This window comes from Pseudorca crassidens, chromosome 9 (genome assembly GCF_039906515.1).
Source record: "Pseudorca crassidens isolate mPseCra1 chromosome 9, mPseCra1.hap1, whole genome shotgun sequence".
Lineage (NCBI taxonomy): Eukaryota > Metazoa > Chordata > Mammalia > Artiodactyla > Delphinidae > Pseudorca > Pseudorca crassidens.
Window position 1 is genome coordinate 11,440,721 of NC_090304.1, and position 60,318 is coordinate 11,501,038.

General features: G+C 42.2%; 2 protein-coding genes and 1 pseudogene across 3 annotated transcripts; all 3 read left to right on the top strand.

Moving 5' to 3' along the window:
- The first annotated feature begins 17,915 nt into the window (after nucleotides 1-17,915).
- Nucleotides 17,916-19,212, top strand: LOC137231228 (elongation factor 1-alpha 1 pseudogene; annotated as a pseudogene).
- Nucleotides 19,213-20,989: 1,777 nt separating this feature from the next.
- LOC137230166 (glycine N-phenylacetyltransferase) lies at nucleotides 20,990-37,559 on the top strand. 2 transcript variants are annotated; one of them, XM_067748907.1, is made up of 7 exons: nucleotides 20,990-21,189; nucleotides 24,925-25,021; nucleotides 27,620-27,715; nucleotides 31,534-31,641; nucleotides 33,066-33,192; nucleotides 34,048-34,219; nucleotides 36,481-37,558. In XM_067748907.1, exons 3-7 carry the CDS (start codon nucleotides 27,638-27,640, stop codon nucleotides 36,881-36,883), a joined length of 888 nt encoding a protein of 295 aa, XP_067605008.1. In that variant the 5' UTR covers nucleotides 20,990-21,189; nucleotides 24,925-25,021; nucleotides 27,620-27,637; the 3' UTR covers nucleotides 36,884-37,558. The 2 variants fall into 2 exon arrangements, with proteins under 2 accessions (XP_067605008.1, XP_067605009.1); XM_067748908.1 differs by lacking the exons at nucleotides 20,990-21,189; nucleotides 24,925-25,021 and adding an exon at nucleotides 27,424-27,441 and having other exon boundaries at nucleotides 36,481-37,559.
- Nucleotides 37,560-43,954: 6,395 nt separating this feature from the next.
- On the top strand, nucleotides 43,955-58,290 carry LOC137230167 (glycine N-acyltransferase-like). The gene is made up of 6 exons (XM_067748909.1): nucleotides 43,955-44,248; nucleotides 49,190-49,309; nucleotides 52,586-52,693; nucleotides 54,155-54,281; nucleotides 56,608-56,779; nucleotides 57,205-58,290. Exons 2-6 carry the CDS (start codon nucleotides 49,232-49,234, stop codon nucleotides 57,605-57,607), a joined length of 888 nt encoding a protein of 295 aa, XP_067605010.1. The 5' UTR covers nucleotides 43,955-44,248; nucleotides 49,190-49,231; the 3' UTR covers nucleotides 57,608-58,290.
- Nucleotides 58,291-60,318: the final 2,028 nt, after the last annotated feature.

A 60,318-nucleotide genomic window follows, 5' to 3' on the forward strand; every position in this document is an offset into this window, starting at 1 on the left:
ACTATGATGGTAATAAATACAACTGAGTCCACTGAGAATGTGTTTGTGCAGATGTGAATCATTTGTTGTGGTTTTTCCCTCCCTCCCTTCTTTTTTTTTTTTTTTTTTTGCCTTTTGCCTTTTGTATACTTCAAAGTATAAACAAAGTGATTTAATAGACAATAGGCTTTAACACTTTCTAAGGCATGGATATTAAGAATTCAACATACTCATAAATTTTGTTCACTGAAACAGTGCACAAGAAGATAATAAAACGTTACAATTACAGAGGGTATAAAATTTGTTCCTCTAATATCTATGCTACTAAACCTACTATGTAGTGAGATATCTATAATTTTTTCCTAAATCTTTACGTAATTTTGTACAATTTAAATAATCTATATATAAAAAACATTTCTGGCTTGGTAAATTAGGTGTTGGTTTATTGGGAAAAGAGTGTAAAGTAAGTAATTCTTAAACCTTAAATATATTTTCAATAAAATACATTTTGGCTTAAGGTAATAGGAATATAAACTTTTTTGGATGAATGATTACTGTCACATTTTTTTCACCATCCTTACATCTTTTCCTTTTTTTTTCTTTCTTTCTTTTTTTTTTTTTTTTTGCGGTACGCGGGCCTCTCACCGTTGTGGCCCCTCCCGTTGCGGAGCACAGGCTCCGGACGCGCAGGCTCAGCGGCCACGGCTCACGGGCCCAGCCGCTCCGCGGCACGTGGGATCCTCCCGGACCGGGGCACGAACCCGGCATCGGCAGGCGGACCCCCAACCACTGCGCCACCAGGGAAGCCCCTGCATTTATTTTGAAAGGCACGCCCGCGAGCTTTGTTTACGGATGGGGAGTTTAAGAAACAAGAGAAAAAGAGGGCTCAGCGATGACTCCTGGGCTTTTGACTTGAGCGACTTGAGCAAGGATAAAGTCTTCCTTGACGGGTATGGGAAATCCAAGGAAGGAGCGGGGTGTGTGTGTGTGTGTGTGTGTGTGTGTGTGTGTGTGTGTGTGTATGTGTGTGTGTGTGTGTGTGTGTGTGTGTGAATTCTACTCTTGACATGTTGACTTAGAGATATTAATCCACTCCAACTGAATGACAAGGAGTGAAGTGAAAGGATTCACATTCGATACGTGACAGTGAATATCCAGGGAGGATCAGGAAGGGACATAGGACTGGACATGGGAAGGAATAACATAGACCAAAGTGAAAGAGAGAGAGAGACAGAGAGAGACACACAGAGAGAGACAGAAAAGCTTGGACTTTATGATGGTAATGAGGTTGGCCATTAACTGAGAACTAAATTTGAGATGCAGTGAAAAGGAAAAGGAAAAAAGAATTCCAAGGGAGATAGCTCATCAGAAGATAAAGAAAAAGCTTGCCTTGTTTCCCCAGATCCTGTTTCTTAGGTGACATTTATATTTTTACCTCCCAATGGACTTTTGCCCATTTGTAATGGCATCTCAACCAGCACATAGTTCCTGCCAATCCCAGAGCATCCTGGCTCCTTGAGCCTAGCTAATAGTTGATGCTTTACTCCTTGTCTGCTTACTGGTCACTGGAATAGCAACTGAACCATATGCTTGGAATAATTGGCCTGATGTCATTTTAGGTGGCAGTCTTCCATTTCTGTCTTAAGTGTAAAAGTGACCCTCACCAGAAAACTAACAGCCTAGAGCTGGCTGAATCAGGACCTGTAGGTCCGTGGCAGAGCCCCAGCATTGCTTTCCCTTTCGAGGCTGTGCTCTGAAAGCTTCGATGCAAACCCACCTCAACTTGGCAACAGTGACAGAGTAGGAATTGCTCAAGGAATCTGCTGAGTCACCAAGGAGACTTCACTTTCGGCTGATGCTGAGATGATGCTGTTGAAATAGTTTGACATCCTTGAGAACAGGTGTTTGCCTTTGATAAGACTACACGCTGCACAGTCGCTTGGACTCAGCACCTTGTTGGCCGTATGTAATAAGTAGCCTGCATTTCATTATAAATGTGACAAGAATACGTCTGGCCACGTCGCAGGTGGTTGGGTTATTTAACTGTCGTCAATCCCATAATGAGGTAAAGACCACTCACATGTTCTGGAGAGATGGGAATTCATCAAATACTAAAGCCAAGCCTGAGAGAGTCAGGGGGCAAGGCCAGTGCTTTGGAATAGTGACTATTCCATGAATCCTGACAGATGTCTCTCCCCCCCACCAACACTCAAAAAATCCTAACAGAGAGGGCTGATTTCTGTATTTAGTTGCAAACAACATGTTCTGGGAAAAGAGAAGAGACTATTGCCTCTACCTGAGGACACTATGCGGGCGGCGGAAGAGGGAGAGAGGGATGTAGATTTGCACTTGATAGGTGAGGGATGAAGGGAACTGTCATCGGATGCACAAAGGCAAAAGCAGCATGGAGGGCTAGAGCGCTGGCCTCTGGGGAGGAGCTGGGGATGAAGGCCTGGATATCCTCTTCCAGAACTGGCCCTGAGATATGCAAAAGCACAGAAGGGATGGTCTATTCCTCCTCTCCTATAGGTTCACAGTGGGCTCACCTCCCTTTGGCTTAGAAGTTGTCCTCCTTTTTAAAAGAGGACAGGAGTGGGGTCTCTAAATTTCCAGAAGCCACATAGGGTCAGCCCTGAAGGCCTAGCAGCTAAACTGTCTACAGAGACCCCTGGTCCCACCTATCCTAGGAAGACAGTGCACTCATGGAAGGGTAAAGCCCTCCCTCCCGGGACACCAGAGGCTCCAAGAAGGAGGCCGCCAGCAAGCCAGAATTTTTCTCTCTCCAGTAAAAGAAATACAAGGGTCTGTCGTACAGAGTGAAGTAAGTCAGAAAGAGAAAGACAAATACCGTATGCTAACACATATATATGGAATTTAAGGGAAAAAAATGTCATGAAGAACCTAGGGGTAAGATGGGAATAAAGACACAGACCTACTAGAGAATGGACTTGAGGATATGGGGAGGGGGAAGGGTAAGCTGGGACAAAGTGAGAGAGAGGCATGGACATATATACACTACCAAACGTAAGGTAGATAGCTAGTGGGAAGCAGCCGCACAGCACAGGGAGATCAGCTCAGTGCTCTGTGACCACCTAGAGGGGTGGGATAGGGAGGGTGGGAGGGAGGGAGATGCAAGAGGGAAAAGATATGGGAACATATGTATATGTATAACTGATCCACTGTGATATAAAGCAGAAACTAACACACCATTGTAAAGCAATTATACTCCAATACTGTATTGGACACTTCAGTCCAATCTATATCCCCAGTGGGGACTTATCTGGGTCGCATTTGACCTTCACAGTCACCCCTTGATCTAGGTGTGACTTTTGCCCCCATTTCACAGGTTACGAAACAGGATAGTTTGTTGGAGGCTACGGGTCTAGTTGCGGTGGGTGTAGGGGTGTCCAGGAGGAGTTTAACCTTAGAGCCTCACAGCTTCTTAGGACCCTGCAGGGAGACCTTAGGCAAACTCCCTTGCCTCTTGGTGTGGGGGTGGGTGTTCTTATTTCCCTATTTGTAAATTAAAGTGATTGCCCATTTGTGATTCTCCATCCATTCCTGTTCAAACTCATCACTTGAGTAGCATTTAAAAACCACAGATTCTGGGACTCAATCCCAGTGTAAGTTCAATAGGTCTGGGGTGAGTCTCCGTAACCTGCACCTTTTAACAAGTAGAGGCATCAACAGATCTGCCTGAGAAACTCAGACCAGTGCTTCGCAAAGTTTACGCTGCATCAGGATCCTCTGGGGAGCTTGCTGAAACACATTCCTGAGCTCCTGTGAGATCCTGATTCCGTAAGGCTAGAGTGTGGCCAGGTGCATTTCTCAAGAGCTGATGCCAATGGTGCTGGTGACCATCTTTCTTCATTGAACAAAACTACTGTAAGGACTTTACAAATATTAACTAATTTTATCCTTATAACAGCCATAGGAGGCAGCTACAGTCATCCCCATTTCAAAGGAAACTGTCTCCACAGAGACATCAAGCAATTGACCTCAAGACACACAGCTCTTAGCAGAGCCTGGATGACCCACCAAGCAGTTGGCACGTGACTCCCCTCCCCTCCGCCCCCCCCCCCCACCCCGACATTGCTTCTCCGCTATTGTTCTAATCAGCTTTCACTACCCCAGCCCATCTCAGCACTTCCCGGGGCTGCTCCACTCCAGTCCCGCTCCCCGATGCCCCAACCTATCCCTTTGTGACCCTCCCTCACTGCTCCTGGGACAGATCGGCGCCGACAGCCCCTTTCCAGGTCCGCCCGGGCACACCAGCAGAGCCGGAAAGAACCTCGCCCAGCCCTAGAGCAGCTAGTACTCGCTGCGGGCAAAAGCTTCTTCAGGGCGGATGGAGTTCCGCGTGAGGCCTGCAGATGGCGCCAGAGGATCAGCCTGGGGAACGGTGGGGGGAAGGAGGCGGAGGAAAGCGGAGGTGGGTGAGAATTGACAGTCATGACGGCCAATGGCAGCATGGTGTGGTTTGCCCAACTTCCGTGCTCTGGCCCCCAAGAGCTTCCCACCGCTTTAGGGGGCTGCAATTGTGGCAGGGAACGGAGAGGTGGAGGGGCCGCCTGCTGCGTCACGTGGTCCCTGAGTGTACCCCTGTTAGTCCAAGGTTGCAATAGCTCATGGGGGCTCAACCTTCCCCCCCCCACCAACTTATCTTCCTCTCAGTTCACTGAGGCACATCTTACCAGTCTCTGGCAAACTTGTGTCTCCATCACTCTGGGTCCTTGTAGTTTTGGTAAAAGGCATTACTGTCGCTTTGTAGTATAGTCTGAAGTCAGGGAGTCTGATTCCTCCGCTACCTGTCATTGTCTTAGCGGCTGTTTCCCGCACTGACGGTGCAGAGCGGGCTGCTTGGCGGGTGGGGATGAGGGGAGCAGAGTGAGGGATGAAAGGTGGGAACCACCCCCTAAATGCCAGGCATTGTGTTTTGGTGTTTGCCACAGGATTGTCTCATTTCATCATCTTTGTCTTTAATCCATTTCCTGTTTCACAGATGAGGGAACAAGGTGAATAAATTGTCCGTGGGCAGTCCTTGGATGATCTTGACTCCTGTCAGCCGCCAACGCCCAAGGGCTTTTTATTGTGCCAAGGCTGCCTTTGCAGCGTTTCAGTGCATACAGTTCCGGTAAATCACCTCTCCCCACATAGATTCACCCTTCCGACCATCTATTCATTTATTAGGGACCCACCCGCAAGGCATAGGCCTAGTTGCTATTAAAAATACAAAAAAAAAAAAAAAAGAAAAAGAAAAAAAAAGAACTCTGCTATGAAGTAGAGGAGATAAAAAAGATATATACAGGAGAGTTAAAAAAAATATATACACGGAATAGTGATACCTATTTTGTTCCAGATAATATGATGGTGTCTGAAGACAAAGACATGGATAAAATCTACCCTTGCCTTTCAGGAGGCCTTAGGCAGGAGTAATCTCTGAACTTTTAATTTCCCACCCCCACAACTTTTAACTAACTGAGCATCCACTCCATATATATTATTTATGTTATATATGTATATATTCTTTTGTAATTGATACATTAAATGTTAGCTCACTTAATTTCTTATTTTGGGGGTAAAATTATAAATGGAGGTGTAAGCATTTTTTTCATTCACTCCAGTGGAGCATCTTGGGCGCTTCCTGGAGAGCTTCTGTGATCCGGAACCCCCAGGCCTGGTACATGCCTGACCCTCTCCCTTCTTTCTTTAGATCTCTGTTAAATGCCAGGTTTCCAGAGAGGCCTTCCCTGACCACTCCCTCTCCTCCTCTGTCATCTTCTGTCCCCTTATCCCAATATTTCATATACTACATTTCACTGTATAGTAAATATCATTATTTTTTGTTAGTTTAGTTTTTGTCTCCTTGCACTAGAATGTAAGCTTCAAAGAACAACAGGGTCCTACTGTATAGCACAGGGAACTATATTCAATATCCTGTGATAAACCATAATGAATAAGAATATGAAAAAGAATATATATATGTATAACTGAGTCACTTTGCCGTACAGTGGAAATTAACACAACATTGTAAATCAACTATACTTCAATAAAATTAAAAAAAAATAATGAAAGCTTCAAGAGGGGCAGGAAGGAGTCCTGAACACTGGGGCTTTGAGACAAAAGCAACAAAGCCAGAAGGTTGGGGATAGAGGGAGAAAGCCTTACCCAGTGCATCCTGAAACCCCCCTGGGCTGGGGTAGGAGTAGAGGGAATATGGGGACTGTTTATTCACGCCTCTCCTGATTGCTGCATTCTTGCAATGCTCAGGGCCAGTATCACCCAGCCCTTCCCTCTCCCCCAGTTATCTATAGTCTCCCCTTCTTCTCTCTGATTTTTAGTGAGGAATTGCACATTTTCAGTCCTCACCCCCCACAGGTAGCAAAGGTAAAGGTCTGATACACAAAGACTCTGCTGTTTGTTTCTCTCAGCATCTTCTCACTTAAGACGTTTGTGGTTGTAGAAAGTGTTCTGGCCTAGGAGCCAGAAGACATCTCTGTAACTGGATTTGCCCCTGAAGAAAAGAGTAAAGGGGATGGTTGAACACCCTATTCCCACACTATCTGACTTCCATCCCATACACAGGAGCCAAGGACACCTAGGAGTTGATCTTGGATTGAGCTTCTTACCCAAACTGTGTCCTGAACTAATGAGAAATGAGGAATCCTGCATGGTTGCCTGTTTCTGTGTAATGTAAGGAGAACATGGTGAGAAACCTACACAAAGTGTAGAGATTTTTATTATGATTTATAATCATTGGGTCCCAGCTGCACCAAGGATGAGAAGCAGTCACACACCCCTGAAGACCCAGGGAGGACAGCACGGTATAAAGTGGAGTGCACCGACATGCACTAGGTTCCCTGTACTGACAAGGTGCACACCCATGCCAGCCTCACCTCTGGCCAGCTCTTTGCACTCTTACACCATTTTATAAACTTGAAATTGGGTTAAACTCTATTTTATCCTATGATTTTGATTGTTACTCCCTATCTGAGCCCCCCCCAATTACTAGTCACCCGCTTCTTACTAGCTATGTGACCTGAACAGGTTACCTTCTTTTTTGAGCCTCAATTTCCTTTCGTTTAGAATGGAAAAAAAAAATTGGTTATTCTAAAACCAATGGGGTCACAGGGTCAAAGAAAGATATTGTGGATTTGGAAGACTTCAGAAATTATATCACTAACATACTCATACATAGAAAATACTAGAGTAAGAATTCTAACCAAACATCAAATAAATAGGAGCAGAGACCTCAGTTAGGAGCAGAAAAAAAGGAGAGCAAACAGTGGTGAGCAAAAGAGTCTGGCAAATTTTATCTATATAGTTAAATCTAAATGGACAGTGATGGACACTCTGGGAATGTGTAATAAAAGTTTTAAAAAAGCATTCTTTAAGTGGAAGTGACTCACTGCAAGGGAAATTCTATAATATCTGGAGCTGAAACATTCAGGGTTTGGCTCAGGGGGACCACAGGTAGAGGAGTACTGCATTTTGTCTCACGCGTCATACTCTTCTGGATGTGGGGAGGGAGATAAATAGGGGAAATGAATCTTTTGGAGAGATGTCATCTTATTGGGATGCAAGTGGAAGCAGAGGGAGAATAACTGGTACTTTGCCCATCTATAATAGAAGCGAATTTTTGTTCAGCTCTGAGCACTAGGAAAAATACTATTGACTGAATAAAAAGCTAATAAGAGAATGTGATGAATAAGCAAATCATAAGATTCCTTAGTGGAGGTAATATCTGTTGCTTTTCTATACACTAATAATGAACCATGAGAAAGGGAAAACAATAAAACAATCCCATTTAAAATTGCATCCAAAAAACTAAAATACCTAAGAATAAACTTAACCAAGGAGCTGAAAGACTTATACTCTGAAAACTATAAAACATTTATGAAGGACACTGAAGATGATATGAAGACATGGAAATCTATCATGTATTCTTGGATTGGAAGAATTAATATTGTTAAAATGTCCATACTACCCAAAGCAATCTACAGATTTAAAATGCAACCCCTATGAAAATACCCAGGACATTTTTCCCAAAACCAGAACAAATAATCCTAAAATTTATATGGAACCACAAAAGACCTGGAATCACCAAGAAAATCTTGAGGAAAAAAAAGAACAAAACTGGAAGTATCACACTCTCTGACTTCAGACTATACTACAAGCCTACAGTAATCAAAACAGTATGGTACTGGCACAAAAAAATAGACATATAGATTAATGAAATGGAATAGAGAGCCCAGAAATAAACCGACACACTCATGGTCAATTAATCTAAGACAAAGGAAGAAAAATACTATTGATTAAATAAAAAGCTAATAAGGGAATATGATGGATAAGTGAATTCATAAGATTCCATAGTGGAGGCAATATCCCCAGTAAAAAACAGCCCTTATCTTTTGAATAGACACAGGGTACAATCTTCAAAAGAGGAAAAGCATATACAGGGGAAATAAATTAATTTTCACCCCATTCTCAAGACACTACCTTTCCTGGGATAATTGATGACTATACAAGCATAATAACTCCTTTTCAACATATTTCACAGAAGCTGAGCAGTTCAGTGTTCATGCATAAGAAGACTGGCTGATCTGGCAGGAAATGAAAATTTTACCTTAGATATATTTCTTATGAATAGTTTTTTAGGTGGTGAGTGAGTATGCTCAAAAAGGGATTCACAAGCCTCTATAATACATGAGTTTGGGACACAGAAAGCTAAAGATTTGGACTAAGTTTAGATGAGATCAGGAGCCAAAGAGGCTAGCAGAGGTGTGTGTGTGTGTGTGTGTGTGTGTGTGTGTATGTGTTCACATAGGGACAGGTAGGTAGCCGTTAGGCTGCTAGTGAGGTACCATGATCTCCAGGTCCCGGAGTAGGTCCTTGGGAAGACAGACTCTTCTAAAAAGTTGGTGCCCTTACCATTTTAAAATATTTTTATTATTACTCCTGGGCATCATCGTTCAATTTTTAAAAATATCTCGCACAGGCTACTATTCCCATGGTGACAAGGCAAGTCTTGGTTGCCAAGAGCTTCTGTTGGACTGTCCCTAATTTTTCTTTGTGAGAACAGGTGCTTCTTCAGGGTAAGGAAGGGAGGTGGGAAGGTCCCTAGTAACCTACTCCCTCTCCCTGTTCAAAGGACTCTAAAAGAGCACAGCAGAGACAGTCCACTGGGATCAACTTTAGTGCTTCCCATACTCCTGAGCTGAGGCTTTCCCTGAAGGTAAAAGAAAAGACTGTTCACTGGGTCATGGGAAGATTCATATGTAAAACCCAAGACTCAGGTACTGTTTCAGGGGAGTTTGTATCCACGGTAAAGTAGGATTGGCCCAGGTTCATCTGACTGCAAGGGCAACAGTATAAGGCAAATATGAAGGAACTGATATGATGTGGAGGGTGGGACCAGTCTGGGAGAAAGAGTGGAAAGGGAGAAAGTTAGGTGGAGAGGGTGAACCAAACACGTGTCTGTCTTCTTCAAACCAATAACTATATGAAATAATGGAAAAAATAAAAAGAAACAAAAACAGAATAAATCTGCCCCAATAAGGTACTGTCATGGAGCCTGAAATTTTGAGCAGACAGATGAACACCAAATTGAAACACTTATGGGAGCAGACTGCTGTGAAGATAGGAACTGTAAAAAAACCTTGAAGTTTGGGCATGATGGAAGTTGGGTGGGAGATGGCCTAGGATATCTAGTCAATCCCTGTCTCTCCTCCATCCTCACATCTCTGTTTCTCCTAAGCAACATTTATCCACAGGCAAAAGCGATGAGTGTCAGCACAAAGCTAGAGATACAAATCTTACCCAATAGGTAGTTGATGAGCACAAGCAGGGACCAGAATTAAGACTTAGAGACAAGTTTCCAGGTTTCCAGTGTCCCCCATGTGGACGCACAACCGTCGCCTCCCCCAGGGTCCCCGTAGGTCAGCTATGATGAACAGACAAACAGATGAACAGTTCTCAAACACAGAAGTAGAAAACCAGAAATCACAAAAAATTCAAGTTATAATCCAAATCCAACTGACATTATGTGGAGTTTCGTGTTGAAAATAAGTCTGCAACAAAAGAATATGACACACATCTTAAAGTATGTGTATTGCTCAATAAATTTCACGATAATTTAGCATAAATGTTCATTTGTTCACATGAAAATAATAAGTATTATCTCAAGGTACACAGATTGAGCATTTATAAGCCAAGCTTTAAAAAAAGTGTATGCTACAAGATGGAAGAAGTTGAGGCCCCCTAAGAAATCATACTAGCTGCCCTCTCTTCCTTGCTAATTCTATTTTGCAAGCTGGCTAGGTAGGACCCAAAATCCAAAAGCACAGAATGACAGATAATAGGAGCTAAGGAAGAAAATTAAAATGGACAGATGCCCAGAGTTTATTGTGTCAGATAATCTTTCTTTCTAATAATAGAAGTCGAGTAAAAAGACTGAACAAACAAAATCTACTTGAAAGGTCATTTAAAGCCATAGTTAGAAGTGTCAGCTGGTGAAAACAGAAGGAATGGGTGTGTGTGCGTGGGCCAACTAATGGGATACAAGCAGTTGTATTATCAGTCTGTTATAATAGTGTAACGTAATTAGTCTGCACCCCCAGTGCCTAGCGCAAAAGAGGGATTTGGGGAACTAGGAAATGTTTGGAATATGGACACGGCGGACCATGATGTGATAATCAGAGGACACGGAAATATTTCTGAGAAAGTAGTAGAAGAAAGGGAAAGGATTGTTTCTCAAAAGATGACTTAGGAGAATAGCATTGAAAGGGTAAATAACAAAGAAAAATAAAGTATTTTGCAATTTTGCCAGGTACCTGTCCTTTCTCAGTTCACTGAACACCTTTCCACCTTAAGGATGTGTAAGTAAGTATACACATACTTAACTTTGTCTTTAAGTATTAAAACAAGGAAAAAGGAAGGACAAAACAGATGTATGTTTGAGGAAGGAGTAGGCAGTGGTAAGCAGTTACAGTAAACTGGCTGAACTGGGCTGGACTTTATTGTTTAAAGTTTCCAGATCTGCTAAAATTAAACTCTTAGTTGCAGGGGTATGTGGGGTGGGCAACAGAGAAGGGCCTTAAGTTAATACCTAGGTTGCATTTCTTCTCTTTTTGAGGGTTATAGAAGCAAGGGTTAACAGCCAGGTTTTAGAATCAGGTAGCCTTTGTTTAGAATTCTGGTTCTTCTTTAAGCCTGAGTTATCACATCTTAAAATGGACAATAATGGAACTTTCTTTACAGAATTATAATGATGACTAAAACAGATAATGCATGAGACATGCTTCTTACAGTGCCTAGAACATGAACTTTCTACAAATATTCCATGTTGTTATTTATTTTTATCTGTCAGGGTTGTCAGGGGAGTTTGGATCAGGAGATAAGGAGTGTAGCTTCAAAGTTAATACAAATGGACTCTACAAGAAACCTACCTCTTTTTGGGTGAGATCCAAACCAACTCAGGGATTCAAAAAAAAAAAAATCAGATTGGAACCTTTCTGAGGCATCCAGTCCAAATGATGGAGAAGAAGGGTGAGAATAGATTTTGGGCACTTCTGTCTACTGAACTATCTTGCTCAGTAGCCCAAGGGGTTAAAATAGCAGAGGGTAGAGTTGCTTGGGGTGTGTTGGAGAGGAGGGACATCTTGGGATAGCTTGGTTTGGGGTGTCACACCTATGAGTGGCTACTTTGGGATATGATTTGAGGGACTGTGGTTGAATTTGGGTATAGGATGACTGAGCTAAGATATGAGGGAAAACCTGTGCAAGATATATGGCAGAATGATCTAGAATCAAAAAATTCTTCATCTCTATATCATATGGTTCTTGGTTGGGAACTTTTCTTTGCAGAGAAAATATGGGTTGCAAAACGTCTTTGCTAGAGGTCTCCCATGAAGGGCTGGTGAACAGTAACTGGAAATTTGGTCTGAATGATGGACTCTGAGTTATGTCCAAAGCTGCCTCCAGCATTTACTGACCTACTGTGCCCACTCCATTTTCTGGAGTGTGACGGAGCAGCCCTGAGAAGTGAGAATGCCTTTTACCCACCCTGATCTCCACCACTATGGTTTCGCAAGAGCAGGTCACAGGACACATGGCGAAATCCTTCGCTGAGCAAAGGCATTTCATTTTATGGACACGTGGCAGAGCAAAATGAACAAACCCTGAAAAATCAACAAACACTCAGGTTTCCGAGTTGCTTCCTGTGGCCGGCATCAGTGGCAATGTACTCCTACTCAGCTTAGCCCCATCAGTGACCCCAAATCATCCTAGCCTGCTGGAGTCAAGGGATATTTGTCACACATCTTCTGTCATACCTGCCCCTTTCTTTTGTCTGATAAGTTAATGAGACTTATTATGTGAAGGTCAAAGCTTAGAAGTTATTAAGACATCTTTAGACGTTTGAACTCAACAGACCTCAGAAGCTATCCAGTCTAATTTCCTCAGGTTTTCCACTGGTTCTCTACACCTACTCTTACCCCATCCCTGAAAACACCTCACTACACCTCCATTCCTGCAGCATTCAGTTATGAACTTAAGAATGACTCCCAAAGGGAAATTTTCCATGACTCATCCACCACTAATACCCTAGCTAGATCCATTTCTTCTGATGCATGTTCTCTTAAAACTCTGTATATCTCCTTCACATAACTCATCCCAAATGCAGATAAATATTTGTACAGTTACTTGTAAGATGCATGCCTCCTCCTCGACACTGGAAAGTAGATCCCATGAAGTCAAAGAACATATTGAAATGGTAGTCCCTAGCTAGGGGCTTATCAGTCAATACCCACTTGACGGATGAATAACGAATGAATGTAAATAATGAATAAATAAATAATAAATGAATGAATGAAACTTCATAGAGTAGTTGTGAAGATAAAGTAAAAAAAGAATACATCCTAACATGCACAGTGTCTGGTGTATATTAGAAGCTTATGAAATAATATTAGATCCCTTGGTAGCTAACGCTTGAAGGAAAAGCATTAACATTTTGTATTCAATGTTTTTATACTTACTGTTATGACATAAATATTTCCCGTACTATTTTTTAACTTAATTAATTTATTATTTTTAACAATTTTTATTTATTTTTGGTTGTGTTGGGTCTTTGTTGCTGCACCTGGGCTTTCTCTAGTTGTGGCGAGTGGGGGCTACTCTTGATTGCGGTGCACGGGCTTCTCACTGCGGTGGCTTCTCTTGTTGTGGAGCACGAGCTCTAGGCGTGCGGGCTTCAGTCGTTGTGGCACATGGGCTCAGTAGGTGTGGCTCGTGGGCTCTAGGGCACAGGGTCAGTAGTTGTGGCTCACGGGCTTAGTTGCTCCACGGCATGTGGGATCTTCCTGGACCAGGGCACAAACCCTTGTCCCCTGCATTGGCAGGCAGATTCTTAACCTCTGCGCCACCAGGGAAGCCCTCCCATACTATTAAAGTCTTTGGATAAACACAATTTAAATGATTCCATGATATAGTCACATGGTATATTAGTTTGGGTGCTTTTGGCTTAAAGTAAGAAAAAAAAAAAAAAAAGCCCTGATTCAAAATGGCTGTAGTAATAAGGAAATTTGGTATCTCATCAAATTGAGAGTCCAAATGTGGACCGGGCTTGAGGTTGGTGCCTAGCAGCAAGCCCTTGATGTCATCAAGGAAGCAGGTTCTTTTTCCTTCTGTGATCACCATTGGTTTCATTCTGAGGTTGGTTCTCTTTATGATTGACTTGGCTGCCAGTACAGGGTCTTGTTAACATGCAAGAGATACACAGAAAGAAGTTCCAACCAGACTTACACTTTCCAGGAGAACATCACGCTCTGATGGCTCAGACCAGTGGTTCCCTAATAATTACGAATATGAATTCTTAAATTATCATATTTTATCTTGAATTAATATGACTCCATTTCACATACAATGTAATAACAACATAATTTCATTTGTCTCCCCCCTTTGTGCTATCGTTAAATAATTTTCTGCTACATTTGCTATACCTCTGTGGTATCCAGTTATTATATTTGGATTTAAAATAGTCAATTGTTTTGAAGGAATTTAAGAAAAGAAACATAGGTTTAAACCACTTAATATTTTCAATGGTCTCCCTTTCTAACTGCAGTTCCAAAAATGTCATTGACTTTAATTCCCTTTTGGCCTACAGACTTTTTTTTTCTTGTAGGGCAGATGTGCCTTGTTTATCTGAAAATGTTTATATTTTGCCTCCATTTCAAAAGGATATTTTGCTTGATACGGAATTTTAGGTTGAGAGTCGTTTTTCTTCCAGCATTTTTAAAATGTTATTTTATTGTAATAGGAAAGAGTCTTTGTATTCTATTACAAGTTAATCACTAAAGGGATGTTGCCTGTAAGCTTAAGTTACACATAATGGCCTATCTCTGGGAACCCTGCTTCTCAGGTAAGGAGCATTAAGCTAAAATACCTTTGTTAAGCTCACAAGAAACATCCTGACCAGGCCCACCTGTGAATGACTGCAGGGAGGAAGAAATGAACACATCCCCTCCAGAGGCTGATGGGAACCAGGAAGTGTATGACTTTACTCCCTCCCCTTTTAGGATAAAAGAAACTTGAATTCTAACTCAGGCAAGATGGTTCTTTGGGACACGAGTCCACCATCTTTTTGGTCTGCTGGCTTTCTGAATAGCTGCTGTTCCTTGCCCCACCGGCTTGTCTCTCCATTTATTGGCCTATTGTGCTGCAAACAGTACAAGCTTGGACTTGGTAACAAATTTGGGGGAGCCAGCCAGCCAGGGGCCTTGCTGCTTGTGGCCAGCTGCCCCACACACCATGCCCCACCCCCCCACCCCCATTGGGGGACTTTTCTGGTAAGGCCCTAGCAGCTGCTGAGACCACTTGTCCTGAGAATCTGCCCTTCAAAATTCCCCAAAGCAGCGCTCGGCAGTTGGAGCAAGGAATTGACATCTGGCAGATGACGGGCTCCATACAGTAGGGTAAGTCGCTCTGGTGTGGATAGCTGGAAACTCTATTTGGGGCTTTTTCTCTGGAATAAGCTAATTTATTTTGTATTTGAGAGGGAGGCACTATTGGAGAGAGAAAAGAGTTGTTGGGCTTCTACCCAATTTGTGAACCGGTTTGTCTGTTTCTTTGGATGCTAGCATTTGTGTGTGCCATTTGTGTTTTGTTTGTCTTGAATTTCTGTCTTTTTTTTTTTTTTTTTTTTGCAGTACGTGGGCCTCTCACTGTTGTGGTCCCTCCCTCCGTGGAGCACAGGCTCCGGACGCACAGGCTCAGCGGCCATGGCTCACGGGCCCAGCCGCTCCACGGCGTGTGGGATCTTCCCGGACCGGGGCACAAACCCGTGTCCCCTGCATCGGCAGGCGGACTCTCAACCACTGCGCCACCAGGAGAGCCTGAATTTCTGTCTTTAAAAGTGGATTTTTATCCACTTTCTATCTGTAAAGAAAATCCTCTGAGGCACATTTTGGATAAGTGATCTGATTACAGCCATGAACCCATGACTGAGAGGAAAATGATATTTTATAGTAACGATGTGTGGCCACAGTACCCGTTAGGATCTCCACAAGGGGTTTAGGCATGGTAATCTTGGGACCCTGTGTACCATGTACTGTCAGCCTTGCTGTGTTAATTACATAGCTTGTGGTCTCCTGTGTTGTTGGTATATGTAAAACCCCAAGACCAAACTTGGGGGTTTATCTAGGATTTTCTCTTTGTCTTTTGGGGTTTTTCGTTTCATTTTGTTTGGCACTGTTTCTCCATTTACAGCCAAATCAATTTTGTGATATTTAAAACTTTTACTGGTGTCAAATGGAGGAAAGGAATAGAAAGGGGAAAAAGAGACCTGTCTGTGGGACATTCCCCGGGAGAAGAGAAAGGTTCAACCTGGTTTCTAAAATCACCAAAAGCCCCAGCCCAGAATTCAGCCCAGTTGCTTGATGCCAAGGCAAAAACTCATCCTTTTAATGGTTAGAGATGATCAAATCCTATTTATGGCTTTACAGTGGCTTTTTGAATGATTCTATAGCTATTTTGTGAAGAAGCAGGGAAGAATGATGAAATCCTTTATGTGTAAGCATTTGTGCTATTATATCAGGGAAAATAAGAAAAGGAAGAGAAAAAGAGTAAGGATATGTTCCTTCAAATCTTAAAATCTTAACTCCTCCAACTGAGCTAGCTGTCCCAGCCGCTCTGCCTGTTCTGCCAATACATCCACCCCTTCCACCACCTTCCGTTCCTATCCAGCCCCAATTCCTGACACTGGGGCCCAGGACTTCCCCTCCTTCTAGGGATCAATTAGAAAATCCTATGTTAGTTTCTGGGGCACAGGGACTTGGTCTGGTATCATCTTCTAAGACCCAACAGGGCAGCCAGTTTGGCCAGGAGCCACTCCCAGGGCAGGGCAATTTCCATTGCTGTTATCACACGTAGGGGGCTAAATGCAACTGACCAGACAGTTGGGTTTCTCAGGCTTCTTTAACTGGAAAGATCACAACCCTTCTTACAGGAAGGATCTTCTACACCCGAAGCCCATTTGGCAGTACCCACAGCTGAACCAAATTGGGACCATGATAAAGGAAGAATGCACTTATTAGAGCATTATTTATTAGTGCATCTTGGCAGGGCTTTGAAAATGGACACCAAAGCGAATGAGTTTAAACAATGTTCAAGAAATTCAGCAAAACAAAGGAAGACTTCTCTGAACTTTTGGAAAGGATTTATCAGGACTACAGATGCCATACTAATACAGACCCCAAAGCCCCTGAAAATATTAGAATGGTAAATTTGACCTTTTTTTGAGCTAAGTACCTAAGATATGAAGAGAAGTTTGCAAAGATTAGATGGTGCATTTAGAATGAACCCTTCTCAACTGGTAGGTGTTGCTTTTAAAGTGTGCAACAGGGAACAACAGAACGCCACTTTCCTGGCAGCGGCATTGAATACCTAAAAGGCAAGTAACCCAAAGAGAGGTAAGCCACTGTTGGGGAAGGAATAATGCACTTACTGTAAGGAAGACCATTGGAAAACAGAAGAAAGATGATAAAAGATGAGAGCTTCTCATACGGTAGAAAGAGAGGAACACAGTGATGAATGAAGAAGCCCAGAGGCTCCCTTGGACTTGAGGCATCTAATTCCCCACAGGAGCCCCCAGTGAAATTGACAGTGGGGAATGAGCTGATGAACTTTCTGATAGACCTCACCCTGAAGTTTTTCACCAGAACAGCTTGACATCAGAGTTTCACCAGACCACACTTGAAGCCTACAGATGGCGCTCATGAAAATCCCAGGAAAGGAGACGGAGCTCTCCCCCCACCCCTGCCCCCAGGTCTACAAAAAGATTAGACCAGAAGTGTGTGCTGTCAGCACCCCAGGGAAGGCCGAAAACACATGGTCAGTATGAAAACCATTAAAAAGGAATGCTGGGACACCTAATCTAAACCAATATACTCTAGGCAAGGGGATCACTTCTCCCACAGATTGACTTGTCAAAATACAAACCAGTGTATTCAGAAAAGGACAGAGAGGGCCAAAGAGTGGGGTTTCACTTGGATCACACCTCATCTGGCTGGAAATGTAGTGCACAGCTCTTTTGATCCCTGAGGCACTCTTGGACACTGTGCTGTAGCACATTCAAAATAGTGCCCATTACGGGGGAGATGCCAAATTACAATGGATTCAAAAGTATATAATGGGGCCTTACCTACACAACACCATCCAGCGAGTCAATCAGAATTGCATGATTTGTGCTAAAAATAAACCCAAAGACTGCTGTTGGATGTCCCCAGATGAGGACCCAACATAGGAACCCGTGCCACTGAGGACTGGACTCAAATGCCTTGAGCTGCAGGAAATTTCAGATACCTGCCAGTATTTGTGGATACTTTTTCAGGATGGGTGGAAGCATATCCCACCTGGACAGAAAGTCTCTGAAGAGGATGCCTGGGTCTTGAACAAACTGAAAGCTGAACGTGAGTGTGGTATCACCATTGATATCTCCCTGTGGAAATTCGAGACCAGCAAGTACTATGTGACCATCACTGATGCTCCAGGACACAGAGACTTTATCAAAAACATGCTGACCCAGGCTGACTATGCTATCCTGATTGTTGCTGCTGGTGTTGGTGAATTTGAAGCAGTTATCTCCAAGAATGGGCAGACCCATGAGCATGCCCTTCTGGCTTATACTCTGGGCGTGAAACAGCTAGTTGTTGGAGCTAAAACAACAGATTCCACGGAGCCACCCTACAGCCAGAAGAGCTATGAGGAGGTTGCTAAGTAAGTCAGCACCTACATTAAGAAAATTGGCTACAACCCTGACATAGTAGCTTTTGTACCAATTTCTGGCTGGAACAGTGAAAACATGCTGGAGCCAAGTGCTAGGTTCAAGTGGTTCAAGGGATGGACAGTCAACCCTGGAGATGGCAATGCCAGTAGCATCATGCTGCTTGAAGCTCTGGATTGCGTCCTGCCACCAATTCATCCAACTGACAAGTCCTTGTGTCTGCCCCTCCTGGACATCTACAAAATTAATACTGGTACTGTCCCTCTGGGTCGAGGGGAGACTGGTGTTCTCCAGCCTGTCATGGTGGTCACCTTTGCTCCAGTCAACATTCCAACTAAAGTAAAGTCTGTTGAAATGCACCATGAAGCTTTGAGTAAAGCCCTTCCTGGTGACAGTGTGGGCTTCGTCGTCAAGAACGTGTCTGTCAAAGATGTTCATCATGGCAATGTGGTTGGTGACAGCAAAAATGACCCACTGATGGAAGCAGGTGGCTTCCAGCTCAAGTGATTTTCTTGAACCATATCAGTGCTGGATATTCACCTGTGCTGGATCGTCACACAGCTCACATTGCTTGCAAGTTTGCTGAGCTGAAGAAGAAGGTTGATCATCATTCTGGGAAAAAGCTGGAAGATAGCCCCAAATTCTTGAAATCTGGTGATGCTGCTATCGTTGATATGGTGATTGGCAAGCCCATGTGTGTTGAGACCTTCTCTATCCTCCTCTGGTCATTTTGGTGTTTGTGACATGAGACAGATAGTTGCTGTGGCTATCATCAAAGCAGTGGACAAGAAGGCAGCTGGAGTTGGCAAGGTCACCAAGTCTGCCCCGAAAGCTCAGAGGGCTAAATGAATATTATCCCCAGTATCTGCCACCCCAGTCTTAATCAGTGGTGGAAGAACGGTCTCAGAACTGTTTGCCTCAATTAGTCATTAAAATTTAATAGTGAAAGACTGGTGAATGATTAACAATGCATGATAAAACTTGCAAAAGGAAAGGAGAATGCTTTGTGGACCACTTGTTTTGTGTGTAGTAGTTTTTCAAATCAGCACTTTAGAAAAACACACACATAAATAAAAAATCAGTACTTTTTAATTGGTTAAAGCCCTCCTGAAGGAAATTGTCCCCTGATTTGGATCAAGGCATTGGAACAACATTCATCCTGGAGACCGCAATCAACAGGAAAAACTGAGAAAATGAATATTAATTTAACTTGGGATACAGCCTTGTCAGCTGCCCTGTTATGGATCAGTGGCTCCCAGGAGCAGGCTTAAATTAAGCCCCTTTGAAATATTGTCTGATAGGCCATTCCAGGTGTCTGCCTCGGTGGGAGAATCCAGAAATGCTCTAAAAGAACTAGCGGTTGCCAAATATGGTAGAATATTGAGCACTAAACTCTGTTCATGAGGTCTGCCTATCCAACGGAAGTAAATGGTGATTTCACTGTAGCTGGAGAAGCATCAACCTATTTGTTTATTTTTGTCCAAATAAATAGCATAGGAATTTAGTATATGTATTGGGAACTGGAACGAAAACTCCAAGTTCAATTACAAATTAGACAACAAAATGCTAAGGGGCTTCATCAGATTCAAATAGTTGTAGATAAAAAAGGAAAGAGGATTTTACTACTGACTAAAGATTCTAAGGAATATTCATCACCCCCATTCAGCAGAAAGTAGCCAGAGTGGTCTTCATGCCTTTCCCCACAACATTGTGGAATATGGACACTGACAGTGGGGAACTGTGATAAGGAACAACCTTTGTATTCTATTATAAGTTAATCACAAAAGAGATGTTGCCTATAAGCTTAAATGATACATCATGGCCCATCTCTGGGAACCCTGCCTCTCAGATAATGAGCATGAAGCTAAAATACCTTTGTTTAGCTCACAGGAAACATCCTGACCAGCCCACCTGTGAATGACTGCAGGAAGGAAGAAATGAACACATCCTCTCCAGAGACTGACTGGAACCAGGAAATATTTGGCTTTAGTCCCTCTCCTTTTAGTATAAAAGAAGCCTGAATTCTAACTCAGGCAAGATGGTTCTTTGGGACAGAAGTCCACTATTTTTTGGTTTGTTGGCTTTCCAAATAAAGTTACCATCCCTTGCCCCAACAACTTGTCTCTCGATTTATTGCCCTATCATGCTGTGAGCGATACGAGCTTGGACGTGGTAACATTATCTTCTAGACCTTACTCTATAACTTCTGAAAGTCAGCCATTATTTGTATTTTCATTCCCTTATGTAGAAAATGTTTTTTTCTCTGGCTACTTTTAAGGTTATCTCTTTAAATGGGGTTCTCAGTAGTTTAAATATATGCCCGGGTGTGGTGTTCCTTCTGTTTATTCTGTTTGAGGTTTACTGAGCTTATTCTAAGGGGGAGAATTCTAAACCCTTTAGTCTTTCCAAGTAATTTCTTTACTTATGGTAAAAAAAAAAAATAGAGCTCTGATTTATACATCAAATCTAAACAATAGTTGTCCCTTGCTTTTGCTGCAGGTATTTATGAAAGGGGAGAGAAGGAAATAGGTATTTCTTGTAGTGATCCACCTGCCTCCCAGTTCTTAGCCAGCTGGTTTCACAGATCAGAGTTGCTGAGTGTTGACAGGACCTTTAGGACCAGAAAGCAGCTCAGCCTTCTGGAAAAAGAGCCTCAGGAGGCACTCTGCCAATGTCTCAACGTTACAGAGCCATGTCCTTGAACATGGGACCCGGAGGGAGGGAGTCCATCTCGCACTCCACTGCCAGGCATGCAGCTTGGTGCATGAATTCTATTACGAACCTCAGCTCAGCAGTTTTTGGATCAAACAGGTTAAAGTACACTTTTCAAGACCACTATACCCGGAAGACATATTTCATCTTCTAGAAAAATCGGCCGCCTCTTTTTTTTCTGAGGACCTCTGCAGAGACTGAATGAGAAGACAGCTTTGCAGGTGAGAACAAAGGATCATTGCTCTGAGACTCCTCATCTCTTTCTGTTTCCGCACTGAAGTGGAATGAATAAAAATGCTACTGTTGGATATGGATAAGAATTTCTCATCTGTGTTGAGAATTAAGCCAGATGAAACGGAATTATGCCAGATGAAACGGAAGCTATTCCCTTTGAGAAACCCGTATCAGGCATCTACTGTGTGTACGGCAGTATCCTAATTCTGTGAGAAGTTTTTCACTGGATAAAGACAGGCTTTTATTCTGAATTGATAAATTTGGAGCACTTTGGGAGCTTGCCATTGGTAGATGGGTGATAGAAAATGTAATATCATCTGGGAAGGAATAGGCTGGTTCAGGTCTCAGTATATAACAGAGATTGTTGACATACTATGCAAATACGATCTTATTTAATCCTCTAGTAATGTACTAAGTTACATAGTCAGACTTTTTTCCCCCTTGGATAAATGATGCCCAGGGAAATTAAGTGCCCTGCTTAAAGTGTCAAAGAGACAAGGTAGATTCTAGTAAAAGAATTACAATACAGGTGATATTAAATATGAATTTAAAACCATAAAAAAGAATGTAATTTTAAAAATCTCAGCTGTAATGCCCCTATATTTGGTGTTTCCTTCTAATTTTTTATCTTTACATGATTTATGTAAATATGAACAGAAAAATACTTTATAGCTAGTTAGAATTTTTGCACTGTCATTTTAATCCTTTTCATGTTCATCTTTAAGACTCCCTCCTATGACAACATATATATCATAACTTTTATGTTAATGGGTTTTAGAGTAGTAAAATAATGATAGATCATAGTTTATGTAAATTATAGAGAGACATTGAGATTGTGTCCAATACTTCCCTGTTACTTAATATTGTATTGCTTTACAAACTTTTTCAGAGTATTTTTCTTCATTTGAATTGTTTTCTTTGAATAAATTCCCAGTTCTGGAATGGCTTTGTGAAAGGTTTCAAAGTGTGCTCTATAGGACTTTGCCCACTATCAATGCTGGCAACCCACTAAAATGAATCTCCTCAGTTTTAGTCAACTGCGTTTACTGAACACCATATTTGTGTTTTCAGTGTGTGTGTGCACACACGTACAGAAAGTTCTCCCAAATGTACTTGTTGATACTTTAATATCCCCAGTAAACTGGCATCAAATTGAATTTTTCATATTTTCATGTAATCTTTTTGTGAAATGCTCCTCGCTAATGTCTGATTAGTCTTTAGAAATGATACATGTCTACTACTGTCTTGATACTTTCCAAGATATGGCACAGGTACTTCTATTCTGGTCTGAGCCTTTTTTCAGAGGAGCAACTAGTAGAAATTCCCATGCCCAGAACATAGTTGGCCTTCTGCAAGTACTTGTTGAATGAATGAAGGAGTCTTTTTCCCCTTGGTAAGCAGAGTGACTAAATCGATTATGTTGATACAAATACATAGTACATTCAATCACTAAACAGACATTGAGTCCTTACTGTGTGTAATAAACATTGAGAATAATAAAATAAATCATTGGAGGCCCTGCCCAGAGGACTGATAATCTAGAAGACAAAATGCAATTTACTGTAACAAGTTGTGTGATTAAAATATGTACATAACCTTAGGGGAGTGCAGAAAAGAGAGTGATTTGTATTGTTTGGATTGAGGAAATAGAGGGAGTCAATAGGGGAAAACCTGAAATTTGAGTAAGACTTTGAAACGGGAGCAAAAGCTGGATTTAGAAGGTCTTCTGGAAGTAGAGCATAAATAAAATGAAGAAAGGCAGGAGTTGTTAAATCAGATACTGAGTTAAAGAAATAGTCTGTGGTCTTCTGGGGAATAGAAGGACGACAGAGGAGACTAATAGACTTTACCTTGATAGTAAAAAAAAAAAAAACTCATTTACAGGACTTAAGTAAGTCTTACCAGTCCCAGTGACTGCCCACAGCAGCTACAGTCAAGATACAAACAACACTTTAAAAATTAACTTAAAATGGGTTAAAGACTTAAATGTATTAAGACTTGAATTCGTAAAACTCCTAGAAGAAAACATGGGGGAAAAAACTTGACCTTGGTCTTGGCAATGAGTTTTGGATATGACAACAGAAGCACAAGCAACGAAAGCAAAAAATAAAGTGGGACTATATCAAACTAAAAAGCTTATGGAGGGCTTCCCTGGTGGTTGAGAGTCCACCTGCCGATGCAAGGGACACAGGTTCGTGCCCCGTTCCGGGAAGATCCCACATGCCGCGGAGCAGCTAGGCCCGTGAGCCATGGGCACTGAGCCTGTGCATCCGGAGCCTGTGCTCTGCAACGGGAGAGGCCACAGCAGTGAGAGGCCCGTGTACCACCAAAAAAAAATGCTTATGGAGAGAAAGAAAACAGTCAACAAAATGAACAACCTATGGAATGGGAGAAAATATTTGCAAACCAATAAGGGGTTAATATCCAAAATATGTAAAGAACCCATACAAGTCAAGAGCAAAAAATATATATTGTATATATATTTAATCCTGTTTAAAAATGAGCAAAGAAGCCCTGAAAAGACACTTTTCCAAAGAAGACATACAAATGGCCAATAAGTACATGAAAAGATGCTCAAAACAAAATCACAATAATACCTCACACCTGTTTAAATGGCTATTATCAAGCAGACAAGAGATAAGTGTTGTCAAAGATGTGAAGAACAGGGAACCCTAATGTACTGTTGGTGGGATTATGAGTTGGTGCAGCCACTATGGAAATAGTATGGAGGTTCCTATAAAAATTATAAATAGAACTACCATATGATCCAGTAACCCCACTTCTGGGTACATATCTGAAGGAAATTAAATCACTATCTTGAGGAGACACCTGCACCCCCATGTTCACTGCAGGATTATTCACAAGAGCCAAGACATGGAAATAATCTAAGTGTCCATAGATGGATGAATGGATAAATAAGTTGTGGTATATCTATACATTGGAATATTATTCAGTCATGAGAAAGAAGAAAATTCTGCCATTTGTGACATGGATAACTTGAGAGCATTATGCTAAGTGAAAAAAGTCAGATAGAGTAAGACAAATACGCTATGATCTCAGTTGCATGTGGAATCTGAAAAAAACCAAACTGATTGAAACAGAGAAGAATAGTGGTTGCAAGCAACCAGGGGTTGGAGGAGATGCAAAGATGTTGGTCAAAGGGTACAAACTTCCATTTATGAGATAATTGCTGGAGATCTGGTGTGTAGCATGGTGACTATAATTAACAGTGCTGTATTATGTACTTGAGAGTTGCTAAGGAGTAGATCTTAAATGCTCTCACAACAATGCAAAAAGAAATATGTGATGTGATGGAGGTGATAACTAACCTTATTGTGGTGATCATTTTGCAATGTACCTATGTATCAACTCATCACATTGTACACCTTAAACTTACACAACATTATAGGTCAATCATATCTCAATAAAGGTGGGGAAAAAAGAGAGATAACCACCTCCTTAGTGGTTCTGGTCTAGATTCTCCTCCCCTCAAATCATGAAGGGACCTCCCGGTTAAATGAAGGGACTATTTTTTCTCCCCAGATTACTGACAAAAAGTCCAGGTAAAAGGGAACACATATGCAAAATCAAAACATTAATTTGTCCAAGATTCTCCAACATGTTAAGACAGCAGGATCAAAACATGAAAAGAAGTCTTTGGTAACTGGAGCATGACTGCCAATAGACGCAAACTAATACTAGTTCCATTTCTCCAAGTACAGATTCTACCTGCTCATCCCAAAGGACCACTGTTCCCAAAGGGTTGAGCTGAAGAGGAGCAGGCCCTGAACACAGTGACCAGAGAGCTGGGAAGCCAAAGTAAGTAGAGAAGAAGCCAGCTGAGGTCAGTTTCCTAGCATTGATGAGCTAAATTCATGGATACCAAAAACAGACCGGGGATGACCTTTAAAAGAACAGTCAGGAACTTAGGCAAATAAATGAGTTTAAACAACAATGACTTTCTCCTAATATCTACAGGGTTCTGCATATTCCAAGTTTAATGCCATTTTGAGTCTAACAAGAACTTTCTCCATAGTTCTTGTCAGGAAGAGTTAGCCAGTCATTCCCAGGGATATGACAGCTGACATCTAACACCATCCTCTCTTCAATGGCCAGTTCTAGTGCAATCTCCTTTAAGAACGCTATAAGCTTCCACTGAGAAGTATTCTCTGTCTTTTGTGAATCTCGTAGGCCTTAGGCAGAACATTTGATTTGCCACAGTCTTCTGTCTACATTTTTAGTCAGCATGTTATGATCCAATTCTTCTGATCATCCTAATTTCCTACAGTGAGTCAAAATGCAGAAATGCTGCTTTATCTTACATAGTAATATACACTATACACATCAGACTCTTAGGTTTAGGGATGGGCTAAGGCTCAAGAAGAGGTGAGGATTGGGGATAGGGTGATTGAATTCGTTTTCAATATCATTTGGTAATAAAAATGAGAATAATTTATATTTTAAAGCATATCAAAATGGCTGCTTCAAAATGTCATGAATAGGCAGGAATAAAGACGCAGACCTCCTAGAGAACGGACTTGAGGTTATGGGGAGGGGGAAGGGTGAGCTGTGACAGGGCGAGAGAGAGTCTTGGACATATACACACTAACAAACGTAGTAAGGTAGATAGCTAGTGGGAAGCAGCCGCATGGCACAGGGATATTGGCTTGGTGCTTTGTGACAGCCTGGAGGGGTGGGATAGGGAGGGTGGGAGGGAGGGAGACGCAAGAGGGAAGACATATGGGAACATATGTTTATGTATGACTGATTCACTTTGTTATAAAGCAGAAACTAACACACCATTGTAAAGCAATTATACCCCAATAAAGATGTTAAAAAAAATGTCATGAATTCTATAGCATTGTGATTGCATATTTATGGGATAAGTTAGCTCTCTCTATGGGGCATATGTTTGTTGTGTACTTGTTTTATTTTCCTTATTAGATTATGAGTGCTTAAACAACAGGAAATCTAAGCTCACAGTTGCTCAGAGAGTTAGTTGATCAAAATTAAGTGTATCAGTCAGGGTCCAAGCCGAAAAGTAGATTTGTTACAGGGAATCGACCGTATGCAACTGTGTGGACTAGTTCAGCAGTTTCTGTAAGGCTGTTTCTTCCCACCTGGTGCTGAAGACTGAAGTACACAGGGAAGGTAGCTGGGAAAGGAACGTGAGAGGGAAAAAGAACAAGCTGAAACCCACAGTATAAGCTGAGGCTCACGGGGCCAGAGAAACTTTGTCGGTCCTGCTGACCCTGACCTTGGTAGAATGGGTGTCCCGCAGAAGCCAGGTTCCTTTGGTAAGGAGCTAAACACCCACACCTGGCCCAGGTGACAGACGAGCTGAAAGCAGACCTGGGGAGAGTGAGGCACTTGCCAACCCAGCCCCTACCTTGGGTCGTGAGTTTAGCTGCCAAACGCCTGCTGCTTCGACTCTGCCCTCCAGGTCCTCCTGAGGAATCTCTCTGTGGCCCACCCTAACTGGAAATGTGCAGGGAAGGGAATTCTGAGAAATGTAGTTCAGCCTAGCTGAGGTGACACTCACCACAGTTGTTGAGATGACAGTGAGTTCTCAATAAATATTTATTGAGCGATTGCATAAGTGAAAGACCGCATGGATGAATAAATCAATACTTAGGTTTCCAGGCTAGTCACAAACGTGTATTTCAATGGTAATGAAGCCATACTAAGATACCGTTGAATAAAAATCAAGGCCAGACTTTGGGAAGGAGAGCCTTTATTTGAAAGGATTATTTCAAGAGTGGGGAAAAGGAGTGCTGTAACAGAGAGAGGGTATTATTTCAACAGGAGAACTCTTAGACCATAACATCTGCAAACACCTGAAAGGTCAGGCAGGAAATGGTTATTCTTTCATGGAAAGGAGTAAGCAAGGTTCATGGGGGATCATTCTGAATGCCAGTGGTGGCTCTGGCTGAGCGTAGGTCACAGTGCAGAGCCCTGTGTGGAGGAGAGAAGCTTGACTAATGTGCGCTCAAGCCCATAACTTTTGTTAAGACATCAGAACACTTTGTTCTGATGGTTCAGTGGGGATAAACGGTCAAGCTAACCATTTATGAAGGAAGAGTAAACAGGGTTGCAAAGAACCCAGTTCTTCTGCCCATTTTTTAATTGGGTTGTTTGGGGGTGGGGTTGATGTTGAGTTGTATGAGCTGTTCATTTGTTGAAGATTGGGAATTTGAAGGCTTAGTAGCTGGCCTTGTCATAGGTAACAGGGGGACACGGTGAGTCTTACTACGCCAAACGGAAGAAAGGACAGTGCTTTGCAGGAAGACATTTCAAAAACACGAAGGGGATGGAGAGGTTTCTTTAGCAATTGCTGTTTTCCAGGATAACAGGGCTTAGGTGTCTTTGTGTGTCTTGCAGCACTTCTCATCCCTTGGTTTTCGATCCTCTCTTTAGATTAAGGTACCTGCCAAGATGTTCCACTTACAAGGCCCGCAACTGCTGCAGATGTTAGAGAAATCCTTGAGGAAGAGCCTCCCTGAGTCCTTAAAGGTGAGAGTGGAACATTCTTAGGGGAAAAAGGACTAGCAACAGCCTCAGAAAAAGGTGGGCAAGAGAACAAGCATTCACTGAGCACCTACTCTGTGCCAGACGCTCACTCATCTTGCATCTCATTTAGTTCACATCATCTCTCTGCAAGGCAGGTACATCATGTCTGTAGAACCAAAGAGGAAACGGAGGCTCAGTTATATGACTTGACCAAGATCACAGCAATAGTGAGTGGCAATGCTATGATTGGAATCCACTATGTTCTTTGCTGTGTGATGACCCAAAAACTTTCCCTTGTGCCCTTTCAACTCTTACGTTATATAACACTGGAAGTTTGTCCAGAACTGGCAAAGTTAATGTGTAATTTATTCTTCCCAAACAATCAAGTGCCCGATGAAAAGTTAACCATTGTCATTCTTCTTTGTAATTAATAACTGGTCAATTTCTGTTTTGTCAAACCCCAAAGGATTATTATGTTTAACCTGGGGTGAGACAGAAATTGTGTATAAGAAGTGATCTTATACCACAGAGAAGTGTTTTTTCTTGCAATAATATATGTTGCAAAGGGACTAGGCTATTGTTAAAGAGTGCCACTGCATTATGATAAAGGCATTAATTCATCAAGGAGACATAAGAAAGGCTGAAATGTATACACCCAACAACAAAGGCTCAAAGTACCTGAGACAAAAACTGATAGAACTGAAAGAAGACATAGGGAAACACACAGGTATAAAGACTTCAACATTCCTCTCTCAGCAATTTGTAGAATAGACAGAAAACCTATAAATATATGTGAACTTATTACATATGAAATACAATGAACCAGCCTGAAGTAACTGGCATTTATAGAATACTTTCCACAACCACAGCAGAGTACATATTATTTTCAAGTGCACATGGAACATTTACCAAAGTAGACCATAATTTTGAAAAGTTTAGAAGAATTGAAATCATACCAAGCATGTCCTTGAACAATATAGAATTAAACTCAAAATTAAAAAAACCTGAAAGGTGTCTGGGAAATACCTGAATTTCTAGAAATTATATACTTCTAGATAAATCATGCTTAAAAATCACAAGTGAAATTAGAAAATATTTTAGTTGAACGAAAATAAAAATACAACTTTCGAAAAGTTTTGGGATGCAACTAAAGCAGTGATAACTGGGAAATAGATAGCATTAAGCGCTTATAATAAAAAAGAATAATGGTCTCAAATCAATGCTTTAAGTTTCTACCTTAAAAACTAGAAAAAAGAGTAAATTAACCTCAAAGAAAACACAATTAAGAAAATTATGAAAGATAAGAGCTGAAATCAGTAAATTTGAGAAGAGAAAAACAATTAAGAAAATCAATAAATCTAGACTCTGGTTCAGTGAAAAAAATCAATAATGTTGGTAAAGTTCTAACCAAACTGACCAAGAAATAGAAGACACAAATTATAAATATCAGGAATAGAACAGGGAGCATTACTACAAACACAATAGACATTATAAAGATATTAGGATACAGTGTTTTCAATGCTGAGCTCATAAATTTCACAATGTATGTTCTGTGAAAAGCACAAATTACCAAAGGTCACTGAAGAAGAAAAATGCAAACTATATTGTCCTATATCTATTGGAGAAATTGATTTTGTAATTTAAAACATTCCAACAAAGAAAACTCCATGTCCAGATGGCAATGTGGCAATTTCTACTACACATGTAAGGAAAAAATAATACCCCTTCTACACAAACTCTTGCAGAATAGAGCAGAGGAGAAAACACTTCTCAAATCATTTTATGAGCCCAGAATTACCCTGATACCAAAATCAGAAGTGGGTATTACAAGAAAAGAAAACTACAGAACAATATCCCTTGTGAACAGAGATTACCCTCAACAAAATACTATGAAGTCAAATCCATCAATATATCGAAAGGATGATACATCATAACCAAGGGGAGTTTATCTCGGAAATGCAAGGCAGGTTCAACATTCAAAAATCAATCAATGTAATTCACCATATCAACAGACTGAAAAAGAAAAGCCATATGATCTTCTCTCAATAGATGCAGAAAAAAATATTTGACAAAATGTAATATTCCTCATAGAAATAAAACTCTCAGCAAACTAGGAATAGAAGGAATTTCTTCAACCTGATAAAAAGCATACTGGAAAAATCAACATCTATCATCATACTAAATAGTGAAAGAGTGAATGTTCCTCCTAAGATCGGTAACAAGGCAAGGATATTCATTCTCACACTTCTATTCAACATGGTACTGGATATCCTAGCCAGTACAATAAGGCAGGAAAAAGAAATAAAAGACATACGTATTGGAAATAAATAAATTAGTGTTTATTCACAGATGGTATGATTGCGAAATGTAAAAAATCCTAAGGAACCTACCAAAAAGCCACCCTAAAAAGCTCCTAGATATATAACTGAGTTAAGCAAAGGCTTTAAGGTGAATATACATAATACAAACATTGTTTTTCTATGTGCTAGCAATGAACAATTGGAATTAAAAATTAAAAATCAATACCTTTATAAGCAACCTCCCCCCCCCAAAAAAAACCAAGAGACAACAACAACAAAAAACCTTAGGTATAAACTGTTAATTTACAAGGCTTGTCTCTAAAATAAATCTCATTTTCTTTTGTTGATGAATCACAGCTCTGGACTTCTCAGGGCAGCATGAATATGATGTATAATTCAGTATAGTTAATTACACTGATCCTGCTGATGGGAAACCTGGAAGGAATAGCACCATATTACACCTTGTTTTACCTTTTTCTGGTGCTCTGACACCTTGTATAGGGATCATGTGTAGACTCAGCCATGAGTGCTGAGTGCAGCCCAGAGACACTGATCCTTCTGACTGAGGTAGGGTAGGGAACTGTCGAGAGGAACAAGGTCAGGAGTCAGACTGCTCTGACCCCACAAATTCATTGTTTTCTGGGTAACACTGCAAAAAGTAAACATCTCTAAGTCTCAGTGCTCTTGCATGTAAAATGAGTAAAACTGGAAAGTAAATACTCTCGGTAGACATTCCTCAACCTTAAAGAGGGTTATGATTACCTTGCAGAGCTGTTGGGAGGATTAAATAAAATATGATAAAATTTATAGCCAACACTTCTAGAACACTTACCAAATGTCAGGAACTACACAAAGTGCTCGACATGAACTCAAAAGTCTAACTCAAAAGTCATTTGGGGCTTCCCTGGTGGCGCAGTGGTTGGGAGTCTGCCTGCCGATGCAGGGGACGTGGGTTCGTGCCCCGGTCCAGGAAGATCCCACATGCCGCGGAGCGGCTGGGCCCGTGAGCCATGGCCGCTGAGCCTGCGCGTCTGGAGCCTGTGCTCTGCAACGGGAGAGGCCATGGCAGTGAGAGGACCGTGTACAGCAAAAAAAAAAAAAAAAAAAAAAGACTATGTAGATTTGTGTTTACTGACATGGAAATATGCTCATAGTATAGTGTGTATGTGTACGTATGGGGGGGAATAGATGTTAAATTAATATGTATTAGGTAATTTCATGTTTAAAAACAATGTGTAAATAAACGGAATAAAATGGAAAGAGAACACTAAATTCTGCAATGTGGTAGTAGATGATTTTTAATTTATTCATTTTATTTATCTGGATTTTAAAAAATATTCATATAATATTCTCATTGTTTGACACCAAAATCTAGAACCTAGTAGAACCTGAAGATTGAACTGAATGCCCTATTAGGTACTTACCCTCATTTCATAGAAACAAACTGAACTGATCAAACGCAAGGCACTTTGCCAACCCTTCCTAATAAGCTGACCCTCTCACTTTGTCTGGATACTGCAGGTTTATGGGACCGTCTTCCACATGAATCAGGGAAACCCATTCAAGCTAAAGGCCCTGGTGGACAGGTGGCCTGATTTTAATACAGTGGTTATCCGCCCTCAGGAGCAGGTAAGGTGCCAGATGTGGAATGAATTTGCATCTATGTTTGTATTCACTATGAACCTACCATGTACCTTGCAATGTGGTAGACCCTGGGGATACCAAAATGAATTGCAGTGATAGTGAACAAGTCCCTGTCCTCAAGAACTTCACAGCCTGGAGGGAAACACAGACAAGCAGATAAATTACAACATGCTTTGAAAATGTACAAAAACATACGAGATACAGAAGTAGCACTGAGCAAGAGGTGATTAAAACTGTAGATGTCAGGGGATGCAGGGAGAGGATCAGAGAGCCTTCATAACAGACATTTCACCAAAACTGAATTTTGAAGAATAATAGGTTTTTGACAGGTTGACAAGAGCAGAGATTGCATTCTAAGTAGAGAAAATAACACCCCAAAATATGTGAAGTTAAACATGAATAATGTTAAGGAAATATAAAGAACAAATTACAATGCTTGTATCTGGGAATATATTTTCAGTACCAGACTTTTAAAAATCACTCAAACTAAGTGGTTAATCTGTTTCAAATATAAATATGTTGCAAGCATATTGCAAATATAAAATAAAAATTCATCTCATAGTATTTTGATATAAATTATTTACAAGTAAAATTTAAATGTATAGTGACTTTAAAAAAGCAAATTAAACAGAATACAAAAATAAAGATAATTTAATTATTGAAATCTAAAAATGGAATAATATTCGCTTTTTTATGCAACTTTAAAACAGAGATTGTTGGTGGTATTAATGCTGAGGGCATTTCTGTGCAACACCTTCCAGCTATTCTACCCTTGTTGGGTAGTTGTTCTCTCCTTCCTTTGCCTTCAAAATAAATCTCACCCTTTATTTGTTAATTTTGAGCAGAACTTACTGAGCAAATTTCGCATTTCAGTTTTGTTGGGAATATGAATTATTTTGTAAACAATAGTGCATTGTGGGTTACATTTTAAAGACATCACGTGTCTTCACTCTGTATAGCTTTATCACATGTGAGAATTCTAATACAAAGTTACCCGTGTCAATTTCAATATTGTTTTCATAATCCACTTGTTCTGAGACTCTTTGAAACAGAGTAACATTTACTCTTGCAATGGAAACTTGTCTTTGACAAAAATTCCTTCCTTCTCCTGAGGATTACAGAATTACTGAAGAATGCTTTGTAAACTGGTACGTGTTTGGCTGATTTGAAATTGTAATGTAACATATAAATACCTAGTTCATCAAGTTTTTCTTACTCATAAGTGGAATAATTCATTAAATCCTTTACTTAGTCTTATGATGTAAATGATTCAGGAATGATGATAGTACATCAAGAAGAATATCAATATTTAGGTTTGTAAAACATCACTGTATAATAAATACCAAGCACAAGTAATCCAATCACTGGATAGAGTCAATTTGATTTATTTGTATTACCCAACCAAACAGGATATGGCAGATGACTTTGATCACTACACCAACAGCTACCAAATCTATTCTAAGGACCTCAAGAACTGTCAAGAATCCCTTAGCACATCAGACGTCATCAACTGGAAACAACATTTGCAGATCCAAAGTATGTAAGGGATCTGGGATATGTGCTGGCTGCTAGGACTGCTCATATCTATATACCCGTAGGGTCACTTTTTATCCTGAGTACATCCCCCTACAAACTTTATTTCCTTTTACCAAACTCCAGACACTCAGCTTGATGTTCATTCCCTGTATCGGCTGCCGCCATCTCTTCAGTGGAGTTGAATTCAAGCATTACAAACTCTAAGTTTCCTTTAAGAACGTGTGAGTGATGCAAGTTCTCGTTACCGGAGGATTCATGATATATTTTTCAGTCATATTCAGGATCCCTTAGGGTGATTGGATGTGAGAGCAGAGCTCCCCCTCTGGCCTTCCATTCCTAGAATTAGAATGATAAGTCCTTGTGCCACAGAGCACCACCCCAGTCACGAGAACACCTGTCATTGTTGGAGTCAGACTCCCTTGGGTGATATCCTTGCTCTGCCTGTGACTTGCTTTGTGATCTTGTGCAAGTGATGTAACTTAACTATTATTCAGTTCCCTCACATATAAAAAAGGTAGATAATTAAAGTACCTAAAACATAAGGTTAATGTAAGGATTAAATGTGGTATCAGACCAATACCTGGGCATGTAGTATGTGAACATGCAAGGTTGCCTACTGTTTTCTAAATACCAATTCTCCTTGATTTCACAGTACTGTAGTCAGGATTTCTAGTATTATCTCTGTATTGCAGAAGAGAAAACATGCTTAGGTAGCTACATGGCCATGGTCACGTGGTCACTTGCAACAGCAGAGGCAACATCGTCTGACGTTAAGTCCTGCATAGCTTCTGTTGGGAAGCTTCGTGAAGCATCTAAATGGACAATTGCTTCTCTCCTAACTTTATCCCTCTCTAGGTTCACAGTCCAGTCTGGATGAGGTGATACGGAATCTTGCAACCACTAAATCCGTTAAGGTCAAGCAAACACAATGCATTCTCTATGTGATGTCTGAGACAGCGAGGAAACTTCTTCCTTCCCTGCCGGAGACAAAGAACTTACCTGCTGGATACGGCAGACCCAAAGCCATGTGAGTTTGAAAAAAGACGCTCTGCACTATTCACATCTTTCACTATGGAAGTAGCCTTCCAACTTCTCCCCTTATGTCCCCTCTTGTCTCCCTACAGTCCATTTCCAGGGTGATCGCTTTTCGTAGGGAATGTGGATTATGTCCATTCACCTGCCAAGAAGCCATTGAGGTTTCTCAGCATACTTTTTTTTTTTTTTTTTTTTTTTTTTTTTGGTGGTACGCGGGCTCCTCAATGCTGTGGCCTCTCCCATTATGGAGCACAGGCTCCGGATGCGCAGGCTCAGCGGCCATGGCTCACGGGCCCAGCCGCTCCGCGGCATGTGAGATCTTCCTGGACCGGGGCACGAACCCGTGTCCCCTGCATCGGCAGGCGGACTCTCAACGAGTGCGCCACCAGGGAAGCCCTCAGCATACTTTTAATAAAACCAAACTCCTTTATGGATTTTCAAGGTCCCGTAAGACCTGGAACCCATCACCTTTTGGACTTCATTCTGTCCCTCTAGCTAACTCCCACCAGCAGCTCTGGCCATCTTTCTGCAGCTCGATCTCATACATTCACACATGCATTTGCACTTTGTCTGCCTACAGTGTCCTTCCCTGTGATCTTCATATATTTGCCTCTTTCTGCCATTCATACTCTCAAATGTCATTTCCTCAGAGAGGTCTTCTCAGAGAACCCTGTCTAAAACCACCGCCTCCCATAAGTCTTCAACTGCAAAACCCAATTTTTATTCTTTATTGCATTTATCATTATCTGAAATCAGCCTGTTTGTGTGTGTACTGACCTGTTCGTTCTTTGACCCTCTCCCGTACAACGTTTCAAACTCCACAAGTGCAGCGACCTTCTTTATGTTGTTCATTGATAGATCCTCAGTACCAGACTGAACACACAGCAGATGCTTGAAAAATATGCATTTAATGAGTTCACTTCACAGAGCAAAAGTTTTCCAGTAGGGCTTCCCTGGTGGCGCAACGGTTGAGTGTCTGCCTGCCAATGCAGGGGACACGGGTTCGAGCCCTGGTCTGGGAGGATCCCACATGCCGCGGAGCAACTAGGCCCATGAGCCACAACTACTGAGCCTGTGCGTCTGGAGCCTGTGCTCCGCAACAAGAGAGGCCGCGATAGTGAGAGGCCCGCGCACCGTGATGAAGAGTGGTCCCCACTTGCCACAACTAGAGAAAGCCCTTGCACAGAAACGAAGACCCAACACAGCAAAAATAAATTAATTTATTAAAAAAAAAGTTTTCCAGTAAAGAGAAGTTAAACAAATTATATATTTTCCCCCATTGATGTCCAGTCTAACACTGAATAGAACGGAACACTGGTGGTGGAGATTTGAGCTGGAGATGCCCAATCCTATGACCCTCTGTGTGTTAATGTACCTGGAAAAGCTTTATTCACATTGTATCACACGTGATACCTGAAAAGCACCTGCACATCTATAATCTCATTTGATTCTCCCGTCCACCCCATGAGATAGACAAGGTAGGAGATATTATCCCTAGTTTCCTGACAGAAAATAGGCTCAGATAATGAAACAGCTTGTTCAGGTCCCATGGATGGTTAAGGGCATAATGGGCTTGAGTCTAGATCTCCTAGTTCCACATGGTGGGCTCTTTCTAGGACCCCCCCCCCCACCGAAGCCTCTTTACAGCCTGCAGATGCCTTCAGATTCAGTGTTCTGTACTTCGGGGGCCACCTGCATGCCACATCACTCCCCCTCTCTGGACTTCATTCAGTTCCCACAGTGGCCAAGGACCCTCTGATGCCAACATTCTAAGATTCCATGATTCTAAGCTCTGGCTGTACATACAGCTTGCTAGCACGTGCTTTGGGGCACTTGCCTATTTTCTGTTTACCTATTTTTCTTATCTGTAAAATGGGGGTGATATCAATTCCCTCATATTAAGGGGAGAGTCACTGCATTGCTGAAAGGACCGATACTTAATTTTTAGGTACTTATTGTTTATGGGCACAAGTCCTAGGTACTCATGATGTAGTTGCTCTTATATCAGTATTTTTGGAAGGTACTATTAATATCCCTGCTTTATAAAGAAGAAATGGAGGCAGAGAGACATTACATTGCCTGCTCGAGATCACACAACCAGCCAGGTTATGAATCCCGGCGGTCTGGTTGCAGAATCTGTACCTTTACCTGTGCTCTAATTTGCATTGTCTGAAGACAATTTGGGGGCAAACAAATATGATACTCCACAGTATGTGTGATTTATGGACTGTTCTTTTTCCTTCTTCTCAATAGTAACCAAGAGATGTTTAAACTCTCATCCCTGGATCCTACCCACGCTGCCTTGGTGAATAAATTCTGGCATTTCGGTGGCAATGAGAGGAGCCAGCGGTTCATCGAGCGCTGTATCCGGACCTTCCCCACCTTCTGCCTGCTGGGGCCTGAGGGGACCCCTGTGTCCTGGTCCCTGATGGACCAGACAGGAGAGGTGCGGATGGGGGCCACCCTGCCTGAGTACCGGGGCCAGGGTCTCGTCTCCCATATGTTGTTTGTCCACAGCCATGCTCTGGACAAACTCGGCTTCCCCGTATATAACCATACAGACAGAGCCAACAAAATCGTACAGAAAATTAGTCACAATCTGCAACACGTCCCCATGCCCTGTGATTGGAACCAGTGGAACTGTGTGCCTCTGTGAAGCAGCCACGAACCCAAGACAGTGCTGGGTGGGCTGGTCACATGGCAAGAGATGCTGGCGGAGGGGTGGGGGGACAGAAAGAAAGAATAAACTGTAATCAGCAGTAAAGCAGTGTGTGTTGTTTGGGCTCTGGGGAAGCAGCGTGAGTGGTCAACAGAACCACCAGAGTCCCTTCTCCCAAATCACTCATGAATTTCCCTTTGGGTCCAGCAGACCTTCCTACTTCCTCCACATTCCAACCGTGGCAACCACCATTCTATTCTGTGAGTTCAACTTTTTGTTTTTGAAGATCCCACGTATAAGTGATATCATGCAGGATTTCTGTTTCTGTCTGGTTTATTTTACTGGTTCACAATTTTCTTTTAATACATATGGCTAGTAAGGAAACTATCCCTAATCAATAAGGAATAAATGCAACCCACTGCTCTACTGGTGCCATTATTCTTCTTTCCAGCACCATCATATCTATCTCTACTTAGAACGTGTACATGGAATGCAGAGTAAGACAACTTAAGTACTATAGCTTGTCATATCACAATAGCACGACAATTTAACATCTTGTTTTCCAGAAACAACACACATGCAAAAAGAAAATTGTTATTTAACAATAACTGTTAAAAGGTATGTGGCAGAGATACTTTGAATTTGAGGTAAATCAGGAAAAATCTATAAAATTGGATCGAATTTGTGGGAAATTATCACACATAACATTTGTACATTCTGTGAACTAGGTTAAATCTGTAAATACTGAATATGACTTTTTTTTTCTAAATTGACAAGATAAAAAAATTGGCATGTTATCAACTTGTTTCAAGTTGCAGGATGAATATGAATTACTTGTATCAAGACAAGACTACTCTAGGTAGAAAGGGATACTTCAAATGTAATGTTCTTTTGCGTGTAAAGAGGAGTTTGACAATTAATATCAGCCATTATTCTCATACCAAGCTGTAGGACATTTTATACAATTTAATAAAGGACTTTACATACTGAAAACCCTCCAACTAACATTGTATGTTATGCACTAGTGTGCTGTGCGGTTTCAGAAAATTAAAGCTTCGAAAATGTTCAGGAAGATGACTTTACTCTCAACTTTCTCTTGTAGTACAATCCACCCTTCGAAGAGTTCAGAAAGGAAACAAAAAATGTTGCATTGTCATCAAATATATTTTTAAGATAATGAATTTTTTGTCTTCCTCAAAAAGGAATTTGAGAATAGAATAGTGCATTAGGTACTAGTCTCTAGTGGTATGCATCTATATATTTATGTATATATATATTTTTCCTCCAAGACACAGGAATTTTAAAAAATTCTCACATCTCAATAAAGCCATGAAACAACAAAATTCTCACATCTCTAATGAATTAGTGTAATCATAGGTATGATTATCAGAGAAGAAAGACACTGAGGATGTACCAGTGGTAGAAAAAAAAAAGGATTCTCCAAGCTGGTACATCAAGGAAGAAGCCCTTCCTTATCTCGGGAGATGACCTGAAATTCTGTTGGTCTAAAACAGCACTTCTGTATGACATCTGCAATCATCATCGCATCACTGGAATTTTCTGAATACTGACAACGTAAAACAGCACAGATTCTAGTAATAAATTATATTAGCTGCTTATTTTTTACCTGAAAAGGGCTTTATTTTATTTAAAGTTTGAAGGGTATTTTCACTAAGATGTAGAATTTTATCACTGTTTTTCCTGAAGCACTTTTTGCGATACTGTTCCAGTGCACTCGAACTTTGTAGTGACGAGAAGTCAACTGCAATTCTTATTATTCCCTGAAGGAAGTGTGTCTTTTATGTCTCTGCCTGCTTTGTCCCCCCACTTTTTAATTTTATGTATTTTATTGTGGTTGAAAAATATGAGATCTTAACTGTGTACAGCACAGTATTGTTCTCTATGAGCACAGCAGACCTCTAGAATTTTTTCATCTTACAAAATGGATACTTTATACTTATTGATAAGCAACTCATCATCTTTCCCTCTCCCCAGCTCCTGGTAGCTACCACTCCACTTTTTGCTTGTATGCGTATCATTACTTTAGATACCTCATATAAGTGGAATCATGCACTATTTGTCCTTCTGTAACTAGCTTATTTCACTTAGCATAAAGTCCTCAAGTTTCATTCATGTTGTCATATATTGCAGCATTTCCGTCTTTTTTAAGGCTGAATAATATTCCATTCTATGTATGTACCACATTTTCTTTATCCATTGGTCTGTCCGTGGACACTTAGGTGGCTTCCACATCTTGGCTACTGTAAATAATGTTTCAATGAACATGGGTGTGCAGATAGCTATTCAAGACCCTGAGTTCAACTCCTTTGTCTATATACCCACAAGTGGAATTGCCGGATCACATGGTAGTTCTAGTTTTAATTTTTGGAAGAACTGTTATACTGTTTTTCGCAGAGTCTGCACCATTTTACATTGCCACCAACAGTGCACAAGTGGCTGAATTTCTCTACATTCTTGCGAACAATTTTTAGTTTTTGCTTTTGGGAAAAGCTGGAATTTGGGGGTTTTGCCTTTGCTCACTCTGCATTAAGCTGGGGGGGGAGGGGCTATTACCAATGAGCGTGCACTAGTTCAAACCATCACCTTTGTTCTCAGTGGTTCCCAACATGGGGCTTTTTCCACTCAATACTCAGACTCAGGTAAGATGGAAAAATAAGTCCCTCAGGCTGCTCCTGAAAAGTCAGACCATTGCATGTCCGGTCCAGTCCTCTCATCTTCCCTGGGACAAGCTGGGAGTTGGGGTCTTCCTCCCAGTGTGAAGTGCTGTGCTGCAGGGCTTGGGGGAGTACGGTAAGAAGGTACCACATATTTCCCTAGTGGCTTCAGTACTGCTGGTTTCATGCCCACCTGGTGTGCAGGAAGGAGCCTCTCAAGTGGTCTCTGGATTTCTCACAAGGGGAGTTGAGCTGTGTCTTATTTTAAAATTGGTGTGCCTAGGCTTTGGAGAGTGTGGGGTTTCCTATTATGCCATGTTACTGACTCTGACTGCTTTTATGACTTTCCTTTTATCTTTGCCTTTCAGAAATTTAATTATTGTGTTTCTAGGCTTGTTTTACTCTGTGTTTATCATGCTTAGGGTTTATTGAGATCCTTGGTTGTGTAGGTAGATATTTTAAACCAAATTTGCAATTTGGAGGCCATTAAAAAATGTTTAGTTCCTCTCTTTTTTCTCCTTCTGGGACTGCAATTATACATCTGTTAGATAATTTGATACAATCTCGCATGTCACTGGGGATCTAGCCTTATTTTATTCAGAATTTTGAATATTAGAACCAGAATTGGCTAAATTATCAGACATTCATGAACTCCACTGGCCTCATGAGTATGACTGGACCTAGGGCCCTAAGGAAAGAATTATTGCCACTAAATTTTTTTTTTTTTCGGTATGTGGGCCTCTCACTGTTGTGGCCTCTCCCGTTGCGGAGCACAGGCTCCGGAAGCACAGGCTCAGTGGCCATGGCTCACGGGCCCAGCCGCTCCGCGGTGGGATCTTCCCGGACCGGGGCACGAACCCGCGTCCACTGCATCGGCAGGTGGACTCTCAACCACTGCGCCACCAGGGAAGTCCCAACCACTAAACATTTTTATGCACATTAGCAGATGCATATTGCATTGTATTAGATAATTTTTCATTTAGTTAATATAACATTTCTATATGCTTACCATGTACCAGGAACTTAAGTTATTATTGTCTAAGCAATTATAACTATGCATATCTAAATTAAGAAAAGATATGAAAAAAAAAAAAAGAAAAGATATGATCTTATTTCTGCTTCTACCTAGGATTTAGAAAGCGGAGAAAGCTTTGTTCCCACACTAATGATGAGAAAAGGCTGGATAAACTACAAGATCATATATTTCCTGGAACTCATTAGGGATCAATAGAGACAGGGAAACACACTTGCCTGAATTCCCCTATTAGATAAGAGTACTATTATTTACTCCTTATTGTAGATACAGACACAGAGACATGGAAAGATCAACTAATCAGTCCAAGGTCACAGTAGGTAAGAGGTGCAGTCAGGATCTCAACCCTGTTAGTTCGGCCCCATCTTACTCATCTGAGCCCCTCTGCTGTGCTGCTTCTGTCGTCATTGGCAGCCCTAACCCAGCACCCAGAGAAACACTTCCACGAAAACTGACGCCAGTGCTCCTGAACCTTCTCCCTTGTACCTGACCCCAAAGTGTGTGAGAAGATTTATGTCTGCTATCCTGTGTAACACAGCAAAGGTAATAACCACAGAGTCAAGGAAGTGTCACCGGCAAATCCCATTAACAATTCCCAGGGAGTGTGTACATGTCCATCCTAAACTCCCAATCTATCCCTGCCCCCTCCCACCCTTCTGCTATATTTAAAATAGATAACCAACAAGGACCTACTGTATAGCACAGGGAACGCTACTCAATATTCTGTAATAACCTATATGGGAAAGAAATTTGAAAAAGAGTAGATACGGGTATGTGTATAAGTGAAAATTCTTTGCTGCACACCTGAAACTAACACAGCATTGTTAATCAACTATGCTCCAATATAAAATAAAAATTAAAAAAAAATCAAAACCAGTTCCCGGGGAATACAAACAGAATCTGGGTAATAAAATAAAGGCTAACCTTTCTCTTTTCTTTTGTGCTTCATCAGGTTTCATTTGCTCACAGGGTGCCTCGTGCAGAGGCCTCACACCCGGTGCTTCAGACCAGAGTTCCTGGTGTAAATGGCTGCACGGACGCTTCAGCTCTGAGGGCCTTGTGCAGAAGCACTGCCCACAACGCCAAGATTCAAGATGGTGGCAGCAGCAGAGGGCCGTGTGCACAGACCCTGCACCCGACACTGCCACCTGGAGCCCTGAGCAATACGCCTGCCCCAGACCCCAGAGAACTCCGCACCCGCCCTGCCAAGGAAAGAACCCTATAAGGCAGCCCTGCCCACCACCTGTCAGGGACAGCGTGTGCTCTAGAGCCAGAACTTGCACCTCTCCATTCCCTGATGGAAGAATAAAGCTTTCCTCTGCTTCTAAGCTGAACTAGTTCTCATTTTATTGGTGGAGAGAATCCTTCTTGGGGATTCTCGCAGGAGAATTCACGCAGGAGAATCCTTCTTGGGGACCCACTGGAGAGGGTTGGTAACAGAAGAGCAGAGAAAACCCTTGGTTACCCGACATGACAACACTATTTTTTTCCAGCTGGGAAAACATTCCAGAGAGGTTAAGAGAGTAGTTTAAGGTTAAAGGGTAATAGAGACTCTTGAATCTTCTGACTGAGTAAGTGAGTGCAAGGGCTGAAAGAGACAGAGGACCAGGGGTCTGGGTTCAGGTGGGAGAGAGAAGGACCCTACTCTTGCGTTGTAGATAGTCTTTGTGGGATATGGACTCTACTGGGGCCAAGGTGTCCACTAGGCTGACCCCTCCCCCACCCCACCCACTTTCCCCTTCGTTAACCATAAGTTTGTTTTCTATGTCTGTGGGTCTCTTTTTGTTTTGTTTTGTAAATAAGTTCATTTGTATCTTTGTTTTTTTCAGATCCTACATATAAGCAATATCGTTTGATATTTGTCTTTCTCTGTCTGGCTTACTTCACTTAGTATGATAATCTCTAGATCCATCCATGTTGCTGTAAATGGCATTATTTCATTCTTTTTTATGAATATTATTTTATATATACATACATATATGTATATGTTTGTATATACATACCACATCTTCTTCATCCATCCATCTGTCGATGGATACTTAGGTTGCTTCCATGTCTTGCCTACTGTAAATAGTGCTGCTATGAACATTGGGGTGCATGTATCTTTTCAAATTACAGTTTTTGTCTTTTCCAGATATATACCGAGGAGTGAGATTGTAGGATCATATGGTAACTCCATTTTTGTTTTTTTTAAGGAACCTCCATACTGTTCTCCATAGTGGCTGTACCAGTTTACATTCCCACCAACATTGTAGGAAGGTTCCTTTTTCTGCACACCCTCTCCAACGTTTATCATTTGTAGACTTTTTGATGATGGCCATTCTGAGACAGAACAGTTTCAATGGCCCTTAGCCTTGGAGAAAGAGTAATGAATAATTATAACAACTTCAACTCCAGGAGACAAGATGGAAAATTAATATTCTAGGAGGACAGAAGTGAACATGTGTAAACTTGTGCTGTGCTGGTTTATGGACTGAAGGAGCACACAAGGTTTTTCAACTTTCTGGACACTAGGCAACCCTGTCCCTGCTCCTCTGATTAGAGTGACTCCTTCCCTCCACTAACCTGCTGAACAAGGACAAGAGTGATGAGGTCGAGAACCCAGATAGTGTCAACCTTCCCTCCCTGGTCATTTCGCAGAGTGGGCTCTCTTTTCTATGGACCCTCCTTTCTCTTCTGAGTATGGTAGAACAAGTGTTCATGTGGGGTACTGGGCACTTGGGAGTGAAAGGCTCTGGGTTTAAATTCTATCCAGTTCAGCCACACTGAGCCTCAGTTTCCTTCTCTATAAAAGTGAGACTAAGGGCTTCCCTGGTGGCGCAGTGGTTGAGAGTCCGCCTGCCGATGCAGGGGACGCGGGTTCGTGCCCCGGTCCGGGAGGATCCCACATGCCGCGGAGCGGCTGGGCCCGTGAGCCATGGCCGCTGAGCCTGCGCGTCCGGAGCCTGTGCTCCGCAACGGGAGAGGCCACAGCAGTGAGACGCCCGCGTACCGCAAAAAAAAGTGAGACTAAGAAGTGCCCGAGTTGAATCATTGTGGGGATGTTTAACGGGAGCCTCAGAACGGGCAGGGGAGAGGACACAGATTATCCTAAAAAAGCGAGGGTCCTAGGAGCTTTAGTCACCCTGTGCAATTTTCTGTACTGCATACGTGAAGGAAGAAAAGTCAGATTCTGCAAACCAGACCCGAACCATATCTTTCCTAATATCTTTCTCTTATTGCTGGTACTTGAGAATGGGAAGGGGAGGAGAAAGGCATTGCCTGTACAGCGTGACCCTTCCAGTTCCTGGCTCGTTGGCTTCACATAGCTTGGTTATCAGAGTAATGACAGGGACTGCGGGCCAAAGAGCAGCCCGGCGTTTCAGAAAGAGAAGCTCAGATGGCGCACTGGCAGCCTCCCAACCTTGCAGAACCAGCTCCCTCAACATGAGACCCAGAGAGCAAGGGAGACATTTCACGAGAGCTAACACCCAACTTTTTGCCTAGTGCAAGGTCCACATGACAAGCCTCGGCTCGGCAATTTGTGAAGAAAACGTACCTAAAAGCGCTCTGCAAGACCTGCTTAACTGTCTACACCAGAGGGAAATTTCATGATCTAAAGGTCGCTCCCCTTCATTTGTTCCTGCAAAGCTTGGTGTGAAGACAGCTTTCCAGGTGAGAACTCATGCCAAAAAAAAAAAAAAAAAGATAATCATTGCTTTATGACATCCTCTCCACTTAACATGAGACAAATCAAAATGCTCGTATTTTGTTCTGTTCAGAATACGATGACAAATACACCTAAGGAAAAGGAATAACTTCAACGTAAGAAACGTGTATCTGGCACCTGTTCTGTAAAAGGCAACTCGTTAGGTACTATGAAAAATTCTTGCAGTTTTTGGATCTGAACTAATACAGGAATGAGGAAAGACCTGGGCATTTTCTGGCACTAGGGGTGCTGAATGGAGCACTTAATGTGTGAAAACACTCTGAACGGCACCCTGCTGAATCCTCCTGGTTATATTTTAAAGTAGGCAGTTTTTTGTCTCCATGAAGGTTGCTGTACATAAAGTCAGAGAGGAAATGAGTAGCTGAGTAAGGACAAGAATACAGACCAGACCTATTGTTTATTTAAATCGTATAATAAACAAACTTACTTGAAAGCTTTCGCCTATATTGCTACTACCACAATCTATCTTTTTATTTGTCTGTGTCCTCTTATAAATGTATGCTTATGTATGTGGTATGTGAACTGTTTTAGGCCCTACATTTTCTCATTTTATTTCAACCCTTTCCCATGTGTCCATATGTATAGGAATTATGCTAATATCATGGAGTCGCACCATAGTTTATATTTCCTTTCCCTATTGTTGAACACTGGGATTTTGTTCAGTCCTTGCTTATCTTTGTGTAGCTTTATCGGATTCTGCTGGGAGCTTTTTTCTTCTTTTGAATTGTTTTCTTTGGATTAATTTCTTCTTCTGGGAATAACTAGGTCCAAAGTTCTGAATTTCACTCCCAAGGACACTGCCTGTTGTCCAGTTCTGCCAGCTCACAGTGAGTGTGTCCAATGCCCTGGAGAATCACAGTCTCAGTAGTTTTCAATCTACCTTATTTATGAGACACCAGGATTGGTTGTTGGTTGGTGTGTGCATCCTTGGAGGGTGGTTCCAAACCCTATACTTTTCAGGAAATATGGTAATATTACACCCCACAGATATTTTAATTTTGTTGAAGTATAGTTGATTTACAATGTTGTGTTAATTTCTACTGTACAGCAAAATGATCCAGTCATATATACATATATATATGTTTTATAAATATATATATATTCCTTTTCATATTCTTTTCCATTATGGTTTATCACAGGATATTGAATACAGTTCTGTGTGCTATACAGTAAGACCTTGTTGTTTATCCATCCTATATATAATATACAGTAAGACCTTGTTGTTTATCCATCCTATATATAATAGTTTGCATCTGCTAATTCCAAACTTGCATTCTATCCCTCCACTACCCCCCTCCCGCCTTGGCAACCACAAATCTGTTCTCTGTGTCTGTGAGTCTGTTTCTCTTTCGTAGATATGTTCATTTGTGTCGTATTTCAGATTGCACACGTGGGCGATATCATATGGCATTTGTCTTTCTCTTTCTGACTTACTTCACTTAGTATGAGAATTTCTACGTCCATCCATGTTGCTGCAAATGGTATTATTTCATTCTTTTTTATGACTGAGTAATATTCCTTTGTATAATATATACATATATATGGATGTATAACTATATGTCACATCTTCTTTATCCATTCATCTGTCGATGGACATTTAGGTTGTTTCCATATTTTGGCTATTTTAAATAGTGCTGCTATGAACATAAGGGTGCATGTATCTTTTCAAATTACAATTTTGTCTGGGTATGTGCCCAGGAGTGGGATTGCTGGATCATATGACAACTCTATTTTTAGTTTTTTGGGGAACCTCCATACTGTTTTCCATAGTGGCTGCACCAGTTTACCAACAGTGTAGGATGGTTCCCTTTTCTCCACACCCTCTCCAACATTTATTATTTGTAGACGTTTTAACGATGGCCATTCTGACTTCACCCCACAGATTTTTTTTTTTTTTTTTTTTTGCGGTAAGCGGGCCTCTCACTGTTGTGGCCTCTCCCGTTGCGGAGCACAGGCTCCGGACGCGCAGGCTCAGCGGCCATGGCTCATGGGCCCAGCCGCTCCGCGGCATGTGGGATCTTCCCGGACCGGGGCACGAACCAGTGTGCCCTGCATCGGCAGGTGGACTCTCAACCACTGGACCACCAGGGAAGTCCCACCCCACAGATCTGACATTCATCTTTATGTTGCATCTTATACTCCTTGTGAGTTGCCTCTAGATAAAAGATAAGATTGGCCTTCAGGAATGCTATACTTTTTAGTCTTAAGATCCTCCGGATTCAATTCTATCTACTCTCTTGAATAAACAATCCGGTGATGTCTGGGTAGTAGCTCTTTTTTTTCTTATCATAGATGACACAGTAGCACTGGATTGCATTCTGAACGGCTGCTGCAACTTTCGTGTACCGTTCTACGTTCGGGACCCATGCCTCAAAAACTAGCAGTACCCCCTCAAATAAAGAAAATCCCCTTGCCATTTCCTACGTCGTGAATCTCTTCAGTTCTCCAGTTACTTCTTCTTCCTCTTGTGTCTCTTCGTCCTTTCTCTGGGCCACCAGTTCCGTCAGGTCCTCATCAGTAAGCTCCTTATGTGGCACAGCACGGAGTTCAGTGAAGTCATCTTATTGCAGATCTAGCTCCAGCTTCTCGCTGAGGGTCACTAAGTGGCTGGAGACTTCTTTGGACTCCTCATCCACCTTCTCAAATCCACAAAAGTCATGCACAAAAACTGCAGGTAAAGGTTCTTCCCAACCCCACTCATGGTGACGGCTGTAACCTCACGACAAGCAAATCAATGTTTTTTATGGCCTTGTAGATGTTATCATCTTTCCAAAATTGTTGCAAGATTGTTCCTGATTCATCACTCGCCTTTACTGCCAGGTGAAAAGTGTGAAATAAATAATATTTCTTCAAAGTCACTATAATTGAGACTTCCCAGGTGGTCCAGTGGTTAAGACTCTGCATCCTAATGCAGGGGGCCCAGTTTTGATCCCTGGTCAGGGAACTAGATCCCACATGCCGCAATGAAGATCCCTCACTCGGCAATGAAGATCCCACGTGCTGCAACTAAGACCCAGCGCAGCCAAATAAATAAATATTAAAAAACAAAAGTCATTATAACTCCTTGATCCATAGGTTGGATGAGCGACGCATGTTCGCATCTCTTAAAGTTCAAAACTTGAAATTTCGTATATAAGGGACTTATTGTATTCCACCTTGGCCAAAAACAGAAGTGCCCTTGCTATTCTAAAAGCACAAATTTACCCAGTTCTGGCCTGGAGCATGTCATCTCAGGCATGGTGGGTTTTAATACAACATCTTCTCAGAATACCTCTTCGGCGCCTTCATTAAAAAGTAACTTGGGGACTTCCCTAGTGGCGCAGTGGTTGAGAGTCCGCCTGCCGATGCAGGGGACACGGGTTCGTGCCCCAGTCCGGGAAGATCCCACATGCCGCGGAGCGGCTGGGCCCGTGAGCCATGGCCGCTGAGCCTGCGCGTCCGGAGCCTGTGCTCCGCAACGGGAGAGGCCACAACAGTGAGAGGCCCGGGTACCGCCAAAAAAACAAACAAAAGTAACTTGGTACTCCTAAGATCAGAGTTCCAAATCAGAGCACTGTGACACTGCCTCTTTTCTTCCTTTTTCATGTCAGTAGGATTTTATGGGATGTTTTGAGCATCCCAATTTGATGCAGTGAGTCAAATATGTAAAAATACTATTTTTATGCTACCTAGTAATTATGCAGCATGTATCACAGATCCAAGAGTAAGGCTTAGAGATGGAGTAAAACTCAAAAATAGGGTGAGGCTCAGTGATAAAGTGAGAGCACCAGCTTGAAATAGGACTTGGCAATTAAACAAACAAGGAGTTCCCTGGCGGTCCAGTGCTTAGGACTCGGCGCTTTCACTGCCGGGGCCTGGGTTCAATCCCTGGTTGGGGAACTAAGATCCCGCAAGCCGCACGGTGTGGCCTAAATAAAGAAACAAGCAAATAAGATAACTTGTTTATATTTTAAAGCATGTCAAAAAGCCCTATATTAAAAATGTGGCATCAAAATATCATGCAGTGGGCTTTCCTGGTGGCGCAGTGGTTGAGAGTCTGCCTGCCGACGCAGGGGACACGGGTTCGTGCCCCGGTCCGGGAAGATCCCACATGCCACGGAGCGGCTGGGCCCATGAGCCATGGCCGCTGAGCCTGCGCGTCCGGAGCCTGTGCTCCGCAACAGGAGAGGCCACAACAGTGAGAGGCCCGCATACTGAAAAAAAAAAAAAAATTCATGCAGTATACAGCACTTTAACTCAAGTGGGGAGAAGGAAGGGGGGAGAAGAGGAGGGGAAAGAAAAGACAGTAAGGAAGAGGAGTGGTAGTAGTAATAACATAACATATGTTCAGTGTTTACTATGTGACAGATACTCTTTAAGCACTTATTTACTCTTTTAACGTATTAGCTCATTTAATCCTCACAACAATTCTATGAGTCAGGTAATACTATTATCCTATCCACTTTGAAGAAACCAAGGTAGGATTAGCTCATTTAATTCTGACAACAGTTCTATGAGTCAGGTAATACTATTATCCCATCTACTTTGAAGAAACCAAGGTACAGAGAAGCTAAGTAACTTTCCAAGGTTGCACAGCTTATTACTGGTAGAGTCAGAAAAATCACTGATAGCAACTAAATTTCAAAAAAAAATGTTATATATACTTTAGAATGTGCTTGTTAATGTAAAGTGAAGTTAATGACTAGAATTCATCAAAGTTTTAAGAAGGTGAGCTGAAAAATTCAGAAGGCAGGCTCTGCACTTTCTGCCAGTGTCATCCTTCCTTGGAATGGCTGATGACTTTAGTGAAGAGGACGCCAATAAAGAGAGACGGAAGAGGGCTCTGGCAATTAGCAGAGAACTTGCTGCTTTTGTTTCTGAATCTCCTCCTGCTCTTCTCATTCCAGGCTGTTTCCTGGTTGTCTCTCCAGAACAGACTGTCTTGCACGATGTTCCCATTGCAAGGTGCCCAGATGCTGCAGATGCTGGAGATATCCTTGAGGAAGAGTCTTCCTACATCCTTAAAGGTGACAATGGAAAATTCTGAGGGGAGTAGGAATAGAAAGTTCCTGTGATGAAGGGAAAGAGAGACTAATATTTATTTATTTATTTTTTGCGGTATGCGGGCCTCTCACTGCTGTGGCCTCTCCCACCGCGGAGCACAGGCTCTGGACGTGCAGGCTCAGCGGCCATGGCTCACGGGCCCAGCCGCTCCGCGGCATGTGGGATCTTCCCGGACTGGGGCACGAACCTGCGTCCCCTGCATCGGCAGGCGGACTCTCAACCACTGCGCCACCAGGGAAGCCCAAGAGACTAATCTTTATTGAGCACCTATTCTGTGCCAGGCACTGGTGCACATTTTCTCTCATTTAATTTGCATAACCTCTCTACAAGGCATTTGCTGTTATGCCCATGTCACTGATGTGAAGGTGGAGGCTCAGTGAAGTGCTTCGCCCAATACCCCACAAATAGTGAGCTGCAGTGCTATGGTATAGACGTAGGAATGCCTGAGACCTGGCATTGCTTTTTGCTCCAAGCTGACTCAAAAAGTATTCCCTTGCTCCTTTCCAAGAAACGTTCCATAATAGCACTGGAAACTTGCCCAGAGTTCTCCTACAAAGTTAGCTGAGACTACATGTTAATTTTTAAATTTGTTCTCCTTAAAAGAACACTTGCCAGGTGAGAGGTTAACCGTCATGAGCCTTCTTTAAAATTAATGATAAGTCAATTTCTATTTCACTTAGATTTTCCAATTGCTCCGAACTTACGGCATATCAAGCTATTTTGTGCCTGACTCTGAGGACCTCTGTTAACCAAGTACAATTGATCAGAAATCTTAGGATTAAATAGAACATATACATAGATGCCCACATCCAGAACTGTTCGAGAGCAACTCTAATGATGGTCTGGGGTCCTCACCTGTGTTTTTCTTTAGCAACCAAAGGGATGGGGCCCATTCCAGTGGAATTTAAGTACAACCGTGTGTGTGTGTGTGTGTGTGTGTGTGTGTGTGTGTATTTGGAGAACAACTTGTTTCCCTGAAAGTTTTTTGTAGAAAGAGAACTAGATTTCTACTGTTTTATAAGACACTCCTATAAGATGCATACATTTTAGATAAGATAAATGCATTCATCTGCCTCACCCCCAATAGATATGTTACTCCATCTTTCTGTATAAAGGAGAAAAATGTTAGCATTATTTTATTTGTAGATCATATGGCTTCATTTTCATTTATTAGAAATAGGCTAATGAAACAACTCGCCCTGTTCTTTAATTACTGCCGAAAATGCTTTCAAATCCACTAATTTAATACTAAAATGTCACCCACTTTGGTGGATCTCACTAATATTAATCTCTGTTTCCTAATATTTAACTACTTTCACTTGATAATCCTTAAGATCCAGGCAACCTCTCAAAGAGACAGTCAATTTTTCTTAGAGGTTACATCAGTTATACATGTTATGAATGTTTGCCTAAGATATTTTTATGGTAAGTAGCTATTTTTGAAAATTCTTCAACCTAAAAGTTTTTCTTCCATGCTCTGTAGTATAGAATTTTGTGATTTAAATTTCTCTTTGGTCCTTGGGTTAAGTGGACCCCAAACATCTTGAGGAAACTCTTGGTGGTTCCCAAGTGTCCTTACTTGGAGCACCTCTGTGGTAAGATAAGGCGGCCCTCTTGGGTCCACAACTTTCATGAAGAAACAGCATTGGTTGTATATGAAAGATATACATTCTTACCCTAGTTGAAATCTAGAATAGCTGTTTGCCAGGTACCTTTAATGGAGGTATAACCTAGAACTCAATACTTGCTTGAGTCTCGTTGACAAAACGTCCATCTGTTCTTCTAAGTGTTGGATATTAAGTACATTTTATTGCATGTGTCAACTCCAGCTGAGTTCATGTAGAGTAGCTGCCTGGCTCACTACGTTCTGAGTTCAGCAGAAAAAAAAAAAAGAAAAGAGTTTTAATTAATTCAGCCCGGAGAATAAGAAAGAGGAAGAACTACACATATTTTCAGATCCTGTAATGGATAATGTATTAATCTAAAGCAATTTTACACACCCCCAAATGCAAAGGCATAAAAAGAAACATCTATATTTTGCCAAACTATACGGAATTTCTATATCAAGCCTCCATTCATGGCTGAAAACAATGATTTCAGATAAGCTCAGGCAACTTAGATTTTTTTCCCCTTCTCTTTCTCCATAGTGTAACATCAATAGTCCACGTCGGGTGGAGGGTGGTAGGAGGGAAGGATGTTGGTACAGTCTTTGGTCATCATCTACCCATGGTAGAAACCATTAAACTGCGTACATTGTTTTTTGACCTTTGGTCGTTGGCACGTTTCCATGCTGGTATCTGCAGAGGCTTCATGTTCACAATAGTCATGTGGCCCATGGTGGTATCCACCGCTGCATTCCCCCACCCCCAAACCACCAGGACACTTAATGTCCACAGGCTATCTCATTCATCCTCTCCCTGCTTCCCCCTCTCTCTCAACAACCTATGCAAAAAGGCGGGGCTGGGGACTCAAGACTGGACCGAGACTGTGGGCTTCCGCAGCCCATCCTCTTGAGCATTTTGCTTTAGCCTTTGCTTATTGTGGGAGGAAATTACCTTTCCAGAGGGTACTGTGGACATACATGTTAAAGAGTTTTAAACATGTCCATATCCTTTGAACCAGCAGTTACCTGCTGGATAATCTAAGAAAATATCAGGTGTCCATGCAAAGATTTCTGTGCAAGCATGCTCTGCAAAGAATTAGTTGTTAAAATGAAAATTTGGAAACAGCTGAAATGACCCTCAGTAGACAAATGCACAAATGAACCACGATACAACCATATAATGGAATCCCATCATCAGGACATAATTGAAAAATTTTGTGTTTATGAACATAGAGATACACCTACAATTTATTCAGTGGTGAAAAATACCATGTATCAGATCATTTTACATTTGTAAAATTGTGTATCTCTACGAGTATGAATAGAAGAAAGTCTGGGAAAAGATAATATTAAATCCTACAAAAAAAAGAATGGTGTTCTTATGATCATTAACTTTATTTGTCCCAATATTTTACCATATACATGTTTGATTTCTATTAGATGGGAAGAAAAAGCTCTCATCTGAGGTTAAAAAAAGAAAGCAGCGTGTGGAGATTTTAGACACAGATGCCCTATTTGTCCCTTTACCGCTGTAAAATTTCACAATTTCATAGACATAAACCTGTCCTGGTCAAACAAGGCACTTTGCCATCCCTTCCTAATAAGCTGACCCTCTCACTTTGTCCGGATACTGCAGGTTTATGGGACCGTCTTCCACATGAACCAGGGGAACCCTTTCAAGCTAAAGGCCCTGGTGGACAGGTGGCCTGATTTTAATACAGTGGTTATCCGCCCTCAGGAGCAGGTAAGGTGCCAGATGTGGAATGAATTTGCATCTATGTTTGTATTTGCTATGTGCCTACCGTGTGCCCGGCAATGTGGTAGACCCTGGGGCTACAGAAATGAATTGCAGTGATAGTGAACAAGTCCTTGCCTTTAAGAACCCCACAGCCTGGAGGAGAATACAGGTAAGTAAATAAATTACAACTTAGTGTAAAATGTTCAAAAACAGAAAATGTACAATATACGGAGATAGCACAGGCAAAAGCTGATTAAACTATGGAGTTTGGAGATGGAGGTTACAGGATCAGATTAGATATACTTCTTAGTGGATGTTTCATCTGAACTGGGTTTTGTAGATAAATATATCTTTGTTAGGCTGACAAAGAAAGGAGGACAGTCTAACCAGAGAAAGTAACAAGGACAAAGATAGGAAGGTATGAAACAGGACAGTTCGTTGGCTGATTATAAAAAAATTTTTTATAATATTAGAATTTCCATATACATTTTGGGGAAACATTTAGAAATTAGTGAAACTAAATAGTTAATACATTTCAAAGACAAAAAACCCTAAGTTTATTTTAAAACATCCAGTAAAATTATAACTTTATAAAAATACAAATATATCTTTCCTACAAATAATAAGTTATTTAAAATCCATGGAATTAAACAGTATATAAAATGAAGAAATTTATATTAATAATTAAAACTGAACTGCAATAAAATTATTTGACCTTTTATCTTAAATGGGATCTTAAGAAACAAAATGTGTTAGTGGTATCATTGCTGACTTGTGAGTGTATTTTTGTGCAACAATTCCAACTATTTTTGAAAAGGTTTCGAATTCTGCACTCAAGATAATATTTTCCTGTTTCTTCTTCCAAATAATCACATCTCTTATTTAATAATTTGAGGGGATCTTTCTAAATAAGTGGTTTCTTTGTTTTTCTGTAATTACAATTTGTTCAACTCTTGTATTATTTTATGAAAGCATTTCTAATTGGTTTTCATCTTCTTTGTCTTAATTTAGTATAGATGGAAATGTCAATCCAGAAATGTCAATAACCAAATTTAATACTGTCATCTTCATAGCTTCTGTATTCTGCAAGTGTTTGAAATATAGAAACATTTATTCTTGCAACAGAAGCTTTTCCTTGTCAATTGCTTTTCTCTTCTTCCTGTTGAAGAAGATGAAAATATAGAAGAATCCTTTCTAAATAGTTGTGTCTTTGCTTGAGTTGAAATTTTAATACAATATATGGGTAGAGAATAGTATTGTTCTGTAGTTTTTCATCATAATTTGAACACCTGAATCTCCCATCTTGATCTCATGATTTAAATGATTCAGAAAAATTTCTAAAGCACCAATACAAACACCAATATTTTAGTACTTAAAAATACCACAGTATAGTAGACTTTAGAAAAAAGTATTACAATCATGAAAAATAAGACATTTGTTTTGCCCCCCTTTTCTCAATGATAACAGGACATGACAGATGACCTTGATCACTACACCAATACTTACCATATCTACTCCAAAGACCTCAAAAACTGTCAGGAATTCCTCAGCTTACCAGAAGTCATCAATTGGAAACAGCATCTGCAGGTCCAAAGTAAGTATAAAAGGAATGGAATCTGTGCTGAACCACATCTCCATCCTGAACAATTTCTCCTATGACATGTATCTCCTTTCTCCAAGCCCCAGACCCTCAGCCTGCTGTCAGTTTTTTTACTCAGCTGCAACTATACCTGTAAAGGGGGAAAAACACCCTCAAAGCTTATACCTAATGGGCTTCATATAGAGGACTGTAATGTAATCCCCTGAGAGCTAAGGATTTATGGCATATTTTGTGGACATATCCAGGATGCCTTAGGGTGGTTGGGTATCAGAGCAGAGCTTTCCCCAGGGACTTTCATTCCTAGAATTGGAATGACAACTCATGTCACAGAATACCTCCTAGGTCATAAAGAGCAACTTATATGGTTATGAGCGTGGTCTCCAGAGTCAGACTACCTAGGATGGCATTTGCTTGTTACTTTGCCATGTGATCCTCGCCAGGGACTTGTCCTATCTGAGATCCTGACTTTCATATATAAAAATGAGGGTAATAATTGTACCTAGGACTTCCCGGGTGGTGCAATGGTGAAGCATCCGCCTGCCGATGCAGGGGACACGGGTTTGAACCCTGGTCCAGGAAGATCCCACATGCCATGGAGCAGCTAAGCCCGTGAGCCACAACTACTGAGCCCACATGCCACAACTACTGAGGCTGTGGGCCACAACTACCGAAGCCCACGTGCTCTAAGGCCCGTACTCCGCAACAAAGAGTAACCCTCACACGCCACAACTAGAGAAAGCCCGTGCGCAGCAATGAAGACCCAACGCAGCCAAAAATAAATAAATAAATGAATGAATTTACTAAAAAAATAAATGATGGTACCTAAAACACAGCAGTGTTGAAAAGATTAAATGAAATCTTAGCTAGGAATTGCTTAGTGCAATACCTGAATGTTTCAGTTAACTTTCACTGCATAGCAAACCTCATAATTCTGTGAACCAACAATTGGACTGGGCTTTGCAAGGCAGTTGTTCTGCTGGTCTCCTCTGGGTGTAGCTATGCATCTACAGTCAATTGATGGGTGACTGTGTGCTGGTTACTCTAAGATGGCCTAACTTACAAGTCTGAATGATGGTCTGACTGTCAGTGCTGGCTAGGCCCTGGTGACGTCATGATAAGAGCACATGTCTTCGGCAGGCTAGCCGAGGCCTTTTCATGTGGTGTTGGCCTCAAGTTAACCAGAAGCACAAAGACATGGTGAGCTCCAATGTGCAAGCATTTTTAAGCCTCTCTCTGCATCAAATTTACTCTTTCCCATTGGTAACACAAGTCATATGGCCAAGGTCAGATGCAGTGCAGGAGGGGACTATTCCAGGGAATGGGTACAAGGAGATGTGGGCAAACTGTGGGCCATTACTGCAACAATCTACCGCATTGGGAACATAGTAAGTACTCCAGAGATGTTGGCAACTATAATTATTATTATTTTTAAAAATTTTATTTATTTTTGGCTGTGTTGGGTCTTTGTTGCTGTGCGTGGGCTTTCTCCTGTTGCGGTGAGTGGCGGCCACTCTTCGCTGCAGTTACGCAGGTCCCCCATCGCGGTGGCCTCTCCCATTGCAGAGCAGGGGCTCCAGGTGCGCAGGCCCCAGTAGTTGCAGCTCGTGGGCTCAGCAGCTGCGGTACACGGGCTCTAGAGCTCAGGCTCAGCAGTTGTGGCTCACGGGCCTAGTTGCTCCACAGCATGTGGGATCTTCCCAGACCAGGGATTGAACCCGTGTCCCCTGCACTGGCAGGCGGATTCCCAACCACTGCTCCCCCAGGGAAGTCCCGGAAACTATAATTATTATAACTCACTTTCTTTGATCATCAAAACTGCATGATTGGGCTTCCCTGGTGGTGTAGTGGTTGAGAGTCCGCCTGCCGATGCAGGGGACACGGGTTCGTGCCCCGGTCCGGGAAGATCCCACATGCCGCGGAGCGGCTGTGCCCGTGAGCCATGGCTGCTGAGCCTGTGCGTCCGGAGCCTGTGCTCTGCAACGGGAGAGGCCACAACAGTGAGAGGCCTGTGTACCACAAAAAACCAACAAACAAACAAAAAAACTGCATGATTATGTAGCCCAGAAAACTTAGTTCCAGTCCTGGTATTGCCTCTAATGGCATGACCATGGCTGAATGAATTTCTAGGCATGCTTTTGCTTTTCCAAAACAAGGAAAATTGCACAAATCCTGATTACATGAGCCCAGTCATACAGTAGCAGCACCGAGCCCATCACCAAAATTCTCTGACTAGAAATCCTCAGACACTTCTTACTCCACTGGAGAGCTTCTCCCTAGAATGGGCATAAATCATTGCATTTCTCCTTATAATCCCATCCAGGTTCACAGTCCAGCCTGAATGAAGTAATACAAAGTCTTGCAGCCACTAAATCCTTCAAAGTCAAGCAATCACAAAACATTCTCTATATGGCGATTGAGGCAATAAGGGAACTGGCTCCTTCCCTGCTGGATGTAAAGAACTTATCACTTAGCCATGGCAAACCCAAGGTCATGTGAGTTTGATAAAAGCTCTCTACGCTACTTACGCCTCTCACTGACAGAGCAGCCTCCCAACTTCTCTTTCTGCTTTTACTCTGTCTGCCCACAATCGATCTTCTTCAAAGCGGCCAGAAGAATCTTTTTTAAAAACGTAATTCAAACCGTGTTTCTCCCCTGCTTAAAATACCCCACCATTTCTTGTCTCACCTGGAGTACATCAGGCCTATGTCAACTTCTTTGACCTGTCTTGTCCTTCTAGCTCACTCAGTCCGACAACATCGGCCTTCTTTCTGTCCCTCTGTCATTACAAGCTCACTTATACTCCAGACTTTGCGTTCGCTGTTTCCTCTGCCTACTCTGTCTCTCAAGATACTAGAGGTAAGAACAAATATAAACCTCTAAACTCATGGACTTTGCTTTTCTCTTGGAACATCCATAGTGACCAAGAGATGTTTAAACTCTCATCGTTGGATCCTACCCACGCTGCCGTGGTGAATAAATTCTGGCATTTCGGTGGCAATGAGTGGAGCCAGAGATTCATCGAGCGCTGTATCCGGACCTTCCCCACCTTCTGCCTGCTGGGGCCCGAGGGGACCCCTGTGTCCTGGTCCCTGATGGACCAGACAGGAGAGATGCGGATGGGGGGCACCCTGCCTGAGTACCGGGGCCATGGTCTCGTCACCTACGTCATCTATTACCAGACCCAGGCTCTGATCAAACGTGGCTTCCCCGTGTATTCTCATGTAGACAAGAATAACAAAATTATGCAGAAAATGAGTCGCAGTCTGAATCATATCCCTGTGCCCTGTGACTGGAACCAGTGGAACTGTGTGCCTCTGTGAAGCAGCCCTGAATCCAAGACAGTTCGGGATGGGCCTGAGGATGCAGCTGGAGGAGCCGACGGGTGGGTGGAGGGAAAGAACCAATTGTAACTGTAATCGTAGGTAAAGGAGTGGACATCGTGTGGGTCCCGGGGCAGCAGTGTGAATGGTCGACAGGACCACCACCGTCGATGGGCTTGCCTTAGATACCTCAGCAGAAGCAGCATCCGGTCCTCCTGCAGTGGTTTCATACTTCTGGTCCCCAAGCTTCCAGTATCTCCACCATGCTTCTTCATCCGCTACATGTTGCCCCAAATGGCTTCCCCTGGGGCTCTTAGGGCATGGGTTGGTAGACCCTTGCCAGTTTTTCCAGGGAGGGCTAACACTTCCTGGGCATTATGACTTATTCCTCTCTTTCTATGGCTTTTCCCTTAGTGAGGAGCAAGTGGACTCTACTCTTTAGGTCTGTAGACATTATCCTCTCCTCTGATTGCTGCTTTATAGGTATATTAAATATGTTATATACAAATATATATGGTATATTATGTTAAATATGTTATGCATGATATAGCAGGGAGAGTTATTAAGAAAAAGACTAACTTATGTTAGCCTGTACCCCCCCACCCTTCCACTCTGGGGAAAATGATTCAATATTGCTCCTAAAAGCTGAGCTTCCTAAAGTCACCTGAAACCCTCAAACAATAAAGAGATTTTGTGTTTGATTGTATAAGCTGAAGCTAAGTGGTTCGTGATGAGGAAACATGGTGTGAGTTAACGGGGAGAGGAAAGTGGGAACACCCAGCCTCAGGAAGGTGGGGCTTGAGAAGAGATGGAAGTTGAGGGGGTGGGGGTTATAGCATGGATGCCTACTGTTCCGCTTGACCTTGGCATATTACTTCAAGATGCCAGAATTCTGTGCGGTTCAGACCATTGTCTCATGGGAGAATCTGGTTGCTGGTGTGGAAAGATATTCTTCCTGGTTGGGACAGATTAGGTGGGAGAGTTTCCTGCCCCAGCCCTTCGAGAGAAACAGCACTAAACACCAGTACCGGGCAGCAAACAGAGCACCTGAATGAAGGTGATCACCTGGATTAAGAACTCGTTCCCTCTGGTCCACCTAAGCCTGAAACTAAGCTGTGGAATTGGGGATGAAGACCCCCACAAATATACATGCACGCGCACACCCACACACACGCACGCGCGCACACACACACCCACCCACCCACACACACACACACACACACACAGACACACTCAACTGAGGTTTAATTTCTTCGCCAGTTGAGAGAGAGAAGGCTCAGTTTAGAGCAGGTTTCTCGACTTTGGCGCAACAGACATTTTAGACTGGACAATTCTTTGCTGTAGGTCCGTCCTGTGCATTTGTAGAATGTTTAGCAGAATCCCCCACCTCTACCCACTAGATGTCATTAGCACCCTCCATCCCAATTATGACAACTAAAAATGTCTCCAGATATTAGTAAATGTCCCCTGGAGGCAAAGTCACCTCAGGTTGACATTTAGTTTAGTGGTTCTCAAAGTTGAGCCTGCATCAGAATCACTTATCAGGCTTGTTCAAACAGGTTGCAGGGCCTCACCCCTAGATTTTCTGATTCAGTAGATCTTGGGGAGAGTTCCAGAATTCACATGTCTAGCAAGTTTCCAGGTGATGTTGATGCTGCTGGCCCAGCGACCATGCTTTGAGAACCACTGGTTTAGTGAAATAATAGAATACATCTTATTCCCTAGACTATAGATGAAAATTCTGTTGCCATACTACTTTCCTTTCTGTATGAGTACAAGGTGATATCCCCTCCAAGAATTCCCTGTAGTCGTCAGGGAGAGAGAGGCTTTGTGGTTCTGAAACAGGGAGAAGGAATTCAGGCTTTGGTAAAGGAGAACACACTGGTGGCAGCGTATAGCGGGACGTTGTTGATAGCTAACATCTTGCCTCATTAGCTCCAAGACCTGGCCCCCCAACAGCCTGTAGGCTCCAGTGCTGGAACACCTCAGGCCAAACAACTAACTAGGCAAGGAACACATCCACCCCCATCTGCAGACAGGCTGCCTAAAGACTAAAGAGCCCACAGCCACCTCTGGGCTTGCCTCTAGACACGCCTAGCCCACCAGAGGGCCAAGACCCAGCTCTGCCCACCAGTGGACCGGCCCTTCCCTCCAGGAAGCTAGACCATGCCTCTAGACCAGCCTTGCCCACCAGAGGGCAGACACAAGAAGCTAGAAAACTACAATCCCACACTGCAGGCCAGATCCCACACTGGCACTGGCTGGGCCCTGGCCCAGCCCACTAGCTGGCCAACGCAACCTTTAGGGCACCCTGGACCCCATACCCAACTGAGTCAAGAACCGTCCCCCACCAATAATATTAAATGAGCTCTGGGATTCCAGAGCCAGACTCTAGGAACCAGCTATGCCTACCAGTAGTCTGGCACTAACCCCAAGATCTGACTTAACCAGCCGGTGGGTGGGCAACAATCCCAGAGTCTTTGGGACCCTGACTCCGCCCACCAGTGAGCCAGCACTAGCTCCAGGGACCCCCTAGGATTCTGCAACTAGTCACCTCAGGACCAGACCCCACTATATAGCAGCCAGTTACATCCACACAAGGCAGGGCCTGGCAACCGACCAGCTGGGGGCCTACCTGACTGCCCACACACTTAGCCCAGCCCAACAGAGAAACCCACGTAGCGTTCTTAGGGGGAACGCCTAGAGCACAT

Bases quoted from the DNA above. Each gene is read 5' to 3' on its own strand.
- LOC137230166 (XM_067748907.1), top strand. From the start codon at position 27,638: ATGTTCCACTTACAAGGCCCGCAACTGCTGCAGATGTTAGAGAAATCC. The intron at 31,642-33,065 runs GTAAGGTGCCAG...CCAACCAAACAG, and splicing joins TTATCCGCCCTCAGGAGCAG to GATATGGCAGATGACTTTGA. The intron at 34,220-36,480 runs GTGAGTTTGAAA...TCTTCTCAATAG, and splicing joins TACGGCAGACCCAAAGCCAT to TAACCAAGAGATGTTTAAAC.
- LOC137230167 (XM_067748909.1), top strand. From the start codon at position 49,232: ATGTTCCCATTGCAAGGTGCCCAGATGCTGCAGATGCTGGAGATATCC. The intron at 52,694-54,154 runs GTAAGGTGCCAG...CAATGATAACAG, and splicing joins TTATCCGCCCTCAGGAGCAG to GACATGACAGATGACCTTGA. The intron at 56,780-57,204 runs GTGAGTTTGATA...GAACATCCATAG, and splicing joins CATGGCAAACCCAAGGTCAT to TGACCAAGAGATGTTTAAAC.